Source organism: Ursus americanus, chromosome 34 (assembly GCF_024610735.1).
Source record: "Ursus americanus isolate L20-20 chromosome 34, mUrsAme1.1.p, whole genome shotgun sequence".
Lineage (NCBI taxonomy): Eukaryota > Metazoa > Chordata > Mammalia > Carnivora > Ursidae > Ursus > Ursus americanus.
This window is the reverse complement of record NC_142160.1, coordinates 29,402,315-29,474,403: the sequence shown is the minus strand read 5'-3', so window position 1 is coordinate 29,474,403 and position 72,089 is coordinate 29,402,315. Positions and strand designations below refer to the sequence as shown.

At 36.6% G+C, this 72,089-nt stretch overlaps 3 protein-coding genes and 1 pseudogene across 3 annotated transcripts; 1 reads left to right on the top strand and 3 right to left on the bottom strand.

The window, feature by feature from the left end:
• Positions 1-9,205: 9,205 nt before the first annotated feature.
• On the bottom strand, positions 9,206-10,113 carry LOC148107191 (olfactory receptor 4K15-like; annotated as a pseudogene).
• A 15,871-nt stretch (positions 10,114-25,984) lies between these two features.
• LOC123803917 (olfactory receptor 4F21-like) lies at positions 25,985-26,929 on the bottom strand. The gene has a single exon (XM_045815756.2). It carries the CDS (start codon positions 26,918-26,920, stop codon positions 25,985-25,987), a length of 936 nt encoding a protein of 311 aa, XP_045671712.1. The 5' UTR covers positions 26,921-26,929.
• A 23,356-nt stretch (positions 26,930-50,285) lies between these two features.
• Positions 50,286-51,230, top strand: LOC123781461 (olfactory receptor 4F6-like). Its single transcript, XM_045780942.2, has one exon. The coding sequence runs from the start codon at positions 50,289-50,291 to the stop codon at positions 51,228-51,230; it is 942 nt and encodes a 313-aa protein (XP_045636898.2). The 5' UTR covers positions 50,286-50,288.
• Positions 51,231-56,487: 5,257 nt separating this feature from the next.
• LOC123781456 (olfactory receptor 4K3-like) lies at positions 56,488-57,396 on the bottom strand. Its single transcript, XM_045780928.1, has one exon. The coding sequence runs from the start codon at positions 57,391-57,393 to the stop codon at positions 56,488-56,490; it is 906 nt and encodes a 301-aa protein (XP_045636884.1). The 5' UTR covers positions 57,394-57,396.
• Between the last annotated feature and the right edge of the window lie 14,693 nt (positions 57,397-72,089).

Sequence of the window (72,089 nt, the reverse complement as noted above, 5' to 3'; positions counted from 1 at the left end):
AGACCCTTTAAGAATGATAGACTGTCTTTCTGTATCTCTTACTACAGTCTAGCTTAAAATCTAATTTGTCTGATTTGAGAATTGCTACTCCAGCTTTCTTTTGATGTCCATTGGCATGCAAAATTGTTCTCCATCCCCTCACTTTCAACCTGGAGGTATATTTAGGTTCACAGTGAGTCTCTTGTAGACAGCATATGGATGGGTTGTGTGTTTTTATCTGATCTGCAACCCCGTGACATTTCATGGGAGCATTTAGACTGTTCATGTTGAGAGTGATTATTGAAAGATATGATTTTATTGTCATCATGTTGCCTGTAAAGTCCTTGTTTCTATAGATTGTCTCTGTAAGTTTCTTTCTTTTTTGTTTTAAGATTTTATTTATTTATTTGACAGAGAGAGAGAGACAGCCAGCAAGAGAGGGAACACAAGCAGGGGGAGTGGGAGAGGAAGAAGTAGGCTCTTAGCAGAGGAGCCTGATGTGGGGCTCGATCCCAGGACCCTAGGATCATGCCCTGAGCCAAAGGCAGACGCTTAACGACTGAGCCACCCAGGTGCCCCTGTCTCTGTAAATGTCTGTTCTGTTACTCTTTTGGGGTCTTTCTCCTTTTATAGAATCCCCCTTAATATTTCTTGTAGGGTTGGCTTGGTGGTCACATATTCTTTCCATTTCTGCTGGTCTTGGAAGCTCCTTGTCTCCCCATCCATTCTGAATGATAGCCTTGCTGGATAAAGGATCCTTGGCTGCATGTTCTTCTCATTTAGTACCCTGAATATGTCTTGCCAGCCCTTTCTGGCTTGCTAGGTCTCCGTGGACAGGACGTTATTCTGATGTTCCTCCCACTGTACGTAAGAAATCTCTTCTGCCTCACCACTTTCAAGATTGTTTTCCTTGGATCTAAGATTTGCAAATTGTGCTGTTATATGTCGTGGCATCACTCTGTTCTCATTGAGCTTGGGAGGGGTCCTCTCTGCCTCTTGGACATGAATGCTTCTCAGCTACCATTTGCTCAAATATATCTTCTAGAACTCTCTCTCTCCACCCCTGCAGGGATCCCAATAATTCTGATATTGGAACATTTCATTGAGTCAGTGATCTCTCTCAGTTTGATCCCTTGGGTTTTAATCTGTTTTTCCCTATGCCGGCTCGGTTTCCTTCTTTACTATCATCTTATCCTCTAGCTCACTAATTTATTCTTCTGCCTCGTTTCCCCTGGCAGTCAGCGTTTAGACTGCATTTCATTCATAGCATTTTTAAGTTTGGCCTGATTAGATCTCATTTCTGCCCTTAGAAATTCTATATTGTCGTTAATATTTTGCTCAAGCCTGGATATTGCCTTCATAATTGTTATTCTGGAGTCTATTTCTGACACCTTGGTTATATTCACATCCATTAGTTCTGTGGCAGAGGCCACAGTCTCTGCTTCTTTTCTTTGTTGGGCGTTCCTCCTTTTAGTCATTCTGTTGAGGGGTGGTTGAGGGAATGTACAGAGTCCAAAATATTAACCACAACCCAAGCAAGATGTACCTGTTTTGTAGGAACCTTAGGGTTGTCAGCCTCTTGTTCTTCCAGCCTGTCTTCTGGGGGAGGGGTCTGTCATGCTGTTACTCAGGCAACCCTGTTTGGGCAGAGTTGCCCTGCCACTGTGCGGGGGGTGGGTGGATGGGAATGAGCTCAGTGAAAACCGGTTTTGGGGAGCTTTTGTTCTCTGGTGGCTTTCTCCGGTGGCTTTCGCTGGCAGCTTTCCGTGTCTCTTCCAAGAGTCAGAGCAGAAGTGACCATATCCAAACCTCTGTCTCAGAACAGAGAGATCGCAGTCTGCTCTTCACTAAGCTCTCCAGGCCACACTATCTCCCTTTCTGTCTGTGCTGCTAAAAACCACAGTCTCCTGGGTTGTGTGCCCCACAGCAGCACTCCCAGCCCTCGCTCCCAGGGCCAGGCTTGTCTCTGCCCTTTGGGCTTCTAAAACAGCAAGCTGCCCCTGGTTTTCACGCATGTACCCGTAGCTCCCAGTTTTAGTCCGGGGGCTGCCTTAAAGTCCTTTCCCCACCACTACTCGTGTACGAGTCTGTGCCCGGTCCCCAGGGCAGAAGGCTTTTGCCTTCCCAGCACACGTTCATGGAGGCTTCCCTCCCCCTTCTGTTTATCTTCTGATATCTGCCCGAAGAATCATGGCTCCCCGCTTCATAACTCGAGACCAACCGCTGGAGATATTCTGTTTGTAGAGATCCAGATATATCTTCTTACATCTCAGGCTGATTTCGTGGGTGTTCAGAATGGTCTGGTAGATTTTCAGCTCAATTCAGGGGACCAATTGAAATAGGGTCCCCTACTCCTCCACCATCTTTTTTTCCTCTGTCATGTGGCTCTTGTGAATAAAAAGGGGACAGGAGGGCGAGTGGGTGGAGTAGCCTCAGACTGCAGTGCAGCTCCGAGAAAACCTCATTCAGCCTCATGGGAGGCTCCAGAGCAAAGATTGCCCATTAGAAGAATTCCACATGGGGCAGGAATGTCCTAGCTCTGGTATGCCCACTGTTGACCATCATTGGCTGGGAGAAGCCTGGGCAGACTGTGGCCTCTATGAATGCTACACTGGAATCTGAAATTGCAACAGCTAGAAGCTGTCCATTAAGTTCTTTCTATGAAGCCAGTTTTGTCTTAAAGGGAGACATGAGTGGTGCACTCCTGTGGCTAAGTACAGTGTTAGAGATTTGCTCCCTATTATATAGCAGATTTCACAACATTTGAAGCCTTTGTTTGATTTTTTCGTTGTTCTGTTACTTTTGGTTTTCTTTCGAAAGAAGCTCATTTTTCTTTACTAATACCTATTTGCTTCTAAAACGCTATTACATCTGCCTTTATATTACTCCTTACTCTTCCTATCCTCATGTAATTCCTATTCTCATGAAGTTTACCATCTATCTAGGAAAACAAATGAAACAGGCAATGTTGTATATTAAATGCTATTATAAGTACGTAGACTGTCCTAGATTGAGGAATCTATAGAAAGGACATGTAACTTTAAACAAAAATATTGTCTAGGAGCAATAAATTTATTTCTGTCTCTTTTTCTTAATCCCCATTATGTCACACATCCCCTCATTCACATTTCTATCTTTTTATGCATTTTATTTAATACTCTTGCCTGATTTAACTGGTCAGAACTTCCAATAAAATGCCAAATATTAGTATTAAGAGGAAGCATGTTTTTCTCATTTCTAGTTTTAGGCAACTTGTGCTGGAGATGTTATTAGATCAAGTAATTTTCATTATAATTCCTTTTCTAAGTTTTATCATGAATATGTATTGGATTTTTTCAAATGCTCTTTCTATATCTATTCAGATATTTGTATGACCTGCTCCCTCCTCCATTTTTAACCTGGTGATCAACTTCCAATCAACCTTGAACTTCTGGTATTAAATTTATTTGGCATAATGTTTTCTTCTTATTAGATATTGTTCCAGTTTCTTTGCTATGGTTTTGGAATTTCACATGTATGCTCATGAGAATGAATGGCCTATAACTTTTCCTTTTTATGTCTTTATCTGATTTCATGTCAAATTTATGTTGTCTTCATAAACGAATTTGGACAAAGTGTTCGCATTGTTCCAAAACCCTTTCTTCCTAGTCTGTGGACATCTTGGAGGAAAAAATATAGAAGGAAAGATCGAAATGACCTGGTCAATCTCCTTGCAAGCATGCTAATTGGACCAATTGATAGTATTTGTTATTGGAAAGAAAATGGGGACTCTTAACATAGGGAGTCCTTTTAGCAGGCTACACTTGACCTGTCTAGGTTGCTAGTGGTAAATTAGCCTGCAATTTATGGATTTATTGGATAGAGTCAGCTAATAAATGTCAGCTATCCAATTATCAGAGTAAACGTTGAAGATGTCTTATGACCAAAATAAGCTCCTTTTCTGTAAATGATGCTATTCAGGCATTATCAGAGCCGAGTCTTCATTGTTCTCTCTGGTTCAGGTACATCCTACGATACCGTGAACAAACTTGGAGATTCAGGTTAGTGGTCTCAGAAGTCTCCATTTTTGACCTTTGTATTTTGTATCCTTTGAATTACTAGTAAATTTTGATACTGGAGAATATTTTTGATTATCCAACTTTGTTATTTCAACCCAATACAAGGTCTTTCTACTTTTTCTCTTCTCAGGAGAACTTTATGTAAAAAACACTTATTTTTTCTTTCTTAAATGTTTTGCAGTATTCACCAGGAAAGCCATTTAGGCCTGTGCTTCTCTTTGTGGAAAGCTGTATCAGTCAGGAATCAGACATCAAAGAGGACACACACATTATTTGAACAGAGTTTAATATAAAAATTAAGCATGTATCAAGTTGTTAACTAGGTATCTGAAAGTGTATAAAGATAGCTCTGTATTGTCATGGAGGCAACAAGTGTAGGAAGCGGCTACTATTCCTAAGGGTGAGGGAACAAAGGTAAGAAATTAGAATTACTGAAATTTTGTTGTTTAGAAAAGGGGTCCTATGGAGCTGAAAATCCTTTTTTGGAGGGAGCGTGTCTTGGCTATTGCTTGTTACTCTGAACTCAGAAGAGAGGTGTGATAGCCCTGGGACCCAGAGTTTTTGTAGATAGAGTGCCAGCATGCTGGTGTTATCACTAAGAAAGTACAATGAGGCTAGTCCTTGAAACTGTTGGAGAAACAACAACCTGAATTCACCTTCCGCCATAGAAAAGAAACATCACTGTAGTACGTATGGCAATGTTCACACAGCACAGCAGGCAGAGGGGAAGCCCAAAGCTTTCTCTGCCTTTGCAACCTCCCTCTAGCATGCTCTATCATCAGACCATAAAATGCAGCTAGATGGCAAAACAGGAATGTGGTTTGCTGAGTCCCAATATAAGAAAGCAGAGTATAAAAGGGTGGGTTTTGAGCTGGGAGACAATAATAATTAGGACAGAAAATGTTTAAATAAAGGTTCAATTTGTTTAATAGATATAGTTGCATTGAGATGTTTTTGCTTTAGTAGCTAGTTTTTTATAGGAATTTTCCTATTTCATGTAAAATTTTAAATTTACTGGTGTAAAGTTGGACATAATATCATCTTATAATATTTTTAAAGACTGCAACGTCTGTAGACATGTCTCCTTTTTTATTTCTGGCATTGGGCATTTGCGCCTTTTTTTCTTCTCGATCAGTCTTGCTAACATACTGTCAATTTTGTTGGTCCATTGAAACAATCAACTTTGGGTTTTTTTTAGCCTTTGGGTTTAACCTTTTTTTATTTAATTAATTTTTGTTCTTATTATCTTCTTCCTCTAGTTTCTTTAGGTGAATTCTCTTGAAATGAACACTTGGATCACTCATGTGTGTCCTTTCTCTTTTAAAAATATGTTCATATATATACATAAATAAAAATCTTTAAAAAATGTTCATAAATTAATATCCCCACAAGCATGGCTGTAACTATATTCCATATGTGCTCGTGTAGGTATTGGTTTTTTGTTAGTATTCATTTAAACACTTTTTTCTTAATTTCCATTGTAACTCTTTTTGAAACATGGATCACTTAGAAGTGAATTGTGTGGTATTGCTGATGAGTTAAATGAAATGTGTATGCTTAAGAAATTAGATAGACATTAGGACCTCGTATTGTAGTGTATCAGTTAGACTACTAATTATGTTGTCTAGCAAGAATTCAATGCAGATTCAGTGTTGTTATATTCCTCCAATAAAGAAGTATGAAAGGACATTATATATGGACGTTATATATGCCTTCAAACCACTTCTGAATAATGGCTCCTAAAACTAAAACTAAAGACTTATTATCAATGTGTACAGCTGAGATAATTTCATCTTAAAAATGTCCCAAGAAGCCATATGTCCCCATGAATGCCTGTAGACAGATCTGTGTAATGTTTCATGATTATGTGGTTTGGGGAAACATCCAAACTTGCTTTCTGCAAACAGCTCTTGATATAGTTTGTACTTCTCTTTTTAAAAATATTTTCAGAATGTTAAATTTATAACTGTAGTTATTTATATATTTTTATTAGTTATGTCATCATCACTTTATTTTATTTTATTATTTTTTTATAATAATATTTTTTATTATATTATGTTAGTCACCATACAGTACATCCCTGGTTTTTGATGTAAAGTTCAATGATTCATTAGTTGCGTACAACACCCAGTGCACCATGCAATACGTGCCCTCCTTACTACCCATCACCGGTCTATCCCATTCCCCCACCCCCTCCCCTCTGAAGCCCTCAGTTTGTTTCTCAGAGTCCGTAGTCTCTCATGTTTCATTCCCCCTTCTGATTACCCCCCTTTCTTTATCCCTTTCTTCTCCTACCGATCTTTCTAGTTCTTATGTTCCATAGATGAGAGAAACCATATGATAATTGTCTTTCTCTGCTTGACTTATTTCACTTAGCATTATCTCCTCCAGTGCCATCCATGTTGCTACAAATGTTGAGAAATCGTTCTTTTTGATAGCTGAGTAATATTCCATTGTATATATGGACCACATCTTTTTTTTTTTTTTTTAAGATTTTATTTATTTATTCGACAGAGATAGAGACAGCCAGCGAGAAAGGGAACACAAGCAGGGGGAATGGGAGAGGAAGAAGCAGGCTCATAGTGGAGGAGCCTGATGTGGGGCTCGATCCCGGAACGCCGGGATCACTCCCTGAGCCGAAGGCAGACGCTTAACCGCTGTGCCACCCAGGCACCCCATGGACCACATCTTCTTAATCCAGTCATCTGTTGAAGGGCATCTCGGCTCCTTCCACGATTTAGCTATTGTGGACAATGCTGCTGAACATTGGGGTGCATATGGCCCTTCTTTTCACTACGTCTGTATCTTTGGGGTAAATACCCAGTCATCACTTTATTTTATTGGTATAGAGATTGATAGGGTAATATTAACTTTTTAGGTATTGGTATAGGGATAAGACACAAGAAATGATGACTTTTCTTCTTCTATTCACAGGAATGAGCTAGAAATTAGGATATTTTAAAGGCATGTCAATTTAATTTTATTCAGAAAATGGCATGCATCATCCAGGGCTATAATATATGCTCTATTACAATAACAGTTTCATTTAAGAAGATTATAAGATGCTGACATGACTGGTCTTGCCCAGTCTAACCCTACTAACAGTAACACCACAACACACACATTTTCCTTCTGTATATTTTACTATTTATGTATAATACAGCATACACTTTGGGGGGTCATTGGTTGAGGGCTTCCCTCAAAGGCAAAAATTGGTTAGGTCTACTGCCCAGAACATGCCTTGTTTGAAGCCTGCAGGAAGAAAGATTGTGTGGTATGTGGGTTTTTGTTCTTACTGTTTTTTGAAGGCCACAGAGAAAGCCTTTCCTTTATTTTTGCATTAATATTGCAATCTATAATACTTGAAGTATAGAAAACAATGTAAGTACGTTTTGAAGAAAAGCATGCAATGAACAGTGGTAGGATGGTAGATAGAACATACCAATTCCATTTTAGTTGTCTCAGCTCCTTCTGGAGTCCATCTGTCTCCTGGCTGGAGTATGAGTTCTGCTCCTCTCAAGTTGGAGCTTTCGTTAGTGACTCCAAAGCATCTGCTCCAGTTGTTCTATGTCCCAGCCACTGGGACGGGGGGAAAAGGAAGTGGAGTCTTTCAAGAGATGGCTGAAGTTGCACAAATTACTTCTTCTTATATTCTGTTGCCAGAACTCAGTCCTGTAGCCACATTTAGCTGTGGAGATTAGGAAATCTACTCTGCAGCTGGGTGGCCATGTGTCCAGATGAATCTTGGGGCTGTTCTGTTGGGAACAGGAAGAATAGGCATATGGACACTGGGGAACAAGTAGCAGCCAGTTACTGACACACAGTGTATTCACATGTTTGGTTTTACAGGACAAAACCAAGTTGCTTTTCAAGGGTTAAGTCCATTTTCACCCACCAGCAGGGCACAACATTTCCATTAATACACTTCAGTATATGTTCTCAAGAATAATTGTTACTGTCAGATTTTTTTCTCTTACCAATTTAACAGGTGCAAGGTGGTATTTCATTATGATCTTGTTACATTTTCTTGATTACTAATGAGGTTGAGTGTGTAGTGTCCTGTGGTATTTCTTTTCAGAAATAAATACCTGTTCAAACTCCTTGCTCCTGGTCTCCCCTTTCAGGTCATCTTTTTTATTCATTTCTAAGAGGATTTAAGATCTTTGTATAAAATTACTGTGTTGTTATCACTGATGGTTGTTTTTTGGCTTTCTTCTCATCACTTAAAATTTCTTTTGCTTTGAAGAAGAACATTCTTGTCTTTCCCCATTCTCCCAGCTTTCTTTTCTTTAATGTAAGGTAAAATTATAATCATAAAAATCATTTATTAACCTGAGGAAATAACGTTTCAAGGGATTGCGAATACTTCTTCCTGTGTATTTAACAACAAAAATGTCAAGAGCAACTCCACCTTTATATCAACAATGAAGACCTGGAAACTCGAACTGTAGGGGTGATGCTATGGAGTACATGGGCAATACCATTACATTAGATTCATTTATTTTTAAGTAGATGCAGACCACTCAAATACCCTTAGTGTCTTCTCTAGCTAAGTTAGAGTTCGGGTGAGTAAAACATGTAATTTTAGAAATGAAAATAATGATAATTAACCCAGAGTGGTTTTGTACTAATACATAAGCTTGGTAAAATGCTTAGCGTGCTGTTGGGAACATCAGTAGTGTTAAATAATGGTAGCAGTGATCATTTTTATAGTTATCATTGTTATCATCTGGCAACCTTTGAATAAATACAAAGGCATATTTATGCAAATTATGATTATCAATTACTATCCTCTCCAAGTGGTAGGAATACAAGTGTTGGATTTTTAAAGAAATAATTATTTATTTATTTGAGAGAGAAAGGGGATAGAGAGGCAGGGGAGAGAGAGAATCCTCAAGCATGGAGCCTGATATGGGTCTCAATCCCATGACCCTGAGATTGTGACCTGAGCCAAAATCTAGAGTCAGATGCTTAACCAACTGAGTCACCCAGGCATCCCCAGTGTTGGATTTTCGAACATATTTTTGTAATGGAATAAACACAAACTGTATACATCTGGGAATACTTCAAGATTCTGGATATGAATAAGTCACATTTCCAGTTTAGTTTAGAGGTCAAAATGTGGCCAAATTGGGATGTGTTTTCTGATTATATGTAAAAACTAAAAATTATCCCATATGCTGACTTATCAGTCTCTTTATGGCATTCCTAATCTCTTTATTTCTCAATGTATAAATGGCTGGATTCAGGAGAGGTGCGATTACTGTGTAAAACACTGCAAGAAACTTGTCTACCCAAGTGATGCTAAGTGGCCACAGATAGATGAAGATGCAGGGTCCAAAGAATAGCAGTACCACTGTGATGTGGGAAGTATAGGTAGAGAGTGCCTTTGATGCTCCATCCTTTGAGTGAACGCGAACAGTTACTAGGATATAGCTGTAGGAGATTAGTAAGAGAATGAAGCAAGTTGTTACCAAAACTCCGCTGTCAGCATTTATCAACATTCCCAGAGGCCAGTTTGATCACCAAAGGAATATCACAGAAAAAAACTGTCCACTCTTCTGGGTCCACAGAAGGGCAGATCAAAAATCATGGCTCGTTAGCTCATGGCATGTGCAAAGCCAATGATCCATGATATCAAAACTAGCCAGATGCACTTTTGTCTGTCCATGATGCTGGAGTAATGGAGTGGTTTGCAGATGGCCACATAACGATCATAGGCCATTGTCACAAGCAGCACCATCTCACCCCTGCAAAGAAATGCACTCTGAAGATCTGGGTCATGCAGCCACCGAAGGAGATGGTCTTACTATCCTTTAGGAAGTCTGTGGTCAGTTTAGGGATAGTGACTGAGGAAAGGCAGAAGTCCACAAATGAGAGATTGGCTAAGAGGAAGTACATTGGGGATTGGAGATGAGGGTCAGTGATGAATAAGAGCACGACAAGGAGGTTGCCCACAATAGTCAGCAGGTAGAGCATTGAAAAAGGCAGTAAGAGGAAGGTCTGGAGCTCCCTTGAATCACAAAAGTCCACGAAAAATGAACTCAGACACCACGGACTGATTTGCTTTCTCCATTTAGTACATGGTGTTCTAATGCAGCCCAAAGAAAGGGATGAACTAAGAACTTCTAGAATGGAAAGAAAGACCTCATTAAAGCTCAGGTGCTAGAGAGCAGGCAACTTCTACTCATGTGCAAAATTCAAATCTTACCATTGTACTACTCAAAATTGAAAATAAAGTTTTCTTGAATTTAAGGTAGACACAGTCTTATAGTCAAGATGGGGAGCTAAGTAAAGAAGGGTAGGTCAAAAACCTTACCTATTAGAAGTACAGTTGTTATTGGAATCAAACGTGTATTCTGATAAAAAATGTCAATAGTAATGTATTACAGAAATAATTTCCCCTGAACTCGAATCTACCTTTTCTGCAGGGAGAATGCACAGCTTTAAAATATATTCAGAGGGGCGCCTGGGTGGCTCAGTCATTAAGCATCTGCCTTTGGCTCAGGTCATAACCCCAGCATCCTGGGATCACGCCCTGTGCCTGGCTCCCTGCTCACTGAGGAGCGTGCTTCTCCCTCTCCAGTTCCCCCCTAATGAGTACCCTCTCCTGCTGTCTCTCTCTGTCAAATAAATAAATAAAATCTTTAAAAAGGTAAATAGATAATATAAAATAAGATAAAATATATTCCAAGGTTCTATTGCCCCAGGGCAATAATTGAATGCTACCTTTCTGATACAAAACATGCTTCTCAGAAACAAATCTATTGCTAAGTGGATATGTGTTAGCAGACTATACTGAACCAAATTATTTCACAAACTCTGGGAAAAAATGTTCATCAAATGACTTGAGAAAAGATATTTGTGTTCCAAAAGAAACCTCAGATGCTGACTATGGATTTCTAATATCCAGTATTTCCCTGCCTTTAGAATCTCCCCATGAAAGGATATTTCCACAAACACATGTATTCCTTGGTCTGAGTAACATCATTTTTGAAAATATATTGACTGGTCCTTGGTTCTCCTTAGTAACAGAGATTTCTTTCCTGAGATTTGCAAACTAGTTTTACTTCTGACTGTACTTCATTGGAAAAAATATAAAGTCTAAGTTCATATGTACCTAAACTATTGACATACTCTTATTGACCTCTGTGAAAATACATACATTTACTATTTCCTTAAGCCAGGAGGCCAAGTCCTTCTCTTTTTCCATTCTTTCTTGTATCTTTTTTTTCTCAGGCTATGAAGTTCAGATTATAGAGTTGACTAAGTAGCTTTTAATATGTACCAAATCTATGTTAAGCCCTTAAAAGCATTTATATGTTTTGCTTTTTATTTGTCTGTTTGTATTCCTCCCATAGGGGTTAAAGCATTTTAGATTTCCACCAGCAGTGTACGAATTACCTGTTTCTTCTCCAGCCTCTCCAGTGCAGTGTTATTGTCATATGATGTTGAGAAATGGCAACTAAATGTAGTTTTATTTTATTTTTTTAAAGATGTATTTATTTGAGAGAGAGAGAGTTGCGTGTAAGCGTGAACATGGCAGGGAGGGGCAGGAGGAGAGGGAGAGAGAATACCAAGCTAACTGTGCATTGAGTGCTGAGCCTGATGCTGGGCTCCATCTCAAGACCCTGAGGTCAGGACCTGGCTAAAACTGAGAGTCTGGCCCTTACCCGACTGAGCCACCCAGGCACCCCTTGAATGTAGTTTTAATTTCTTATTGTGAGATTAAGTGGTTTTCCCATTTTTAAGGATTAAATGCTTTTCCTTTCCTTTGAACTGCATACTCCTCTTTTTTTGTATGTTTCATTCTGTTGGGTTTTGCTCTTTCTCCTTCTAAATTTTTCTTTTCCTCAAAAAAAAATAAGACTTTTTTGTTTTTAAACAAAAGCAACATGTGGATGTGATATCCTTGTGACTATCATCTCACTACTGATTCTAATTATTTTATTTATATTATGTATTTATTTTTTTGGTAAGAATATTTAACATAAACATCACAAACTATATACATACATTACAGAAATTACATATTTTCCAAGTTGTAAAATAACAAATAATAAAGTTTGAATTTAAACTGAGGTCTGGGGCTGCCTGGGTGGCTCAGTCGGTTAAGCATCTGCCTTCAGCTCAAGTCATGATCGTGGGGTCCTGGGATTGAGCCCCAAGTTTGGCTCCCTGCTCAGTGGAAAGCCTGCTTCTCCCACGCCATCCACCTGCCACTCACCCTGCTGGTGCTCTCTCTCAAACAAACAAACAAATAAATGAATAATCAATCAATCAATCAATCAATCTTAAAAAACGGAGGCCTGTCTGACTCCAAAGCTTCTAATATAACTTCCCTAGGAGAAGATCGCTTCTGGTAGAAACCATGATTTTGATAAGACTAAGAAAACAAATAAGATTTCTGTAATAAGACATTTTGTTCAATGAAAAGGTAACAGAGACATGAATAATTATAACTGGCTAATAATGATAGGAATGAAATATACAGGTTCACATTAAAATCAATTCAGTTTCATTGTTTGATTTTAAATTTTAGGCACTTTGGCCTATTAATTTTTTACTGAAGCATTTCTCCATTTGCTACTTTGAGGAAAGGTAAAACAAGTAAAATCCAGAAGGAATTAGAAAATATCAGGATAAGTTGGAAGTGTTTTGAGAACCAGTCTCCCCCAACCTGGACATCTGGGAGCCTCTAAGAATGTAAATAGGCAGTGCTTTTGTTAGTGTGTGAAATGCTGTTAGGAATTCAGAAGTCCCAGGGATTTGTTGGGAGAGAAAACCCATAATCTTTCCCATAAGACATTCACTGAATAACACATTCAGAACTCTAAACACTACAGATAGGTATGGAAAACCATGCTTCAGGGGAAAAGAGAGAATTTATTCTTAAAATAAGGGGAAGACATTAAAAGTGTGAGTTCAAACATCAGTTATGTGGGATGTACTCACCTTACACAGATCACCCCTCAAACTGGTTCCTTCCTTGCTTACTGAGAGGCCTTGATCTAGAGTCTACCTTATGTGAAATGAAGTCCAGTTAATTTTCTGCCGTGAGCAGTATTGTAGGATTGTGTCCTCCTCAGCGTGCCAAGTATACAGTGTGATGAGTAGCCTCTGAGCTTGGAGGTTTTCCATCTCTGTGGTTTAAATAGAGCCAAGTATTTGGAAAGGCTTTCTCTGTCATGGTCCTGGGGATCCTTCGCTTCCAACTTTCCCTGAGGAAAAGTTGGGCATGAAGGGCATCATGCAATAATCCACCCTTTTCAAAGCTAGATCCAAGTTAGTCCAGTTAAATACGAGTAAAAATGTAAGAGAAGTAAGTTCAAATGTTTAATTACTTTGTTTATTAAGAGGCTATAACTTTCTTTTGCTCTGTATCTACCATGTCATAAAGTGAACTGAGATGTCAGTTCCAGTCCCACCAGAAGCCAGATGAGTTATGTAGATGGGCAGTCGACAACTAGCTCACCTTTGGTGTGTTGCAACTATGCTCATGATTTAAGGGCCTACTTCAACCTTGCTTTCTTGGATTTCAGAGGGATATTAGGTCTCAGCCTTCACAGTCCTTCCTTGAGCCAGGTCCTGAATATTTACAGTTTGAGTATAAACTGTATTAGAGGCATTTCTCTAAGTGATGGAAAGATAATGAAAGGCTACTTTTTAATTCATTCATTTATTAAAGAAATAATATATGCATGCAATCTAACTTAATAAGATTTCAACTATTAATAGTAGATGTATTTGGAGCAAAGAGTGAAGGCCCCCTTCATCTGTGCTCTCCCAATGTCATGCGCTCTGGGAGGTAACACCTACCGTCTTGCAGTGCATCCTTCTGTTACTGTTCCCGTCAATGATGAGGAGTGTACATATCACCGTAGACTTTTGTCTTTTATCACCCTTTTGTGTATGTTCTTAATTTTGATTTTAAATAAATTAGATGAAGGGGCGCCTGGGTGGCACAGTGGTTAAGCGCCTGCCTTCGGCTCAGGGCGTGATCTCGGCGTTATGGGATCGAGCCCCACATCAGGCTCTTCAGCTATGAGCCTGCTTCTTCCTCTCCCACTCCCCCTGCTTGTGTTCCCTCTCTCGCTGGCTGTCTCTATCTCTGTCAAATAAATAAATAAAATCTTAAAAAAATAAATAAATAAATAAATAAATTAGATGTGAAAGGCTATTAATAAAATTCCCCATTTCTTTCTTTTTCTCTTATTCCTTACTGGTCCTGCCCTTCTCTGTCCTCTTTGCTGTCTCATTTTCCCCTTTCAGAGTTTTATTCATGTCTTTCCTATCTGGATCTCAAAACATTAATTCATTTGCTCCATGAGCCATTTTGTGCTCTGAGTTCTGGAGTCCATGACCATCTCAATCTGAGAACATAAAGATTTGACACTTATTCTCTTGCTTGCGAGCTACAACACACTTTGCAGGCACCATCTGGTGCAATCATGGTAACACATAGATCCATTTACAGAGGAGAAGCAGGCAAAAAGAGGCTAAGTGACTTTCCCAAGCCTTACAGCTGTTAGTGAAAGATCAATGAGACGTACCCTCTGGGGAAGGATGCTGGTTTGGAGTGGAGTTTGAGGAAGTACATGATTGCTCTGAAACTTAAGAAGAGTGAAAACTTTGTAATGCAATAAAGTATTTCTTTCATTTCATAAATGGTTTTGCAATTTATAATTTCTGACACATACACTTTACATGTATTAAAATTAAGTCCTTTAAGTATTTACTTCTGTAGTTACACACACACATATTTAAATTTTTATTTCAATTCCAGTTAGTTAAAATACAGTGTACTATTAGTTTCAGGCATACAATAGAGTGATTCAATGCTTCCATACATTCCAGTGCTCATCACAACACATATATTCCTTAATCCCCATCACCTATTTAATTCACCCCCCACCTCCCCTCTGGTAACCATGTGTTTGCTCTCTATAGTTAAGAGTCTGTTTCTTGGTTGGCCTCTCTCTCTCTTTTTTCCCCCTGTACTTGTTTGTTTCATTTCTTAAATGCCACATATGAATGAAATCGTATGGTATTTGTCTTTCTCTGACTGACTCATTTTGCTTAGCATAAGACACTCTAGCTCCATCCATGTCCTTGCACACAGCAAGATTTCATTTTTTATGGCTGAGTAATATATACCACATCTTCTTTTTTATCCCCCTCAACTCCAGGATTAGGGCTAGGGTTAGGTTTCAGGTTAGGGTATGCGCCTGCCTGGGATCCTGCAGTTCAGAGACCTCTGGAGGAATAAAACCCCAGACTTCCACCAGAGTGTGAATAGACAGGGCAGCCACTTAGGGAGCTGAGTCAAGGAAGGCATTTGGGGCTCCAAATAGTCTTTATGTAGATATTCAATAGTTCCTTCTGTTTTTATCTCTACTTTCACACACATTTCCAGAAATATTAACAATACTGAAATGTTTGGGTACTTCTCAAGAATAACCAGGCTGCTTCTCAGCTTTCATGCATATATAATTGGGTAACCAGATCACACCAAGATACACTACAGTTTCATTTCACAGCAACTTCTCCTGTGGTCAGCCACACACCATTCCCTTGTCTCAGGAAACCACAGATCTCTTTTCTGTCCCTATGGTGTCCTTGTTTAAAGGACCATAAAAATGGAATCATATGTTACCTTTGGAGTCTGGCTTTTCTCACTCTGCACTTGAGATTCATCTATTTTGATGCATGTATTAGTTTCTTTTTATTGCTAAGTAGTATCTCATTGTATAGATGTAGTAAGTTTATTTATCTACTCCCCAGTCCAAGACACCGTGGTTATTTCCAATTTTTGGTAATTATGAATAGAGCTGTTTGAATATTCTTATACAGGTTAGTGTTGATCTTTATATTTCACTTCAGGAAATAACCAAGAGTGGGATTTTGGGTCATATGGTAGTTTACATTTAATAATGTAAGTCTTCATGAGAATTCTTTTCAAAAAGATGGAATGAATGGAGCCTATGCATATGAAAAGATATTCTATAAACATTTTTCATTAGTGTTGGTACAACTTACTTAAAAGTTTTCTCTAATTTAGTCTGCATTCACACTCATAGTATGTAAAAGGAGAAGTGTTCTGCCTTCCACAGTGGGGGCAGATGGCAAGCTTGGAAAATGAGACTGGAATTAGAAAATATAGGAATGGAGGTTTAAGTCTTCATAGTCTGTATACTCATAGCTTCAATATAATTGATGGCTCATAGTTTTTACGTTTAGGGAAGGATTATTAATCTATTATATAATGAATTTGTCACAGTGGCGGGGCAATTAGGATTAAGACAGTGGCTGGCAGAATATTTCAGACTGTTTCTACCTGCGCATCTGTTTTGCTTGTGTGGGTTAATTTAGTTGTAAATGTTAATGAAATGATACAGAGGACTAAAGAGCTAGTTAGGAACTAGTTAGTATGTCATCATGAACGTGTAAAAGTTCTTCTACGTCAGGTGATGTTGCATTTTGAAAACCTAGTTGGGATGGATGTGCCGTGGCGATCTAGAGGACTTGAATTTATAATTTAACTTAGATAAAGTTATATAATTTTTCACTAATGTCTGAGAAAGTCACAGTGGTTATGATATTGGCTTGAAGCCAGTTGGAGGAGCTTCATTCTGTCCCTTTTTATTTTAAATTTACTTAGGTAGGTTCCTCAAATTTATGAGATGGTAGTGGGCATCCATGTAGTCATTTGCAGTTAGTAGTCATTGGTTCTACTGTCAGTACTTCTCACTTGAATACAAATGCTTCTCAGATTATGAAAACTATTAATATTGCGATTAATAAGATGAACAAACCTATGGTTGACATGGTTTTCCATGTTGTATGTGTATCTGAGTAGTCAGAGTAATGTCATGGTATACCTTAAAGGTCAAGAATGTGTTGTACAAAGAAAGTTATGTTAATGCCTACAAATATAAATGTGAAATACATTTTTGCTCAGGTTAAGTGTAACCTGACAATAACGGGAATCAATGAACAAATTTTCCTATAATGGCAAAATGCTCATATTGATAAGACACAATGAAAATGTGCTACTCTATAATATATATCATGGAGAACAATGTGGAATGATAGATTTGCTAGAACATTTCCTGTTTGACCTCTTACTATAAATAAGAAAATAAAACCTAAGGGTCATAGTGTGGCTGGTGAGCATTTAATATTTTCTCCATGGAGGATTGCTAGTGGACTAAATATTTTTATTCCTGTAGGAATGATAATAATCATAAGAACTGATATAATATAGATGTATCAACATCTATAGCTGCTGTGAATATATGGTGAAGTCATACACTGAATCCTAGGAAAACAATGGATATTATAGCTCAGGACATTCTTATATATTAAGAAGTTGCTTTTTTCCCTGAATAGTATGCAACTATGTGCGAAATTATTGTGTATCCCAGTGGGATAAGAATGCAGACTTCAGGCTAACCAAGAAATCAGAACAAGTGGTTATATAAAATTGGATGCCATCCTGTGAGATTGAAGAAAACAGTGTTTAGGTTGTGGTCTATTAATAATATAATAATTCTGGCTGCTAAAAGTGTGAATGATAGTAGTGAAAGCATAGCTGTAATTAGGACTGGTCAAACAAATAGTGCTGTTTGATATTCAGATATGGCTGGTAGTTTCATATTAGTAATTACAGTAATAAAATTAATGGCACCTACCATTGAGGATATGCCTGCTCAATGTAGGGAAAAACGATTAGGTGAACAGAAGCTCCAGCATGGTCTAGATTGCTGTCTAGAGGTGGGTATGCTGTTGAACCCATTCCAGCACCTGCTTCAACTATTGATGATTTTAGCAAAAGTAACAGTGATGGTGGGAGTTGTCAGAAACATAGGTTATGTATATTTTTTAAGCAGGTTCAATGCCTGGTGGAGAGCCTAACACAGGGCTCAAACTCATGACCATTCACTTATCGGAATATTATACAATCATGAAAAACCATTTTGAAGAATATTTAATGATGTGTGAACGTTAAAGGGATACAAATTTCTATATAATACAAGCTGTTTTATGTAAGTAAAATATGTGTGTATATAATGAAAAAGCAACGTTTTCAGTGGTTCCTTCTGGAAAAAAAAGAAAAAGAAAAAGAAACGTATGTTACTATTCAAAGGAATGCTATGTTAGGTGCTCCAGTTATTAATGGGATTAGCCAGTTTCTGAATCTTCCAGTTATGATAGGTGTAAATGAAAGACAATTATTACAAATGTATGGGTGATTACAACTACATTATAGATTTGGTCATCACCTAATAAACCTCCCAGCTGACCTGGTTCAGCTCCGATTAAAAGGCTTAAGGCAGTACCTTATGTATTCCAGGTTAGCACCAAAGAGTAGATATAAAGTATGGTTTGTTGAGAATAGTCAGTAGTTTTTGAGCATAGGTAAAATGGCTGAGCAAGCATTAGCCTGTAAATTTAAAGAGAGAGGTTGGTTGGGTCCTCTTTTTGCCAAGCCCAAGCCCTGTGATGAATAACATATTGAATTGTAAATTCAAAGAAACAGCTTCAGTTCTGCTGGGGCTTCTCATGCCTTTTTCCTTAAGTGGCAGGAAAAGCAGATTGAAGCCTGTTACCCGGGATATTTAGCTGTTAGCTCAGATTTTGTGGGGTGAAAGCCCACCAATCTGGTAAGGATTTAGTTTAAATGAAAGCATTTGATTTGCATTTGGTTGTTATAGCATAAAGTCTTATCATCTTTATTTTTTTCAAGAATTAAGTGAATTACACTTGCTTGGGGCTTGGAAGCCTCTTTGTCTATACTAAGCTCCTAAATTCCTAGTCCAGTACTGATAATATTGGTGTTAAGAGGAGAAGTAATGACACTACCATTAGTGGTGATATAAGGGTTGGTTGTTTCATGTTTTCAAGTTGTCATTTTATTTTTATGTTGTTTGTTCATGGGAATATAGTTAACGATGTGGAGTAAGTTAATCGTATGTAGGAATATAGATTGAGTAGTGCTCTAATTGCTGTTAATGATGGCAAATGATGTCATATTTTTATTTCTTGAATATTCATTTGGGTGAGAATCCTGAGTGGTGGGTGTTGATTCAATGGCTTGTGGTAAAAAAAAAAACATTGGTGGGGGGCGCCTTGGGTGGCGCAGTCGTTGGGCGTCTGCCTTCGGCTCAGGGCGTGATCCCAGCGTTCTGAGATCGAGCCCCACATCGGGCCCCTCTGCTGGGAGCCTGCTTCTTCCTCTCCCACTCCCCCTGCTTGTGTTCCCTCTCTTGCTGGCTGTCTCTGTCAAATAAATAAAATAAAAATCTTAAAAACAAAAAAAAAAAAAAAAAAAAAAAAACATTGGTGGATGCTTCCATGGCTTGTGAATTAAATTTTTTAAATTAAATCTGGAAAAATAGCTACTATATTTATTTCATAGCCATTTCAGATTATTTGTCACCATGAGCTCATTATTACAATTACGGTTCCTACAATGATCGTTAGTAAGATGATAGTGAGACTTGGAGATATTTAGTATGAGAAGGATATAAATCATCCTTTTGGGTATGGGCTTGATAGTTTATTCAGGTGACCTTAACAATATAATATAGTGTAATGGTAGCATGAAGATTTTGGTTTCTTAGGAGTAGGTTTAATTCCTATAATCTAGAAATAAAAGGATTTAAGCTCTATTATTTACTCTATCGAACTAATTCTCTTAATGTTTATGCTAGAATGCTTGATATATTAATGAGCATTGCTGCATGCTATATAGGCAAAGGGGTAGTCTTCATGGTAGAAAGCTTTTCATAAGAGATGCATGAGTTGATCATATTGGACTCATGGGTAGGATGCTTGGGTTCATAAAAAAGAGATAGTTAGGAAAAGGGGTTTGATAATAAAGTTAATTGTATACAATCTGGTATGTAGGGGTTGTGGAATGCTCCTAAAAACAGAACTGTTGTAAAAATATTTATTATAACAGCATTTTCTACTAGGAAGAACAGGGCAAGTGGACCTGCTACATAGTCAGTGTTGAAACCAGAAATGAGTTCTGATTCTCCCTCTGTCGGTCCAGTGGAGCTCGGTTGGTCTCTGCTAGGGCTGGGATAAGTCATGTTACAGCTAGTCATCAAGATGGAAAAATTAGTCACGGATATTCTTGAGAATAGTGCGGAGAGTGTAAATAATCCGTATAGCAACAGGACTGGTAGGAGGATAACTGCTGATGTCAATTTGCATGAAACTTTTGTGCCACTGCTGGTAGGGCTCCCATGAATGGGAATTTTGGATTTGCAGCTCGGCCTGATCCTGATCAGGGGATGGAATAAATAGCTAAGCTAGGTATGACTAATACAAACAGTTTAAGTTTGTATAAATTAATTAATTATTATTAAGTTTATATTAATTAATGGATACAGTATGGGGAGTGGAATTCATATTCTTAGGGCTAAAGTGTGGGGTAGGGTTGGTGCAACAATAAATATGGATATTGATGATATGAGTGATTGTAATGGTTCTGTAAGGAATAGCTTGAGAGCATCAGTGATAGATTGTAGTAGGCCATGGAGGCCAACTGATGTTTGGTCCTTTATGAAGTTGTGTCTAGGCTAATTGTTTTCACTGGATCAGTGTGAGGAATGTTACAGCCAAATAGCATAGGCATAATCAATGACAGAATATTAATTCTGAGCATGCTGTTAGGAAGAGGAATTGAACCTCTGGCAATAAAGGTTTAAGTTGTAGGCAGTTCCTGGGCTCTGCCACCCTAACAAGCCCGGTTCTTTGGCAGGGTTAGGTATAAATTAATCAGATTAATACTATCTCATCTATTAGTATGAAGGCAATTTTGTAAAGTAGTCCTTATTTCTCTTATCCTTTCCTACTGGGAGAAATGTGGAACAGATAAAACTGACCTAGGTCACCCAGATCTAAAACCAGATTACACAGGACTTTAATAGTTGAACAAACAAATCATTACTAGTAGTTACACTATTGGGATGTCCCGACCTAACATTGAGGTCATAAACCCTATGGACTATATAGAATAGGATAGTGCTGTTATCCCTAGGGTAACTTATTCTGTTGATCCATATTTTGGATCAATAAGTGATAAAACATTTTGACTGGTTGATCTAGATTTTAATTACTTGGAGGCTATTTTGTTATCTGAATTTACCTCAAACAAAACTGTTAGTCCGCTTAAAGTTTCTTTATCCTTTAAATTTGGCTAAATTTTTTGTTCTTTTTTGGACTGATTGATTAAAGCTCCATAGGTTCTTCTCATCTTATTATGTCCTTCCTGACTCTTCATGATTAAGAGACAGGAAAACCCTTATGTGGCCATTCGTACAAGTCCTTATTTTAGGAACAAATGATTCTGTTGCCTTTGCAGAGTCAGGATACCATGGCCATTAAATGGATATCCCTGGTTAGGCAGTGCCTCTAATACTAGAAGTGCTAAAGGTGATGTTTTTGGTAAACAGGTGAGGTTTATGTTCGCTGAGTTCCTTTTACTTTTAAAATCTTTCCTTAAATGCATACCTGTGTTTGGTTAACAATTAATTTAATAAGTAAGGAATTATGTAAAATTTATTTTATTGTCAACTATCAGTGATTATCTATACTGATATAAGCTTATGCAAGGAGAAATAATTCTTGTTACTCAGATGAACAGTATACCTTCTATTAATGAATAGATTAGTATTAGGTTAGCAGTTGGTCTTTAGTGTTGGAATTTAGATGAATATATGGTTGAGCTTGAATACTTCAGTTGGTGGCTACTTCTAGGCCAACTATGGTGTTGTTTATACTTACACTCCAAAGAAGATTGTATCCTGTATCTAAAGGCTGTACCTTAGGTTCGTATCTAAATTTATGTTGAAATTATTATTTTTTAGGGTAAGTTTAAAGTTGAAGTAAAATTCTGTTCTGGATAACTATCAGATAGTCTCTTCTGGATAGCTATCACCAGGCTTGACAGGCTTTTCACCTCTTCCTATAAACTGTTTGTAGGTAGCTCACCTGGTTTCAGGGCAGTTAAGTTCTCTTTAATTGTTCTAGGCAAATCTTTATGCAAAACTAAAAGATGGTAAACTTTGCTATTTAGTGCTTTTAATATTTCTTTTATCATTCTCTTATAGTACTTTTTCTATAGCACCGATTAAAATTTTCATCTCTTCTGCTTTTAATTTTCAATAAGTGTTTTGTTTAATTCATTTGTAATCATTGAGTTTGGTGGGGCACCAGGGTGGCTCAGTCCGTTAAGTGTCTGCGTTCGGCTCAGGTCATGACCCCAGGGTCATGGGATTGAGCCCCACATAGGTCTCCCTGCTCAGCGGGAGTTAGCTTCTCCCCCTTCTTCTGCCTCCTCCAGCCCTCCCCTGCCCCCATGCTCTCAGTCAAGAGAGCTGTCTCTCAGAAAAATCAGATCTTTTTAAAAATTTGAGTCTGGTAAGTTTGGGCTAGCTTTCGTTCAAGTGCTCATAATAAATGAGATCTCCTGGGTGTAAACTAGGTGTTTTATTTAAGGTACACTTTGATCTGTCCAAACACACTTTCCAGGACATTTTAATGTTTTCATATTTGTGCTTACTATAATTCCTTTCTAGGGTTTGTTGAAGGTGGTGGTATATAGACTATATTCGCAAGAGTTGGTAAGGTTTGTTGGGTTTTACCAATTATGGAACAGGCTCCTGTGAAGAGATATAAGCTTGCCCAGTCCTTTGAGTTTCAGGCTGTTGCTGGTAGTACTCTGATGAATTATTTTGTCATAATAATTATTTGAGTTTGGGGCTAAGCATAAGGGGTATCTATTCTCAGTTTGGATCTTAGCTATCATGTAGTCAGGAATATTAAAGTAACTTTTGTAGGTTATTTCTGTTTTAGTTGTAGCCCTTTGCAGGCTAATTAAAATTTAACTTTATTGTAAAAAATACCTTTAACACGATTTATGCCGAAATTTTATCACTTTGGGTTAACTGTATGGCCACAATGGCTTGGGCAAAATTTACCAATCCTAATTAACATAACTGTCAAACTTGTGTTTATGGCTTAATTTTTATCACTGCTGTTTCCTGTGGGTGTGTGGTAAGGCAAGGCATTGTGAGCTACTTTTAGTGTACTTGATTGTCAGCACACAAAAAGGCAGTTGGAAGGATCTAATTTTCTCTAGGAAACTCAAAAGGATTTATTGACCGTTTTCATAGAGCACAGCCTATCGGGACACCTCAGGTGAAAGAGACCCAGAGTGCTACAGATGACACCAAAGTCCATGCCTTGAAAGGTGTTAAAACTGTTTTATGTTGATTTACAAATCACAGAGTATTGATAATATTGTAAAATTAATGTATGTTACTAGCCAGATAAAGAATACTGTAGTAATACATTTTAGAAATACAAGATGTTTAAGGTTGAAGAAGTAGATCTTTAGGTTCCAAGAGTTAATATTTTTATCTTCAAATATTCAAGACAGAACTCTCCTAAAAGAGGGGGTGAATATATGCGGAGATCAAAAGGAAAGATCAGGAAAAGAGAACCTGAGTACACTTCACATGCTGGGAGCTTCCATTCACATTGTAATATCTAATCTTTATTATAAGCCATGAAATGGATTTTACATTGAAATGTATCTCAGCATATCTTGCAAGAAGCCACAAAATTGGAGAGAAGCATGACTTGGGTATACATATTAGGTCCTCTGACTCCTACTTCTAACGTGCCATTCTGATTCTGTTAAGTTTTAAAAGCTTCCTCCTTTTCCATGGAAAATAACTGGTTTTCATAGCATTCTGAGAGGCTTCCCTCCATATAATTCATTCAGATTCTTCCTGACATAAACTATTAGTGAACAACACTATTAGCAGCCAATTTTTTGTTTGGATATTTCTGGTAACTGACATTATAAATCTCTGTCTAAGACCATCTCTTCATACAGGACAATTGTGAATCATGAAGTGAGAACAGTCCTTCCTGAATGTCAATAGGTAGGGAGCTCTAAGACTGTACAGGAGGCATCTGTTTTGGTGCGGGAAAGTTTTTGCTCTAGAGTCCAGACATTCCAGGAATTACCTGAGAAGAAACCCTTGATATTTCCAGAAACTTTGTAAAACTTCCAGAAACAGGGGTGCCTGGGTAGCTCAGTCAGTTAAGCTTCTGCCTTCGGCTCATGTCATGATCCCAGGGTCCTGGGATCAAGTCCCACATCAGGCTCCCTGGTCAGTGGAGAACCTGCTTCTCCCTCTCCTGCTCCCCCTGCTTGTGCTCTCTCTCTGTCTAATAAATAAATAAATTTTTAAAAAATTGTTCAAAAAACTTCCAGAAACATCCAATTTGATATATATGGAAAGTTGGTTTTGAAATACTGTGACATTTGGTTGAAATGTGAGGGAGGAAGAGAAGTAAGAGAGAAGCTAAGAGTTTATTATAGAGTATAAGATGTATTACATTAGGAGACATCATTATCTAGGATCAGAGTTTTCTTTGTGGAAAAAAAGCTGAGTCCTAAATCTATTAAGGGCCTAAATACAGTCAGAACATGATAAAACAATACATTTTGTTTGGACAAGTTTTATCAGATAACAAGTGTTATCCTCAGGAACGGATGTGTTTATTTTGCATAAAGTAATGTCTTGAATGGGAAACATTAGAGCTCTGTGTTGTGGATAGAGAAAGGCTTATAGACAGATTATCCATGCTGTGTCTCTTGGGACCTCTTGGAAAGTTCCCCTAAATTGAGACATCATTAGTTAGTTTGCCTTTTCTGAAATTCAGAGCCAAAAACCAAAGTGAATTTTATCATAACAGTTCTAGAGTTGGATGTAAAATATCTTTCAGTTCATTTGAATTTTTTGTAGGTGTGAGAAAAATCTAACTTTATTTTCACCTACATCTACAGTTTTTGGATCGGAACCAAGATTTCACTTTGTGTTTTTTGAGGAGGTCAGAAGGCTTTTGTGGGCAGTCTGTGATGGCCAGTTGTGGGACGTGATCCCACAGGCTGGTCATGACTTGCAGAACCATGCTCATGGCTGAGTGGCCTACTTTGAACTGCTGGTTTTATGAGACTTGTGGAAAACAGAGAAATATTTTATATCACAGAATTCTCTGTGCTCAATTACCAGTTTGGGGTGCACTGGAGTAAAATGTTTAAGTAGTACTTCTTTAAGTTGCAAAGCAATATTGGGAGGCTGCTTTTAAGTTTACTTTTATTGCAGATGGTTCTTTATTGTCAGCACCAGAAAGTCTGTCTCACTGCCTGTCTCTGGCTTCTCGACATCGATACACAATATTGGCTGTGGGAAAGGCCAGGCATGCTAAGGAGTTAATGAACCCTCTACAGATGAAGAAACGCTTCAAATACCTTGCCCTTCAGTGGGGATAATTCTAAATCACAGAATCTATACAGTCTCCTGGAGGACTACGGTTTGCTTACATTCCACTTATGTTACCAACATAATCATCTTTCCTTTCTCAACACCACTTCCCTGTTCCCTTACTGGTGCATCTAAAAATCAGCTTCCAAATCAACTAGAGGCAATACAGTGTATTCTTTGGATCTTCTAAGGGAAACCAACCTAAGTAACTAAGTAGAGCTACTACTCCTACATATATAACCATTCAATGTGATAGTTCCGGACTTTCCCAAGCAGGGTTGTACTGATGGGAAGCAGAAGGGATTTTCTTACGTTCTTACTTATTGTCAAAATGACCACAATTTCAATTATAAAATATTATTTAGCAAATATTACTGCTGTCTGCTGAAATAATAAAATAATACCATTACACGGTAGATTCACATCTCCCATGGTAGCCAAGGTCATGAATAAATGCTGTACAGAAGCAGTAGAATTTTGTTCCATGAGGTAGATAATATGTCCAGTTCTATTTTAAATGTCAGCTGCCTGAGTAGAGGTGTCCAAAGAGCAGATGGATGTATGGTTTTAGAGCTCCAAAGATACAGCCAGTTAGCAAAGTCTGGCATAATGTCCCTGTTTGCTCAGTCTTTTTATGGCTACCTTTATGTCTTTATTTCTTAATGTATATATGATGGGATTTAAAATGGGGGTGATAGCAAAGTCAGCAATGAACAGGTATTTATCAATTGATGATGTGGGGAAAGGCCAGACATAGAGAAACATGCATGGAGTGAAAAAAAGAACCACCACAGTGATGTGAGCTGACAGAGTGACAAATGCTTTGGATAAGTCTCTGGAAGAACGTTTCCAGACCGTGACCAAAATGAAGATGTAGGAAAGGATCAGCAGGAAGAAGGTGCCCATAGTCATGAAGCCACTGTTGGCAGCAATAATAAACTCAAACTTGTCTCCATCTGTGCACGCAAGTTTTATGATCCTGGGAAAGTCACAGTAAAAGCTGTCTACTTCATTAGGACCACAAAAGGGCAAGTTTATAATGAAAGCAAACTGAGACATAGCATGGATCACCCCAGTTACCCAGCCAGCAATAACAAATGAAACACAGATTTTAGGGTTCATGATATTCAGGTAGTGGAGGGGCTTACAGATTGCTGTGTACCTGTCAAATGCCATGGCAATGAGTAACACCATCTCCACTCCTCCCATGATGTGGATGAAGCATATCTGTGTCATGCAGCTTTGGAAAGAAATGAGCTTGTATTCATTTAAAAGGTCCCTGATCATCTTTGGGACTGTGGTAGAGGTAACCCCCACATCAATGAGTGACAGGTTGGCTAGCAGGAAGTACATAGGAGAATGTAGGTGAGAATCAAAAATTACCAAAAAGAAAATGAAGAGATTTCCCAGGATGATCCCTAAATAGATCCAGGAAAATATCAACATGAGAAAAACTTTAGTTCCCCAAGAACTAGAGAGTCCCAGCAACACAAACTCAGAAACCACAGAATTATTTAGTCCATCCATTGACTTGGTTGGAAGAGCTGATTTTCCAAATCACCTGAGGATAGAAAATGATTAAAAAGACACAGTCAGTGGCACAAATGTAAGTTTCCTATTTCTTGCTAGTTTGCTCTTTGGGGTACATCTCCTAAATTAGAAATATTTAATTGGATAAGAAAAAAATTAAGGATATGGAAACATTATGGTGATCAAGAGAATGATTACATAAAAAGAGAAGAAAATTTCTAATATTTTAGATGGAGACAAATGGTGTTACTTCCCTTCTATTCCATTTTCACTTCTTTTTATTTTGCCTCTCAAGGATTTCTAGACATTTCCTCTGACCACTTACTAGGTGTTCTGTCACTATATTCAGTTAAACTGTTAGATACAGAGACTGAATACTTGTAAGTAAAATTGTTAATTGAACAATTATAAGATTAATAGATTGCATTTATGTAAAACTTTGTACAAAGCACATTATCTCATTTAAACTCACAGAATTCTGTAAGAAATGCTTTTTTTACATTCATTTTGCTAATGAAGAAACTGAGCCTTAGAGGGATCAAGTGTCAGACCCAGGACTTATATCCAGAGCTCTAGGACACCATAATGCATGCTTCTAACCATGGCACTGTGCGCTTCAAGGCTGGAACCTTCCAGTATATGCTGGATCTTCCTTAAGGATCCATCAGTTAAACTTTTTCTACTTTTTGCTTCCTTTTACCTATTTACATAGTTAAGTTCTTTTTTTTTCAAAGATTTTATTTATTTATTTGAGACAGAGAGCATGCCTGAGTGTGGGGGGAGGGGCAAAAGGAGAAGGGCAAGTTGGCTCCCCGCTGAGCAAGGAGCCTGAGGTTTGGCTCAATTCTAGGACCATGAGATCATGTGTGACTGGAGCAAAAGGCAGACACTTAACCGACTGAGCCACCCAGGTGCACCTACCTAGTTAAATTATGTTTAAAAAATCAAATCTCTAAATCTTGTGTGTCCTGATTTTCTTTCTCTCCCTAATTCCTCATTGGCATTCCTCACTCTTTGTTCTCTAATAGGCCAAGAGAATTCAGTTTCCAAAATTCCTTGTTCATAGAAAGATACTCTGGATTCCAAACACATCATACAATAATCAGTTTTTCATCATCATTTTCCTTGATCTCTCTGCAGGATTTGATGCTGTTTATCATGCCCCTAATTCTGTAACTCACTCTGCCCTTGGCTCCTTGGATTTATAAAGCCAGTTGTCTTCTCACTGCTTGCCAATAGAAATTCCATTTGTTCTAGTGGTTGGCTGAAATCTCTAGATTTGAGAAGACAGTAGATCTCTTCCAAGTTGAGAGCATGATATATGATTTTTCTAAACCAGTTACTATAATCCCATTTTCCCTGGCCATGGACTAATCTAAGATAGGATATGTGACCAAGAAACGTTCAATGAGATGTAAACCAATGTTGTCTGGAGAGCTTTCCTTCCAAATGAAAAGACAAAGCTTCATGTAAAGAAGCTTATTTTCATGATCTCTTTTTTTTTTTTTTTGCATTTAATAAAAACGATATGCTTAAAGGTGCAGGAACAGCAAAGTCGTAAAGCCCATATAATACAAATGATACAGTAAAAATTTAGAGAGGACCCAGAAACCCAAAGGCATGTTGAATCACTTCATTAAAGCCTGCAATAGCCTCCCTTCAGATTTATTCTTGTAACGTGAGAAAAATAAACTGGAACTTCTTTAATCAACTATAAGCAGATTTTATGTTAATTGGTTGAATGCATTCAGACCATTTTTATGATAGCCCTTTCCTAGTTATTCTTCTGCCTTTCTGACTTCTCTGTACCTTTTACTAACACAGCAATCATTTTTCCTCTGCTCAACCTTAGTTTCTGGTGTGACTCAGAATCTGTGATAAGTATTTGCTCTTTTTTTTTTCTTAAGGTATGTTGGAAACATCTCTCCTAACCAGTCACTCAGCAAAGTCTTATATGCCAGTTTACCTTGGTCTGATGACAGAAAGGATTTAAAAATACGAATCTTACATTATATACCTCCACTTGTATCTTTTTAAAACCCTTGTGAGGATTCTTGTTGCCCAGAGGGGAAAAGTTTTATTCAATATCAGTTTACTCACTTTAACTAGTACCTACATGTTGAATTCTGAATCTGCAGCTTTATCCCTTGCTCCAGAGTAATCTATCCAAAGCAGTATGAGGTATATACAAATGGAAGTTCCACCTCCATCTTCGAGTTAATATGTCAAAACCAAATTTATAATATTTTAATTTACTGCAATGCTTTAATAAATGTCATTACTGTTCTCCCCAGTACCCAGTATAGATACCTGGGTAGTGTTCTGTCCTTAGCATTTCCAGTGCCAGTTGCACAACTTTTACTCTCAAGTATTTTTCATTTCAATTCCTTCCTCATTTCTATTGTCATTTTGTCTTCTCCGTCTGGCCTACATAGTTCTCATTTGGAAGTCAAACAAATGTGTAATATATGCACGCATTTGAAAAAACAATCTTTTTTGAAACATTTGAAACGCAGATTAAAATAGGAAATGAATCCATGCAAATAGAGAAAAAAGACACAAAGTCGTAAAAATATCCATTCTGCCTGAACCATCTTGAGCAATAACTGCGGTGCCCATTAAAAGCCCAGCGGAAATGTTTTGGAGCATTACGGAGATATCTAAACGTCCATTTCAAAGCCCAGGGATATTTTGAAAAAGAAATGAAGTGGGTGCCAGTTGGAGAAAAGAGAATACTTTCTGTAAAAGATATTGGGATATGTCATAAACCCGTGCTAATTAAGCAATGATCAATTTGACTGAAGTGGAACGGACAAATAGAACAAAATGCAGTTAAGAATGTGATACAATTTAGGGAACTTAGTATATGATAAAGAGGGCAATACAATTAAATCCGATAATGGAGGGCTATGTACTAAATTCAGAGCATTCAGTGGTTATCAAACATGTAGCTCAACACTGGAAACATAAACTTCTAAGTATCTTACTATACATCTCACAGCAAAGTATATTCTAGATGATTAGAAGGCTAAATGTAAAAATAAAATTGTAAAGTTTTAATAAATTGAATTATGAATTACCTTCTAAAGCTAAAGATTGAAGAGGACTTTCTACATTTACCTCAAGTTCAGAAAGCAGATTCCATTTTAATGTTTTCTCCTCAAAGGAATGAATAAGCCTGTTGCTGCTGTAGAACGGGGGTAGCAGTGCTTCTCGTTCTCAGCTGAAGGGAAATGTGAAGTGTACAGTCATTCCAGAAGGCAGTTGAGTCATAAAAGTAAAAAATATTTTAACTGTAACTCAGTCATCCTAGGTCTTCGAATTAATTGAAAGAAAATAGACAAATACAGAAAACGTATAATGTTATTTTACTTTAACATTTCTTATAATATGAAATGTTTAATGATAAGGGGCTGATTATGTGGATATATTCAGTTTTTAAAAGGTCATTAAGTCTACATTAATGAGCATGGAAAGATATCGATAAGTCCAGAAAAGTGTAGTAAAAAAATATTTTTACTGGGGGAGGGCAGTACAAATGACATTTGCATGAGTAGATGTTTAGAATTTCCCCAAATTTCTACAGGTGGTGGGGTGAAAAACATTTTTTAATATGAATGTAATTGACATACAGTGTTACATTGATTTCAGGTGCACAGCGTTGTGATTCAATATCATTATATGTTATGTTATGTTCACCAAAAGTGAAGCTATCGTCTGTTGTCATACAGGTGGTAGGATTTTAAATAATCTTATGCTTGTTCCTTTATCCCCAACTTTATTTGCTCTACTTTTAGAAGTCATATTGATTTTTTAAATTTGGAAACAAATGTGTCAAAATAAATTGAGGGGATGGAAGCCTTTATATAGGAGCCATTTCCAATACACAGTAAAACACAGCGCTTAAGTTCACAGACACAAGGACCAAACTGTTTCCATCCCCAGATCCCCCGTTTACCTGCTGTGTGTTCTCTGTGAGTTTCTCAGCTGCCAGATGTGTTCGGTTCTTCATCTGTTAAAGGCAGATAAATAGTCTCTTTCTCCTATAGGTGTTTTGAGGACGAAATGAGTTGAAACAAGAAAACAACAGAAGGTGTTTGGACATACACTAAGTGCTAAATAAGTGTTATCTATTACAATAATTTTGACGATTTTCAGGAAACAGACCTAGAGTTTTCAGACTGGTAACAGTGGTTGAATAAATCTGGCAGACAGAAAGCTAGCATGCTTTTTTCATGTTGTTTCAGTGGGAATAGAAGAGCAAAGACATAGATACTGCTTTTTGTTTTTCTGATCTCAATATTCAGAGAAAAGGAGATGGGAGACCCAATATACTTCACATACTATTTTCAAAAGGTACTAGAGCTTTGAGGAATATTTTATGTTCATCTATCATACAGTTTTAAGTCTGAGAATAAGATCAGAAGGATGTAAAACAACGTGAATGAAAATCATTCAAATAAAGTGAGTTAACAAAGGAAAAAGGTGACTGGAAGAGAAGTAGATGGTGGGGAACATAAAAAAGGAGATGATTATGGAACCAGATGCTGGAGAATTAAAGATGGGGTTTCCACCTTCCTGCACAGGGTCTGGTTTTCACCCTCAGCAGCTTCAAGGGATTGAGAACCACAGAGAGATTCACTCCCTTTTAGATTCATTGTTATTGATTAATACATATAGTTATAAATAGTTCTTACCATTAGGAATGGTATTACAGGAGTAGGTATTAATAACTAATATCTATTCCATTATTGGCTGTCTATAGACATTAGGAGTTTTATGAACATTGGCTTTTTTCCCAAGGGTCAAGTTACCCGAGAGGCAGAACAGAGTAACAGAGAAATTGAAGAGTCTGTGTGATGAGTAGTAATTATGTGGTTTTGACAGCACTTTTTCAAATTTGAGATTACAGATGTTATACATTACAGCTGTCTAATTAATTAGAGAATTGTTTTAAGTTATCATTATCATGAATCACTGATTATATCTGTTTGGCATCAATATCATGTAAAAGACTAAATACCAGTACACAGTCTTATTTTTAAAAAATTATTGAAATTCAATTAATTAGGCTATAATGTGTTCTTATTTTGAGAGGTAGAGGTCAGTGATTCATCAGTCTTATATAATACCAGTGCTCATTACATCACGTGCCCTCCTTAATGGCCATCACCCAGTTACCCTATCCTTCCATCTCCCTCCCCTCCAGCAACCCTCAGATTGTTTCCTATGATTCAGAGTCTCTTATGGTTTGTCTCCCTCTCTGATTTCATCTTGATATATGTTTTCCTCTCTTCCCCTATGATCCTCTGTTTATTTCTTAAATTCTACATATGAGTGAGATGATATGATAATTGTCTTTCTCTGACTGACTTCTTTTGCTTAGCATAATATCTTCTAGTTCCATCCACATCATTGCAAATGGCAAGATTGCTGTTCTTTTTTTTTTTTTTTTTTGATGGCTGAGGAGTATTTCAATATGTATATATACCACATCTTCCTTATCCATTTATCTTTCATTGGGCACCTAAGCTCTTTCCATAGTTTGGCTGTTGTGGACATTGCTGCTATGAACATTGGGGTGCATGTGACCATTCAGATCACTACATTTGTATCTTTGGGGTAAATAGCCAGTAGTGCAATTGCTGGGTTGTAGGGTAGTTCTGTTTTCAACTTTTTGAGGAATCTCCATACTGTTTTCCAGAGAGTCTGCACCAGCTTGCATTCCCACCAAAAGTGTAAGAGGGTTCCCTTTCTCTGCATGGTAACCAACATGTGTTGTTTCCTGACTTGTTAATTTTAGCCATTCTGACTGGTGTGAGGTAGTATCTCATTGTGGTTTTGATTTGTATTTGCCTGATGTCAAGTGATGTTGAGTATTTTTCCTCTCTCTCTTGGCCATTTGTATGTCTTCCTTGGAGAAATGTCTGTTCATGTCTTCTGCCATTTGTTGATTAGATTATTTGTTCTTTTTGTGTGTTGAGTGAAAAGTTCTTTATAGTTTTTGGATATTAGCCCTTTATCTGATATATCATTTGCAAATATCTTCTCCCATTCTGTTGATTATCTTTTGGTTTTGTGTAGTGTTTCCTTTGCTGTGCAAAAGCTTTTTATCTTGTTGAAGTCCCAATAGTTCATTTTTGCCTCTGTTTCCCTTGCCTTTGGAGATGTGTCTAGCAAGAAGTTGCTGCAGCCAGCGTCAAAGAGGTTGCTGCCTGTGTTCTCCTCTAGGATTTGGATGGATTCCTGTTTCACATTTAGGTCTTTCATCCATTTTGAGACAATGTTTGTGTGTGGTATAAGGAAATGGTCTGCTTTCATTCTACTTCATGTGGCTGTCCAATTTACCCAGTGCTGTTGTTGAAGAGGCTGTCTTTTTTCCATTAGATATTCTTTCCTGATTTATTGAAGAATATTGGACCATAGAGTTGAGGGTTCATTTCTGGGTTCTCTGTTCTGTTCTATTGCTCTATGTGTTTGTTTTTGTGCCAGTACCATACTTTCTTGATGATTATAGCTTTGTGATATAGTTTGAAGTCTGAAATTGTGATACTACCAGCTTTGGTTTTCCTTTCAACATTCCAATGGCTATTCGGAGTCTTTCCTGGTTCCATACAAAGTTTAGGATTATTTGTTCCAGCTCTATGAAAAAAATTGATGGTATTTTGATAGGGATTGCTTTGAATGTATAGATTGCTCTAGTAGAATAGGCATTTTAACAATATTTGTTTTTCTAATCCATGCGCATGGAATGTTATTCCATTTTTTTATGTCTTCCTCAATTTCTTTTATGAGTGTTCTATCGTTTTCTGAGTACATATCGTTTACCTCTTTGGATAGGTTTATTCCTAGGTATAGTATGGTTTTGGGTGCAATTGTAAATCAGATCAACTCCTTAATTTCTCTTTCTTCTCTCTCATTGTTAGTGTACAGAAATGCAACTGATTTGTGTGCATTAATTTTATATCCTGCCACTTTCCCGAATTCCTGTATCAGTTCTAGCAATTTGGGATGGAGTCTTTTGGGTTTTTCACCTAGAGCATCATGTATCTGCGAAGAGTGAGATTTTGACTTCTTTGCTGATTTGGATGCCTTTTCTTTTTGTTGTCTGATTGCTGAGGCTGTGACTTCTAGTACTATGTTGACCAATACTGGTGATAGTGGACATCCTTGCCATGTTCCTGACCTTAGGGGAAAAGCTCTCAGTTTTTCCCCACTGAGAATAATATTAACTATTGGCTTTTTATATATGGCTTTTATGATATTGAGGTATGTTCCCTCTATCCCTACACTGTGAAGAGTTTTAATCAAGAAAGGATGCTATACTTTGTCAAATGTGTCTTCTGCATCTATTTTAAGGATCTATGGTTCTTGATTTGCAAATGTTGAACCACACTTAAACCCCAGGAATAAATACCACTTGATCATGGTGAATAATCCCTTTAATGTACTGTTGGATCCTATTGGCTAGTATCTTGGTGAGAATTTTGGCATCCATGTTCATCAGGGATATTGGCCTGTGATTTTTCTTTCTTTTTTTTTTTTATAAATTTCTTGTTCTTTTTTTTTTTAATATTTTATTTATTTATGTGACAGAGAGACAGCCAGCGAGAATGGGAACACAAGCAGGGGGAGTGGGAGAGGAAGAAGCAGGCTCCCAGCAGAGGAGCCCGATGTGGGACTCGATCCCGGAACGCCAGGATCACGCCCTGAGCTGAAGGCAGCCACCTAACGACTGCGCCACCCAGGCGTCCCATGGCCTGTGATTTTTCTTTTTGGTGGGGTCTTTCTCTGGCCTTGGGACCAAGGTAATGCTGACCTCATAGAATGAGTTTGGAAGTTTTCCTTCCATTTCTATTTTTTGAAACAACTTCAAAAAAATAGTTATTAATTCTTCTTTAAATGTTTGGTGGACTTCCCCTGGGAGGCCATCCAGTCTGCACTCTTGTTTGCTGGGAGATTTCTGATTACTGCTTCAATTGCCTTGATGGTATGGGTCTGTGAGGTTTTCTATTTCTTTCTGTTTCAGTTTTGGTAGTGTATACGTCTCTAGGAATGCATCCATTTCTTCCAGATTACCTAATTTGTTGGCATATAGTTGCTCATAATTTGTTCTTTTAAGTGTTTGTATTTCTGTGGTGTTGGGGGTGATCTCTCCTTTTTCATTCGTGATTTTCTTAATTTGGGTCCTTTCTCTTTTCTTTTTGGTGAGTCTGGCCAGGGGTTTATCAATCTTATTAATTCCTTCAAAGAACCACCTCCTAGTTTTGTTGCTGTGTCCTACTATTGTTTTGGTTTCTGTTTCATTGATTTCTGCTCTAGCTGTTCTTAATTCTCCACTGCTGCTGCTTTTAGGCTTTATTGGTGGTTCTCTCTCCAGCTCCTTTAGATGTAAAGTTTAGCTTGTGTGTTTGAAACCTTTCTTGTTTGTTGAGAAAAGCTTGTGTTGCTCTGTACTTCTCTTTTAGGACCACCTTTGCTGCATCCAAAATGTTTTGATCATTTGTGGTTTATTTTCATTTGCTTCCACGAATTTTTTAAATTCCTCTTTAATTTCCTGGTTGACCCATTTATCCTTTAGTAGGATGCTCTTTAGCCTCCATGTATCTGAGTTCTTTTCAAATTTTCTCTTGTGATTGAGTTCCAGTTTCAAAGCACTATAGTCTGAAAATACACAGGCTATGACCCAGTCTTTTGGTACCATTTGAGACCTGATTTGTGAACTAGTACGTGATCTGTTCTGGGAAATGCTCCATGAGCACTTGAGAAGAATATGTATTCTGTTGCTTTAGGATGGAAAATTCTGAATATATCTGTGAAGTCGATCTGGTCCAGTGTGTCATTCAAAGTCCTTGTTTTCTTGTTGATCTTTTGCTTAGGTGAGCTGTCTAATGCCGGGTATAGGATGTTGAAGTCACCTACTATTATTGTATTCTTATTGATGTGTATTCTTTAATTTTGTTATTAGTTGGTTTATATCATTGGCTGCTCCCATGTTAGGGGAATAAATATTTATAATTGTTAGATCTTGTTGGATAAAGAGAATGAAAAAGAAAGCAGAAGAGAACAACCAAAAATTATGGGACAATAAAGAGATGTTTTGTATGTGTTAGGGGATGGCCAAAGAGAGAAGAAAAAAAGAACAGAGCAGAAAAAGTATTTGAAGTAAGAATGGGTGAGAACTGTCAAAAAATAATGAAAGAACTCTAGATCCAGGGAGCCAAGGGAAAACCAAAAGTGATAAATACAAAACAAAACATATCATATCAGGCATATCAAATACAAACTGCAGAAATTAAAAGACAAATAGGAAAATCTTGAAAGAAAGCAAAGGTGGAAAGGACATCATACCAATCACGGTGAGCTTCTTATTAGAACCATGTGAGCAAAAGGAGTGGAGTGAAATTCTATGTACAGCGAAATTATCCTTCAAAGGAGAAGGAGAAATAACAAGTGTCACAGACAAAAACTGGAGGATTCCATTATCAGAAAAGCTATCCTGCAATAAATGTTTAAAAAAGTTCTTCGGGCAGCAAGAAAATGATATAATCCAGAAACTTGGATTTACATAAAGAAATGAAGGGCATTGGAGCAGGAATAAATGATGGAATAAAATGTTTTTCCTTATTCTTAACTGATTTAAAGATAACCCCTTGTTTAAAGCAATAGATGTAATAATGTATGGGCCGTTGTAACATACAGATGAATGAATGGTAACAGTGTCACAAAGGAACAAAGGGAAGAATTGGGGATATTGTGTGATAGGGTACCTGCAGTACATGTGAAGCAGTGTAATATTATTTGAAAGTGCATTTAGATTAGTTACAAATGTATATCAAGTCTAGGCAACTGCTGGAGTTTTTTTTTAAGTATAATTTATATGGTATGAGAGGAGATTAAATGGAATCAGTAAAAAATATATTTTTTTACAACTTTTAGTTAAGTAAAACACAACTAAAATTTTTAAGTAATCTGTATCATAATAATAATGATAACAGTAGTCACCAGGACCTTTAGATTGTGGATAAAATATTGCTCACAGAAAATTTTATAGCTCTTCAACTTCTAACACAAACCAAGTGAAAATGAACAAAATATTATAAATGTGTTTTCAACTTTAGAATGTAAGTGATGAATAATATAGTAAACCCATGCAACATGGCAGAAAATAATATATAGAAAAGTAAATATTCATGAATTTAAAAACAAATTCACAGTAAAATCAGTAAGTAAATCCAAATAATTTCTTTGAAGAAAATATTGTAATTGAAATATTAGCTAATAGTTTTAAATAAAGAAAGCATAATTTCATGGTATTTTAACCGAAAATGAAGAAATCATCATAGACACAGAAGAAATTTAAAAATAATTTTGTATTTATTTTCAAAAATGAACTTGAAATACAAAATTAATTTGGAGGAAATAGTCATTACCAAAACTAACTCTAGAAATTATTTAAAAAGAAAATCAAGCAGACCAGTTATACCAGGAAAAAACATAAGCAAACTGATCCTCAAATAAGCACAGTTCTTCTCCAAGGTCAAGACATTTCTAAAGTGTGGGAAGATTATCAATCCAACAGTGAAACAGTGTGATTCTTTCATATGGGGACTAGATAAAGTCTGAAAGTGTTACGAAAAAGTTAGATACAGTGTCTTTATTTCTGTCTTCTTTGGTAATTCACGTTCTTGTCTTTCAAAGTTTACAGCTAGATTATTAGCAATCTTTCCCTCATGCTTCTACTTCATTACTACATAGCCACTTAGAACGCTGTTCCCACTCTGCTTTGGAGTCCATTCAAACATGTTATGTTTTATAGGAATTTTTGATATTAATGTCTTACTTCCCTGGTTTCCCAATTTACCAGGCTTAGTTCTTAGAAAAAATTCTTAAAATAATTCCATAATATACATGGTATGATTCCTTCTGTATCTAAAAAAGGGATATAGTGTGTATGCATAGAAAACTTTTCAAGAGATGCAAAAGAACATTTTCAACAGTGATTACTTCTGGGAACCTGGGGAAGGACAGGGGAATTTAACATTCTTTCATACTTTTTGAAATTCTTTTACCATATATGTGTTCATATTGAATAAGCTAAACAGGTATTTAAAAATATTTTAAAGTAGGGGTGCCCAGGTGGCTCAGTTGGTTAAGCATCTGACTCTTGATTTTGGCTTAGGTATGATCTCAGGGTCCTGAAGTCCAGCCCCCCATCAGCTTCATGCTCTGCTCCATGGGAGGTCTGCTTGAGATTCTCTCCCTCTCCCTCTGCACCCACTCCCCGCACTCAAATAAATCTCTCTGTCTCTCTCAAACAAATAAATCTTTAAAAATAAATATTTTAAAGTAACATATTTTCATTTCAATTTGGATTCTGGGCATAATGTAGGAAAGTCACTTTTACAATAGCTATTTCAGGCATATTTTCAGTTAAATAGGCAATGAAATTTTTGACCAAACAAAACCGTGAAGATCTTGAATCATGAAAGTACAGGTTTGGCCTCCATAGAGAGTATTCTAAAGTCAGTATGAGATGTTAACATGTAAAAATATTTTGTTGTTTTTAACAAGCAGATGATAGTCAATAAACATTAGTGAGTAAAAGAATGAACCCATGTTGTCCACTCCCACGTTGATTCTGTTTAGTTGTAATCATTCCTTTGACATTTCTCACTCTAAAAGGCATAGGTGCGCATGGAGCATTATGTGTAGGGCTGCTTTCACAATCCAATGCGAACTAATTCATTCAGTCAAAAAATCTATCTAATATTGTTAATAATTAGTTGGACAGTTAGGTAGTTAGGGCCAGGGTCCCCAAAAAGAAAACATGGAGTCAGGACAGCTAAGACAAAACAGCTCTAACATCCTGTTTGCGCTTAGATAAGATCATCAGCACGTGAACATTAACCTGTAGGTAGAAGGATGTGTGATCAAAGCCCTGGTTGGCTTGTCTTAGCACACCCTGGTTGCTTAAGATAGTTCTGCAAAAGAGCTCATAAAAACCCCTAGACTTAGAAACTCCAATGGCAACCCTCTTGGGTCCCCTCACTCTTTGGGAGCTTTGTACTTCTGCCCAATAAACTTTGCTTTGCTGCCCACCGCTCTTCGCCTGGTCTGCCTCTTCATTCTTCATAGTGGTATGACCAAGAACTGTAGGCACTAAAGGAAAAGTCCTGAAACAATATCATGGACATCAAATAATTGGTTTATCAACTAGGTTTTCTACTTCTCCTTTGTTTCTTGTAGTATTGAATGGGTAGAGTATAAGACTGCTATTTAGTTGACCTGACAAAGAAATATTTAAATCAGTCATTATTGAAATGTATTTTTTTTGTAGCTCAACAGTAATGAATAATGAGTAAATTACTTTCCAACTACTGTTTTACCATTAAATGTATATTCCAAATTAGCCTTTTAAGGAAATTATATTAATGAGTCATAAATCCTTCTGTATGAAAAGACTTGAGAAATTATCTAATATAATATTACCCTATGGCAATTCTGTCAGATGACTGATTATTTATTTTTGCTCTAATTCTTCTGGTGACAGAAATCTCACTCCCTAACTATAATAATAATTTCATGGAAGCTGATATATGTACACTCTGTTCTTTCATTCATCACAATTTAGTTAAAATTTTAAACAGATTTCAGTCATTTTTCAGGAACTGGTTTCTATTATTAATTACTCATTTGGTCATTTACTTAGGATAAACGTGATTTTAAAAATCACACTCAGGTTTATATCCTTCCTGTCTGTGCCTGTGAATGTTTAAACAATTAATGCATAAGATTTCTCAGCTACTTTTAAACTCCCCAGACTAGGTTTTATGAAGAACTTGGTATAATATTTAATAAACAAAAAATGATTAATAGAATTTCATTGACAACAATTAAATTTACATATTTTATTGCAGCTGAAATCATGTGTTTAAAAGTAATTTTTATTCTAAATTTAAATTCCCATGATTAAGGTGTATAAGGTTGAATTTTTATTTGTTTAGATTTCTTTTCTTTCTTTTTTTTTTTAAAGATTTTATTTATTTACTCGACAGAGATAGAGACAGCCAGCAAGAGAGGGAACACAAGCAGGGGGAGTGGGAGAGGAAGAAGCAGGCTCACAGCGGAAGAGCCTGATGTGGGGCTCAATCCCGTAACGCCGGGATCACGCCCTGAGCCGAAGGCAGACGCCCAACCGCTGTGCCACCCAGGCGCCCCTAGATTTATTTTCTGAACAACATTCCAGGCATTTAGGATGTCTGGTGTCAGGCGGAATCCCAGAGTAACGTGAGTTCTCTGCTACCTACTTTAAGTGAATCATGTGTTGTAAGTTCTCATTTTTAATCTATCAATTAAGAGTGTGTGATGAGATATTTGTCATATTGATTACAAAATTTAGAAGCTACCTAAACTTATTGTTTAAGCTACCTAAACTTATGAACTGCTGTTGATATGCTATAACAATGCCATAAAAGGGAGACAGTATAGCATAGTGGTTAATTTCTTGATCTCTGAAATCAGACACATCTGGATTTGAATATTGGTTACATAAAATCAACAGGGTGACCTTGGTCAACTTATTTTGCCTGACACTTAACTTAATTGAAGTGAGAATACATGTGCAGACTTTCTCACTTAAGCCTTTCCATTGTTAATATGCTTCACAATAGAATTTTAAAGTGTGTTTATTGAATGGGCTAATAGCTATTTCCTGTTCACTGAGGTTAGTTTCACAGGTATTTTGTAACATTCTACTGCCTGGAAATAGTGATTCTCCTTTAAAGGATTCCCCAGGTGTGCTGGGTTGCACAAATATTTGTTTTCCTTTAATTTAATTTTACTCAATAAACTTTACTCTACAAACTATATTCCAAACTTCTGTATTCCATCTTGCTTCAGACCATGGGGATTCTAAGGCAGAATTCCCCAGGTGAATGAACTGAGGACTATTAGGTCACCAAAGTATAGTTTGGTCATTGAGAGCTGGCATTTGTGCTGGAGCAGCTCCAAGGTACTCTAGTGGCATCTCAGTAATAACCACAGGATATCACAAGGAAGGATTTTTAAAATGATACAGGCATTTCTGAAGATATTGCCTTTTAATATCCTTTTCTTGTCTCCATGTTGTTGGTGTTGTTGTTGGGTCAGGTAAGTGAGATAAAATTAAAGTTGGTAGTCTGCTGCAATTCTGAATTGTAAGGATTCTCTCTCTCCTTTTCAGTTCATGACTGAATACCTCCCAGGTGCTAACTTTAACAGGCTGCATGGGTTGTTCCACACATCTGGATTATACCCTGATTTCTGGGAAGACTTTTTTGTGCCTGGATCATAGCATATCCCAGGAGGGGCTAGACTGACTTGGACAGTGATTATTAGGTACACTGCTTTGGACTGGGCCTTGAAGGTTTTTGAATACTCATTAAGAATAGAGCTTTTGTTCTCCTTCCGTGTCCCGTACTTTTAGCTCGGATAAATTCTGCTGGTTGTTTCTATTTATTCAAATTTATTTTACAGAGTACTGAATTTTCTACTCCATTGTCCTTGAAGCTATACGGAAATCTAAGTGTGACCCTAGAAGTATTCCAGGTTTCATGCTTGTGGAATTACAGGTATAGGTAGGAGTGGGAAAGGAATGAAGATGGGTAATATTCTATCAGTCTGTCAGGTTTAGAGAACCCTCCTCTGGAAATAAAAGTGTATTATGTGCATGAGTCTCGCTTGGTAAAAATATACTTTTTAGATGAGTTAGTTATAGTGCAGTGCCTTAGAAGATTCATTATTCAAGTGTAGAGAAAGCCATTTGAAGTTTAACATATCAGTGGATTGAAAATAATTAAAGTAATATCTGTACTTTCACAGAAGGATTGGTTTGTAGAAGACATCATAACTTGTCTGGTAGATCACAGAATCTTACAGGACACAAGTCCGGCCTGGTGAGAAGAGTCCGTTAGGGAGATGCAAGAAAACAGAAACAAGAGAGACTTTCAGTGATTTCTCACTGCTGGGATCACGTTGTGTTTCTTTATAATATTATATTTTATTCCTTCTCACAAAATTCATGGGAGGAATGCACAGAAACTTGGTTTCCTCTGGTCAAAAATATAAATTCAATATGCAAATTTACTATAGAATTTTCAAGCTTTGGTTTTTTTTCTATTGGAAAGACATTAGAGCAGTATTTATTTCATACCTGTAATTTCTTCAAGGGCATAAACTATATATTTGGATATTATTGCGTGGATCATAGACTTTTCAGTGATAGGGATGTGTTCATAGGGAATCTCTTTACAAAGGCTTCCATAAATATACAAATACCATCATCAGATAAAAATTCCTAAGAATATGTTCTATACTGATTTCCAAGTTTCTTGAAGTGGGGGGGATATAAAATAAATAAGTAAACTGACATTAAAAAAATCATTTTTCAAGAGACTATTTCAGTTGGCTGGATGTCATGAATATCAGTTATTATAAACATATCAAAACTAGTTTAAGAAATTTAGAATTCTTTAGAAATCTAATAGAAATTAGAGTGAAAAGTTGAAAAATGTCATATTTGGTCCAGTTATTTCTAACCCGTATTTAAAAAATAAAGAAGTAATAAAGGGAAAACTCATTCAAGGAATTAGAAGATGAAAGTTTGTATGTATCCTCATAAACATTTGATCATTTTGAACTAATCAAGATTAGTAGAAAAAAAGTGACGAGTAGTATGAAAAAAATGGATAGTGATAATTTTCTATTTATTTTTGACTTTCATTTTTTATTAGGGAGAATAAATTTTCACATGCAGAAACAGCTAACAATACAAATAATTTACAAGAGAAGTATGCACTGAGATAATTGTAGGTCTCAGTAGAAGGACATGGAAAGTAAGTCCACAGTTCAGGTTAGAGATAGTTTAAAAATGAAGGAAAGTATTCGGTGTGTTGATGATGACAGGAATATCACCAGGTTGTTGCTTGTACATTGTCACCAACACTCACAGCTTCTGCTGCTGCTGTTTCTACTTCCTCCTTCATTTAATAACAATCAAAAGCTTCATTTGAAGCAAGTAATGTAGCTCTGAACTGCAGTGAGGAGTGCTTTAGGATGTGTGGTCTGGGAAATTCCCTGAACGGACGGGATTCAGAGATGAATGGAAAGATAGGAATTAAAGTTATTATGGAGAAATCTGAAACATAATGTAGTGTGTTTCCTGAGAAAAAAATTAGGACAAAAATATTTAGACAAACATTTAGCCAATAAATAATAAAGTAGAACTCACCTGGACACTGGGATGCATGGGGGAAATGTCAATGCCGATGTTCAGGACCCCGTCTCACCGCCTGTGCTTCCTAAACTCTCAAAGACATGGATTTAGACAGTGGACCCTGAGGGCAGCCTCTTTAGCATGGCAGGTTTCAACAAGACTGCACGGTTGTTAGGTCACTTAATATTTTCTAACTTACTGTTGCATGTTATTCTGTGGAAAATGGTGTTAGCTGGAGTCTCTCCTATCAATTCTTTTTTATTAAAATTAAAATAAGATAGACATGTATGCTTCAAAAATCAATTCTGGATTCAAAGTAGCCTTTGAACGAACCCTCCCTCAAACTTGATGGATTCACTGTCCTGGCTTGTGGTAAAGTGACAGGCGGGTTGTGAGGGATTAATTCACCCTGCCAGATGCTTAATTGCATTCGTGGACCATGTAATTAGCCATTTTATGGACAGGATCAAAAATATAAGGTAATATATAATAAGATACTATGATTATCAGATCATTCGTCCATTCATCCATTTATCCACACGTTCACAAACATTTACTGAACACTTCCTATGGGCCAGGATTTGTTAATAAGATAACTGTATCTCTTTAGGGAGCTGCTAGATGTGGTAGGAGCGATATACAGAACAGAGTAGTATCATGAACATTATGCTTGCACAGCATGACATGAGAGCATAAAGCAATGAGATTAGTTGCAGCTGGAAGAAAGAAGGCTTGTCCTTGAGGAGGTGTTTCGTGAGCTGTACTTCCTTGTGAAAAGCAGTCAGCCAAACGTATGAGTTCAGTCATAGCAAGCAAGGAAACTTAACAAAAACGAGGTTATTCAAGTAGTTCAAGAAAATTGGAGAGTATTTTTTGGGAATAGGGGAGAATCAAGATGCGAAGCTGGGGATAGACAGAGGACAGATCACCTATATGAAGGAGTCCAAACTTTTGTGCAGGAGTAAAAGCCATGGAAGGAGTTTAAGCAGAACTGTAACCAATCAGAGGACTCTCACAGAGACCTCTCTTCTTTTACTCTCTCAACTGATTACTTCTATTTCTCTTTTCTCCTACTTTTTTAAATCTTTGTCAGTTCCCTCCTTCTCTCTCTCTCTCAAGATTTATTTATTTCATAGAGCACGAGAGAGACAGAGAACACAAACAGGGCGAGGGTCAGAGGGAGAAGCAAGCTCTCCGTTGAGCAGGGAACCCAAGTGGGACTCGATCCTGGAACTCCGGGATCATGACCTGAGCCCAAGGCAGATGCTTAACCGACTGAGCTGCCCAGGCGCCTGGAGAAAGAAAACCTTAAGCAGGTTCCACACCCAGTGCAGAGCCTAGCACAGGGCACCATCTCACCACCCTGTTGAGATCATGACCTGAGCTGAAATCAAGAGTCAGATGCTTCACCAACTAAGCCACTCAGACACCCCCCTTTTTCTGTCTTTTAAAAATCATCTCCGTCCTTAATCAAAAATGTATCCATTCTCTCGCTCTCACACACACGTACACATATCTCCAGAAAAAAATAGTATTAAAAATATAAATATATTTGAGGTTGTACCTCAAGATGGACCCCTTGCTGAGAGCTTTTGCCATATTGATAGTTTTGATTTCTGGTGAGAAAAGAGTTGGTCCCTTACTAGTAAAGTTTTATGTCATTTTTTTAAATGTTTGTGTTGTGTTTTTTCTTTTAACATGCTGTACGGCTTGAATTTTCACTTTTGTAATTTTTTAATTCTAAAATTTTTAAATTTTAACATAGTGTTTATTAGTGCCTATATACAATATAATGATTCAGCAATTCTGTACGTTATTCAGTGCTCATCATAAGTGTACTCTTAATCCCCTTACTCATTTCACCCAACTCCCCCCCCTTTCCTCTGGCAACCAGTTTGTTCTCTGTATTCGGGTCTGTTTTTCTGTTTCTCTCTTTTTTTCCTTGTTTTGTTTCTTAAATCCACATATGAATGAAATCATGTGGTATTTATCTTTCTCTGACTGATTTGTTTCACGTAGCACTATATCCTCTAGGTCCATCTGTATTGTAGCAAATGGCAAGACTTCATTATTTTTAATGGCTTTTTAATGGAATATATATAATTTTCCACTATATATACAGTAGAATATTAACACACACACACACACACACACACACACACACAGAGAAAACACCACATCTTCTTTATTTATCTATGGATGGACACTTAGGTTGCTTCCATTTCTTAGCTATTGTAAATAATGCTACAATATAGATAGGGGTGCATGCATGTTTACAAATTAATGTTTTCAGTTTCTTTGGGTAAATACCCAGAAGTGGAATTATGTATTGGAAAAGTCAGCTACATCACCTGATCTTGAAAGTAGTTGCTTTACGAAGAAGAGATACTGTGGTGCTTAGGACATAATGCCTGTTCACCAGCCCCTGGCACCTCATGGGTGTCTCCTGTGTGCCTGTGTGTGCCCAACTGTTTTGAGAATCATAAATAGATCCCCTTCAGTATACCCCGGATACCCCAGGCACTTTTCAAACTGCTGCTTCTATGCTGTATCTTTGTTATGCTGGCTCTTTAAGCGCAGGGACTCAGTTTCCTCTAGTCCTTAGGCACTCTCAGAGCTAAGCCATCTGATTTTTAATGTACCTGGAGTTAAGCCCCATTGATTGTAAAAACTAGAGAAGTTAAGCTCCACTGGTTTTCACAGCCAGTGTTATGGGGCTCATCATCTCAGTGCAGGTCCACCGTGCCTGGAGTGCCTGGTGTGGTGTCTGATCCTCTCACTTCTCTGTGCCTGTGATGTCCCTCCTCTTTGTTGTTAGTGTCCCAGGAGCTTGATTCCAGGCCACGTCTCTGCCCCTTCCTACCCTTTTCCACGTGGCTTCCTCTCTATGATTAACTGTGGAAAGTCTTTCTGCCAATCTTCGGGTTATCTTCAGTTAGTTGTGTTAATGTGGCTGTTATCTTGGTGTGTCCATGGGACAAGGAGAGCTCAGGGTCCTCCTACTTCACCTTTCCAGAACTCCCCTGGATCTGATCTTCACTTTCATGTTTTCAAAAATCCGTGTGTTGTTTTTTTTTAATTAAATGCTAATTCCTTGTAGAAGGCATCCAAATTGCAGAGATAAGGATTTTAGAAAGTTAAAGTCATGTATAATCAATCACATTTACTATATTAATAATTCTAAAAAGCTAGGCATTTGTTCTTGAAGATGTCCTTATGTGCATATACACAGAATCATACTATTGATTCTATTCTGCAAAAATTGAAAGATTTGGTATTAATTTATATTTTGGTTATTTACAATTCTTTGTCATTGCTGTTGTGAACTAGTGCACTGAACATGTAAATATATATCAACACTGGGCAGGTAAGCTGTGGCATTTCCTTTTGATTATGATAATATGAATTTAGCCCTCTGTTTAGGGTTAGGGGTCTGAGGCACCTCTGTTCTTGCCTATACTTGGACACTTTGAATTCTAATAAATATTTATTTCCACTCTCACCAATCATGCATAAAAATTCCCATCATAAGGACTCCTTTGAGCATGCTAGGATTAAACTTTATGTTTTTATTTTTCCAGTTTTTTGGGGGGTTTGCTTTAGCCAATATGTTAAGAAAGAATGATAAAACAATACAAGACTTTTGTTTTTAAATTGCATTTTCATAATGATTAGTGAGGTTGAATATTTTTAGATAAGTTTAATTTTCAATTGTTGGTTACTTATTTGTATATATTTCTATTTTTTAAATTGGAACTCACATTTTAGAGTTAGTGCACTAACATATTTTAGCATAAATCATCTATACTCTTTATGACAATATTGCCTCTTTTCTCCCATTGAACTGTGTCAGCTGAAGTCAGCTGATAATAAGTCAAGAAATCCTGAATTTTAAAAAATAAGGAAAAGGAGAAGAGTGAACAAAAGTCACCCATTTATTTTTATTACTCGGAGAAAATGATTGGTAATTTCCTTTTAGTGCATTATCTCTGAGTCTAAAGCAATTCTGTCTTCGCCTTATATAATTGTGATTATATGGATCGTACGTTCTGCATCTCAAATATTTGTCTTTTAAGGCCCACACATTACGTAGTCAAAATATAAAAACACGTGGAAGCTTCTTGTAAGTCACATCCATTGCCATTCCGTTCTGCAATTGTCCTATTTCTCTGTCCAATTCTTATTTATTTTTCCCCGTTATTGGCCATATTCTCCATTAAGGGCCCTTGTAGCAGAGCCTCCTAGTATCACTCCCATAGTGTTTCTTCTTGGCTACAATACCCGGCTCATGCCATAACCCTCGGGATGCTCGTTTCTGCTTGACCTGGCTGCCCTCAAGTCTACTCTTGACTACATAGCATCCCTGGTGATTCCACTAACATATGCAGTGCAGGCTTGTGCCCAGGCTGAAGCCCGGGCATGACTGAAGTGGCAGGGAGAAGTCAAGACATGAAAAAGAATGGTTGTCAGCGATGTGGGGCCTGGAGGAAAGCTTGGTGGTAGCAGTGCAAGAGGGAGACCCATGGTATTCCATTCACAGGTGGAATAAGCATCAATAATGCTTGGTTGTGAAAAGGAAAAGTAGTTTACAAAATCATATAAGGGAAAAAATTAATATTAGTTGGCTTCCTGTGAAATTGGTATTTGACTATTTTTTGATCTATCAAAGTACCAATTTCATATGCTTCAAACTAATATATAGATAGATAGATCTATATCTCTATATAGATCTATCTATATATCTCTATATAGATCTATCTATCTATATATCTATATATAGATATCTATATCTATCTATCTATCTATCTATATATATCCATCCAGAGATCAACAATCTGTTGCTTTTTTAATTTCTGTTTTTCTAGCTTAATTTTTTTAAAATATTTTCTATACATTTCCTTGTAAACTGCTCTTTGTAAATAAAGGTTTATTATTTAAATTTTCATAATTTTGTACATATAAGGTTGAATACCTTTCCTCTTTGAATATACTATAGATAATTCCATGTTATCTGAATTTAGGTTATTTCCATTTTTTTCCTTTTTATAAATAATTGTATAACATTTGCCTAATAGCTAAATATTTTGGCTTATCTGTTGTTTCTACCTTAAGAAAAATTTCTTGTAATATAAGTCTTAGTCCTAAAGCGATTTAAAGATATTTGATATGTATTTTGAAATTGTGTTCTGGAGAAGTTTTATAAATTTGTGAATAATAGAGACTGTTTCCTCATAGCATAACTGATGATATATTATTCATTTATTCTTACATAATAGCAAATCCATATTGTTTTACTTACATTTCTTTGCTAGTGAGTTTGACTATTTTTCATATGTTGACTATTTAGATTTCTTATTCTGTCCAAGTTTTTATGTGTTTGTTCATTCAAAATTTGGTTCATCATTATATTTAATAGCTATTTTCCCACATTTGTCTTTTTTTCTAAAAATAGTATGTAGAAGATTACATTTTTGAATCTGAAGGTGTCCATTTTTTTCTGCATGATTTACACATGAGGGAATATGCTTAGATTTTTCTCACACAAAGTATTATGTAAAAATAAGCCTATATTTCTTCTATTTTTCCATTTCTTTATTATTTCAATATTCATTAAAATGCATTTTATATACTGTTGTAAGGTCACGAATTTACTTCTACCAAGTTTGGTTAGTTATGTCAACACCATTTATTGATAAATTTATCCTTTCTGTAGTGATTTGATATGATCTTTCAATAGACTCCTAATAGATCTCTCTCTTCCCTCTGGATTACTCTGTTGCATTCTTTACTTTGCAGCTACTGTCAACTCTTCAAGGTACTAATATTATTTCACTCTTCTACTTCAGTGGCTTTCTATCACTTCTAAGATATTGACCAAATTCTTTATACAGAGTAGAGGGCTCTACCTTGATCAGACGCTTGCTGATCTTTTATTTATTCCAAATTGTTCTGTTTCTTCATTCTTAGGAGTATTTCCCATGTTTTTCTTCTCGGTAGATCACTCTTCCTACTCTTCCTCACTTATTTAACTCCTACTCATCATTTAGATCTTAGCACAAATGTCTTCTTCCAGATCACAGCAGATGGCACTGCTATGAGCTCTTATAATTCTCATACCCTTTGTTCTTTTCTTCAAATAACTTATTACCATTATAATCATATAGTTATGTCATTAGTTATTTAATGCCTAGCTTCACAACTAGACTACAGACTACATAAAGACAGGGCATTTATTTGTCACGAGCACGCTATAAAGGCGCACACATGAGTTGTGTCTCTCCACGATGTCAGCTTTATTCAGTCATAAAGCAAAATTAAATCACAATTATAAAGCAGGTTCAGGGTTCCAAACTCAATGACATTTCACCATGCGATTAAACTTGGCCTCCTACACAGCACACAGAGCAGGACAGAAGACAAGCCACATAACAATCAAGATAACAGAAGGGTGTAGGAAGTTGACGAACCAAACTCAAAGTCAGTCTGTGGGTGCACAATTGAGTTAAGACCTCCCTCTCCTCTGGGTCAACTCTGGCCACTTACTGCTTCTTAAGTTCAAGCAGTGAAGGATCTCCATTCTGTTCAGAGATCAGTCGGGCAGAGCCTTTCATGGCAGTTGCCTTTTCTTAAGTGTCAGACATAGTGGGGTCAGGTCTGAAGAGTCTGACAGTTTATTGCCAAGATCCTTCAGTTTTTAAAGGGATTTAATCAGTTTGGGGTCTCTGCAGACTTCCTCTGGTTTTGCTCCTTATCAGTTCTGGGGTGTCAGCTGACGTTGGTCCTGGCGATATCTCCTAGCTACAGTCCCTTAACTGCTTGCATCATTGCATGACACATGCACCTTCTTGACATGAGGGACTCCCTTTTGCTCTGTACAATAGTATACCCCAGAATGTGGCACAGGTACGTAGGTCTTCATGATAGCTGCTTAATCAACATTTATTAAATGAATAAACTTTCTATGACTTTTTCAAGGGACTTTTGTGACAAGAGTGAAGTTTTTTCTTTAATGTCAGAATTTGAAACTCAATGACATCTGTTTCTTTCAATAGCTCTGGTGCATCCCTTTATAATTATTTTTATTTGTCCCTTTCAGGTAACACAAAGTCAATGAATAAATCAAATTACTCTTCAGTGTCTGAATTTGTGTTGCTGGGACTTTCTACCTCTAGACCAGTGCAGCATTTTCTCCTTGCCTTCTCTACAGTGTTTTATGTAACAATTGTTGTGGGAAACTTCCTTGTTGTGTTTGTAGTGACCTTTGACCCTTACTTACATTCCCCCATGTACTTTCTTTTAGCTAATCTCTCATTCATTGATTTGTGGTTTTCTACCTTGACGGTACCTAAGATGATTCATGACCTGTACTCTGGGGACAAAACCATATCCTTTCAGGGATGTGTCATCCAGATATTTGCCCTTCATGTCCTGGGTGGATCAGAGATGGTGCTGCTTGTTGCCATGGCCCTGGACCGATATGTGGCCATATGTAAGCCCCTCCACTACCTGACTATCATGAGCCCGCAGATGTGCATTTTACTTCTGTCTGGTGCTTGGGCTATTGGCTTCATTCATTCAGTGGCCCAGTTAGCTTTTGTTGGCCACTTGCCTTTTTGTGGTCCTAATGAGATAGATAGCTTTTACTGTGACCTTCCTTGGTTTATCAGACTTGCCTGCACAGACACCTACGGAATGGAATTCGTGGTTACTGCCAACAGTGGGTTCATTTCCATGGGCACCTTCTTCTTATTGCTTATCTCCTATATCTTCATCCTGGTCACTGTGTGGAAACGTTCCATACGTGGTGGTTTGTCTAAGGCCTTTTCTACTCTGTCAGCTCACATCACCGTGGTGATTTTGTTCTTTGGACCATGCATCTTTGTTTATGTGTGGCCATTTCCCACCGTGTCAGTGGATAAATTTCTTGCCATTTTGGACTTTATGATTACACCCATTTTGAATCCTGTTATCTACACATTGAGGAACAAGGACATGAAGATGGAAATGAAGAGGCTGCGTAGTCAACTCCCGAGTTTGAGAATGATCTCCTAAATAACTCACAGGAGCACAAGTTACTCTATGCATTTTCAGACAACTTCAACTAATACAGATTCTTAAATAATTTTACAAAATTTGAGGCTGTTTTTTTCTAAAGTCACCATTTTTTAATATTCAGAATAGATCACTAATTATGAAAGTATATGGAACTATCAGTTAACTCTCTAACAAGTTGTTTGGCAACTGAATTAAAGTCCCAAGAAAAGTTTATGGGAAGTTGATAAAAAAGCACAGATTATAGACTTAGAATCTGCTGAAAGTATGACCTCAGACATTAATTAGACCGTCTAGATTCAAACTGATCAATTTAGAGCTAATATATAGAAACTTTTGAGGGAACTATGAAATATACAGCTTTCCTTCTATTTAAACCTGGGATATGAATAATTCAATTTTATTTTTTCTGAAAGAAAAAAATATATGAGAGATGATTTAAACTCTGGAGGAAAAAGGAACAAAGAGGGAGATGTGAGGTAGATAGAAGTAATAAGGAAAGATTGAGATACATAGGTGGGAAAACAAGAGGGAGAGCCTTAGAGATAGCTTGTTTCATGTATTTGGCCTATGTCTATTATTCTCACCCTTGCTTACCTCAATTCCATGTACTGAAGCCACCTCCAGTTGGCCTAGGGCAGGGAAATTATATATATATATATATATATATATATATATATATATATATATGCACATACATATATATATACACACATGCATACATATATAATCTTTATTATACATATATAATATTTATATTATACAGATTTACATATCTTATTGCACAATTTTTGAACTTCTGACTTAATGTCTATGACTCAATAAGCAGATATTCTTTAAATGTCAAATAGATATTAGTCTGATCATTTCATGATTGATATCATTATTGAGCAATTACTTTGTCCACGTTGTTTGTTGACAGTTTTTCCTCCAGGGACAGGTCTTGTATAACTCTTTTCTTAAGCTCAAGCTATGGGTCTCAAGTATATGTGTGTGCATGTGTGTGTGCAGAATCTTTAGAAATTGTGAAACTAATTTAATGTATATTTTGGTTTGATAACAAGAAGACCAAGCCAAATTCACTGCTAGACTATGAAAGGACTCTACATCCTGAGTATTTGCAATTCTTTCTGGTTATACAATCAGTAATATTTTACATTTTTCCTGTATTGTTCCTTAATATTTATGTTTGCAATGGATTCTTACCGGGTACATTAAATTGAAAAGGACAAACATAAAGACCGATTTCTGAGTGAGGATTCTGCCATACTCTTGAAGCTAGTAGGAAAAGGGAGAAGACTAAAGTTCTAAGCTCAAAACTTCTGAAGGGCAGGGCACCTGGCTGGCTCAGCTGCAGAGCCTGTGACTCTTGATCTCAGGATTGTGAGTTTGAGCCCCACTTTTGGGTATAGAGATCCCTTAAAAATAAATAAATCTTTAAAAAAATTCTGAAGGGCAAAACTGAATCACCTAAAATCTTTCAGATTGAGGAGCAAGAGATCCATTAGAATCATAATTAAAATTTGGAAGGGATATATCCAAGGAGCAGGTGTAAACCAAAAGTATACTAAGTCTTATAAAAGCTACAATCCGATTCAAAGAAGCTCAGTACTTGATTGGAGTAAGGTGATTACACTTTCAAAGAAGCTCAGTACTTGATTGGAGTGAGGTGATTACACTTTAACTTTTTATGCCTGATAGACGAAACAGTAAAGAGTTTCTGGAGGAATATATTAAGTCAAATCTATAAGATTTTTTTATACACAATGCCTAAAACACATAAAATAGGAACATGCAAAGAAGCAGGGATATATGCCTCGTAATTAAAAGGAAAATAGTTAAAAGAAGAACACAGAGGGCTCAACTGTTAAAATTAGTAGAGTATAAAATCACTATTTTAAAAAAGAACTTAAAGACTTGAAAAAAAATGGAGAAAACAATAGAAAAATTTTAACAGAGAAATGGAATATCTAAGGAAGACCCAAATGATATTTTAGAACTGAAAAAGCAAATAAAGCTATGGATTTAAGTGGGCTCACAAACAGTGAACACAGAAGAAGAATCAGTGGATTCAAAGACAAGTCAACAGATAGTAACCAGACTGAGGTACGGAGATATAAAACACACAAAAAAACTAAGAACGTATACACACACGCATGCACAGAAATAATAATTATTTTAAATAAGGGTTTGTGTTTCAGGTGCTCTATTTGGGGATGTTACAAAGTACACAAGACCATGTTGCTTTTAAAAAACAGTATGAAATTGGAGCCTACTCCTCGGCCTGGCCCTCGGCCCTTGGAGCCCATTGCTACCACCTGTCTTGAGGGCCAGGACTTGCGTGCTCGCCTGCAGCACTGGGTGGGGCAGCAACTGCTGGAGGCCAGCGTGGGGAGGATCAAGGTCTCCCAGGCAGCAGCAGAGCTGGAGCAGTATCGCATGCAGAATGCCTGCAAGGATGCCCTGCTGGTAAGTGTTCCAGCTGGAAGCAATGCCTTCCGAGAGCCCAGATCCTGTGCATTATTCTAAAGGCTGTAGAGGAGAAGTTTGCTGAGGAATGCTTTTCAGTGCAAAGCGATGAATGACTGCCTTCAAGTCTCAAGAAAATGCTTTTCTCCAGCCAAATGACTTTCATATATTTTAGACCTTTCCTGTGGCTTTAGTCCTGTAGTCAAAATTCTACAGAAATTGATGAGTTTCTACTCAGATAAGGAAACTGGATGAAGGAGTACACTTTAAATAATAATGGCCTGATTCTTTTGGTAAAGTGTTTTTATATTTAAGACCAACAAAAGTTTGGGGCACCTGGTGGCTCAGTCTGTTAAGTGTTTGACTCTTGATCTCAGCTCAGGTCTTGATCTCAGGGTGGTGAGTTCAAGCCCCATGTGTACAAGTAGTCATGAGACTCTTTAAGAAAAAAAAATGATACCGCCTAATACACCCCTTTCATAAAGGAATTACTAGTGTTTTTATACCCAGAATATTATGTTTGTTTTATTTACTGGATGTTTCCATTTTGGGAAGGAAATATTTTTGTTTGTTAAAAAGTTGAATATTTGTAATTTGTTGTTCCTAAGGTTTTTATACCCTAACAAAACTTGTTCTTTTCTCATGAATTTACAGTTTCTAAATGAAGACAAGCAAGTAAAAAACTGGGGGAAGAATAGGCTTTATTAATCAAATGATGTCTTGATTTTTTTTAAATGAGAAGGTTGTTTTATTTGTAACACTAAGGGAGCTGTGTCTTAGCAAACTTGTTGGGAAAGATTCATGTTGTGTTGGCTATTAGATTACCTCATCCTGTGTACAAAGCAGACTTGGTCTCTGTCTTCTTAAGTTCCTCTACTTTACAGTTGTGGTTATACTTTAAAAAAATACTACATTATTTCATGTCTTTAAAAAATGTTTTAATGTGATCATCAGAACATGCAAATGATTAAACACAAAGTGATGTGAAAATATGACAACCTAAAGGAGTTCTTAATGTCACAAGTGTTTTACTTTGATGATGTACCTTTGATTTAATTTGGGACACTTTGGAAAGGATGTTTTGTGCTTGTAATAATTTTTGATGAGTTTGGAAATAAAATTTCTCCTTAATTCATCACTTAAAAACAGCAACAGGAACTTTGAAGTATATCTGGTCCAGGGATTTCAGATAAGGAGATGTAAATTTGCATACCTTTTTGAGGCATACAGTGGGAAGAATTCTTAAGAAAGTTTTTGATGTGGGGCCTCCAGGGCATGGTCAAGAAAGAATCCCTGAGATGTTTTTGGTACAAAAAGGTGCTTTGGGGATGTGAGAGTGATCTGGCTGCGACATCTGTCACCCCATTCATCGCCAGGGTTGATTCAGCTGATCTGGCTGGCTAGGCGGGTGTCCCCTTCCTCCCTCACTGCTCCATGTGTGACCCTCCCGAAGCTGTGTGCTTGGTGGAAGAGGACGACCTTCCCCCATAGAGGAGAACCATTCTTCAGTCAAGTGTTCAGGAGTAGCTGCGCTCCCCTGCTAGAACCTCCAAACAAGCTCTCAAAAAGGTGCTTTTGTTACAGCACGGGGATAGGACCCATGGGCAGAAAGGGCTGCACTTCTGCTGTGTGAAGCTGGTGGTTATACGCTTGGTGTTCAAGGGAGAGGGAACATGCAAGGAGTGTTAGATCACAAATGTTTTCTTCAAATTTCTACTCCTAAACTACTTTTGCGAGACTTCTATGGTGTTTTACAGTAATTTTAACTATTGGTGAGATGTACAGGCAGTCATGAGACCTTTTAAAACTGAAGCAACTGGCACATATTTGATCCTTATTGGAGCTATGCAAGCTTCAGATCAGCCTTCTGGGCTAAAGCTGAACATTCTGCTTCCATTCCTCTTCAGTTATGTTGTATGTAGTAATAACGAACAGTTCACAAACTTTGTATATAATCCAGTTGCTTACAGGCCATCTGAACACTGAAGTGAATTAAATGGATAATTTATTCTAAAATCAGACTTTTGGGCCTCACTTTCAGAACACTTTTCCCTATTTATATCTGAAAAAAGATAATGAACTTTCTTACCCATTTACAAATAGAAAGAAGTAAAATCCCCAAAGGTCGTTAGTATATCCATATTTGTATTTAATTTAGCGCATGTTCTGAAGATAATTACACTGTTTCACAAACGACTAAAATATGAGGTTGAGGGGACAACGCTCTCATCAGATTATGATTCATTTCTTTTCTGAGTATGATAGGGAATACTTAATTATTACCTTTACAGCTGTCTCTCCAGATAAGGTAGCTAAAATATTAACTGAGAGACTAATTTATCCATTTATAAATATAAAGAGCAACATTCAATGCACTGACCTATTGACCAAAATTTAGAGATCTATGTGAAATGCTTTGCTCAAAGAAATGCTTAGCATAATAGAAAATTTTAAGATAAGGTGTTGTAGTAGCAGCACTAATACTAGTAAGTAACATTAACTTGTTATTAATTTTAAGTCATTCTTGAGCACAACCAAAATCATAGTCGTAGAGATTTGCCAAATTTTCCAGACAGGAAATCATTTTGCATTCCGTGATCAACAAATGATTGTGGAATATGATAGAATTGGCATAAAAGTTTTACTAGAGATACACATGATTACCATATGTGAACTGGGGAATGCTTCCCAGTCCCAAGCAACAGGACAGGCATGGCTAATTTAGAGATCCTACGGTGGGCATTCTGATACTGTGAGACCCTGAAATACAGAAATCCATATGCCGACATCATAGTCTCTTAATGGCATTTTTAATTTCTTTGTTCCTTAGAGTATAAATGGCTGGATTTAGGAGAGGTGTGATGACAGCATAAAATACAGCAAGAAACTTGTCCACCCAGGTGATGCTGAGTGGCCACAGGTAGATAAAGATGCAAGGCCCGAAGAATAACACTACCACTGTAATGTGGGCAGTGCAGGTGGAGAGAGCCTTGGATGCCCCATCCTTAGAGTGAAGGCAGATGGCAAGCAGAATATAAGAGTAAGAGATTAGCAACAGAATGAAGCAGATGGTTGCCAGTACCCCACTGTCAGCATTTATCCACATTTCTAGAATAGAGGTGTCTATGCAGGCCAACTTGATCACCAATGGAATATCACAGAAAAAGCTATCCAATTCCCTCGGTCCACAGAAGGGCAGCTTTATAATCATAGCTAGTTGGCTTATTGAATGCACAAACCCAATGATCCATGATGTCATCACTAACCCAATGCACATTTGCCTGTTCATGATGCTGAAGTAGTGAAGTGGCTTGCAGATGGCCACATAACGGTCATAGGCCATTGACACAAGTAGCACCATCTCACCCCCTCCAAAGAAATGTCCAAAGAAAATCTGACACATGCAGCCTTCAAAAGAGATGGTCTTGTTTTCCTTGAGAAAGTCTGTGATCATTTTAGGGGTAGTGACTGAGGAAAGGCAGAAATCAGTGAATGAAAGATTGGCTAACAGGAAGTACATGGGGGAGTGGAGATGAAGGTCAGCAATAATTAGGAGCACAATGCAGATGTTGCCTAAAATGGTGATCAAATAAAGTGAAGAAAATATCACTAGTAGGAAGGCCTGGAGCTCCCATGAACTACAAAGCCCCAAAATAATAAATTCAGACACCACAGACTGGTTTACTTCTTCCATTTAGTCCAGTTTGTTCTAAATTTATCTGAAGAAAAGACAGGCAATTAGATTTTCTGAATAAACAGTATATGAATCAGGAAGATTTCTTCTCCATTGCTGATGAAAGTGTATACTAATATAATCAGTCTAGAAAAATGTTGGCCTTATCTTGTAAAGCTCAATATTCACAAATTCTGTGGTTCATCAGTTTCACTCCCAATTCCATACCCAAGATAAACTCTTATGTATGTATATAAAGAGAAATATAATAATCCCCATAAACAAGACAATGGAATGTTATTCAGAACCATAAAAATTACAATTATAAAATGATATAGATGTATCTTAGACATAGTAATGAAGGAAAAGGAGTCCAAAATGGATCCACCTAGTACAATTTTTATAAAATGAAAAGCAATAGAAAAATAACAGTATACATTGCAGGAACTCAGATAAGTGATAAAACTATATACAGAAAGAGAAGATGTACGATGTAAATAACCTCAAGTAAGGGGAGGCGAAAGGTCATCATAGAGATGAGCACATAAGCAGTTGTATGTTATTAACAATTGTTTAAATCTTGTATTAGATCTTTGGGTCATGTTTTTATCAGCATAATTTTATCATTAAATAAACAAGCAAAGAAACACAAAATGGGCTTGCAAAAATAGTGAGACTATGTTATGAATCAAGAATTATGATCAATTTGGGGTGCCTGGCTGGCTCAGTCAGTAGAGCATGCAACTCCTGACCTTGGGTTTATAAGTTCAAGCCCCACAGTGGGTATAGCAATTACTTTAAAATAAAATCTTTTTTTTTAAAAGAATTACGATCACTTCAATACTATAGACCTGAGGTAAAATAATATTTTTTAAAATGATATTTTATCATGTAAGGTATGTATGTTAGAAAAATAGTTTCTATTTATAAATTTGAAAAACTGAGACAATGTTTAACACATTATTGAAGGTTAATTTTTTTAATGAATAAATAGATGAATCAATCAGTTTTTAAAAAGAGATAGTAATAGTATTTTTGACAAAAGACAAAACTTTTTGACTAATGAACATAGTTAACTAAGTACAAGAGGAGATAAACTATCAAAAAGAAGGTAGTTAAAAATCATTAAAGAATAAATGTTCCAGGCGTAAAGAAAGGATGAATCATGAGCAACAGGAAGAAATTGTTCTCTGTTCATGAAATTCAAAGCTTATGTAACCTGTAAGAAATTACTTACAGCCTGAAGTATACCTCAGCCATAGTGAATCCTGAAGTTTGGTTTTGAGTATCAGACTCTAAAATGTGTTTGAAAACCATTGTGCCAGACATAGTATAAGACCATCGAATACACAATCTGCTGTTAGGTTTCCAATTCCAAGCAAGATGGCTTCTGAGAAACTAAAATCTGGAAATCTCCGCATGGACTAAAATGATCCAAAGTCTGTAACTAACTCTGGGAGAGAGACTCTGCATCAAGCTACTGGAGGAAAATATTTTTTTGAATTACAAATGAGAGTTTCAGAGTTAGGCAAATTCCTTCATTTCCCTCATATCCATTGGAAGCCATTTCTGTTCAGTCTCATTTGCTTTAGCCTAAGAAGTCATGATTTTTGAAAGATGTTCCAGGAAGAACAAGAAAAGAAAGTCTTTGGCAGAAGATTTTCTTTTGCAATAGCAAAGTAAATGGCAAATACAAATTAATTAGATTTCTAATCAAACAAGGTAGAGAAATTTTAAGTTTGCCTTTGAAACTTGTCATTTTTGCTGTTTAAATTAATTACTTTAAAAATCGAACAATCCTATCAAGCTAGAAAATAGATTCATATTCTTTCTCTCTCCTTTCCTTTTTGCACTTCTCTCTTCCCAGTTTCCTTTTTCCTTCTTTTTTTTTGCCATCTGCTTCTGCCACTTTCTTTTAAAAATTTGTTGATCAGAAGGGCTTTACCACAATGGATCAATTATCTCCAGCAGCCACTACTAATTCTTGATGACTGGTGTTCATAGTCCTCTATTAAAGTTGGAAACCAGCTCTACAGTGTTCTTTTCCTTTTCTCTAAAACTCAGAGCTATGATAAACATTTTTAATCATTGTTTCATAACCGTGAGGACAATCATACTCATTTTACCGCTGAAAAGTTGAGTTAAAAGGTAAATGCCCAGGGGCACCTGGGTGGCGCAGTCGTTAAGCGTCTGCCTTTGGCTCAGGGCATGATCCCAACGTTCTGGGATCGAGCCCCACATCAGGCTCCTCTGCTGGGAGCCTGCTTCTTCCTCTCCCACTCCCCCTGCATTTGTTCCCTCTCTCGCTGGCTGTCTCTGTCAAATAAATAAATAAAATATATTTTTTTAAAAAGGTAAATGCCCAAAATAACACAGTTAATAGAGTCTATTTAGAGTAAGCTCCTGGAAAGAATGTTGGTTTAGAGAAAATTTTAGTTCAGTTGAGAAGAAATAGCATTTCTATGAATCAAGAAAAATAATAAAACTCTTTATAAGAATACACATCCTATGAAGAGGTAATTGACATGAGAAATTTAAATGGTCAGTAGCTATAAGAAAAGTATTCTCTGTATCTGTAATATTCTGTTTCTGCTCTTGGCACTAACTGCTTCAAGTTTCCTCTAATTTAGTCTGTTACCCTCACCTCTGTCTATAATTAATGTGTTGTTGATATTATTGTTTAAATCTACAAAGGTGGTCAGATACCAGTGATGAAAATGACTAGAAAGTACTAAATATAGGAGGGCCTTTTAACTTCTTCTAATATGGTCAAGAAGAATTTATTGAATTTATTTTTACTGTGTACTCTGATCACTTTTGAACACTGCAGATGAAAAAGAAACAGTCTGTAGGTGCTGTAGGTTACACCAAAGAAATAAAAGCTTATTTATGTTTTCTCACCTAGTACTTGCTTTAAAAGTTGTTAATATTATGTTAGTTGAATTACCAAAGACAATATTACTGCTAAATTAAGTATATTAATAGTTATATTAAGAATACTGTTATAATTTATTTTCAAGCATGTCCTAGGTGGGGGAGTTAAATCTCCCGATTCCAAGAGTATAATTTAAAAATCAAATGACTTAAAGTAGACCTACCCAAAGAGAATCAAAACTTAGGGGAAAAAAAGAAGGAAAGAAAGAAAGAAAATGAGAAAATGCCTCTTTTTGTTTTTTGAGCTACTAGTTTCAGGTGGTGTGAAAACTAATCTCCCTGTTCCTTTCTATGTCTCCCTCTTCCTCCCCCTGAATACCCACTGTGTACCAGAAACTTTCACTCACATTGTCTAATTTAATCTCCACAATAACCCCATGAAATAGATCTTATTAGTCTGAGGCTGACTCCCAGTGTAACCTTATAGAAGTCTCAGAGCAGTGACTGGGGTGCACACTCAAGGTCTCTGACTTTAGTCCTTCCCTGTCTTTGGTACCATTCTGCATTTCCTTCTGTTCATTTCCAAAAGCATAATTCCACCCCCATGGTAGCTGTTGACTGTTAAAACTTTTGAGAGAGTTCATTCTATATTTTCTATCAGGTTTTTTCCTGAGCTTAATTATTAACAACCAATTCTCTCCATGTTTGGAAATTCCTGTTAATTATGCCTACATATCTGTGTCTGGAACAGTCCCGTAATCCAGAAAAACTGTAGACCATGCTGACTGTGGTGCTATGAGAACACAAATGCTTCCTCAACCGGGGCATTTAGGGAGGGGTGACACTGAATAGAAGGCATTCTTTCTGATGCTACAGGGAGCCCAAAAGTCCCAAGATGTAGCTGGGTGAAGAAACCCTTGATATTTCTGGAAGCTGTGCAAAAATTCCGAGCCATCCCAATTAGTATGTATGGAAATATGGTATTAAAACATTATGAAAGTGTCTTAAATGTGATAGAGGAAGGGAATTAGGGAGCAGTTAAGAAACTTACGGAGTATAGACTGTAACTTCTTCCCAGAGGAACACTGTATTTGATCATATTTTTTTCCCATGGATAAAGCACAGTTTATATTCTAACTAGAATCTGAAATAAAATCATATTGCAGCAAAACAAATAATCCATTTTTAGTTGTGACCAGTATTCATGTGAGAGTGTGAAGCGTATATTCACTGTAGAGAACAGCCTCTGGAGGAGGGAACTACCTATGCTATGTTCCCTTGGGACCTCTTAATTTCTGAGTTTCTCTGAATTGAGAATATCACCTTTGAAAGTATGCCTTTTGTCAAGGTCAAAGACAGACCTGGTCAGTACAATCCAAAAATTTCCAATGATGGAAGTTAAGTACAGTTTTTAAAACATTTCTTTGGCTACTTTTTTTTTTTAAAGAAAAGTATTATTTTAGAACGAAGTTGCCATTTAGTTCTAGTCCCTTTAGAAGCCAGATGATTTAGGTGAGTGGTTAGAGAAGACCAGCAAAGGGAAATGAGCTGGTTACTGATGTGCACCAACTGTACCTATGACAGAAGAGCCAGCCTTGATTGCTGGTTTTGTGGGGTTTTAATGGAGAGTAGAAAAAGATTTTGAAGTCTCAAGGATTTTTGTGGTTACATGAGCAATGTTCTAAGTTTAACATTTAATGTCAGCATCATTAATGTTCTTTTAAATAACAAAACAATAATGAAAGCCTACCTCTTTATTTTCATTTATAAAGTATTATGTAAATTCAGTATTATTGATCAAGAATCCAACACTTCAGAGGTTTGAGAAGGAAATATGATAGTTATTTTTTTAAACCATAAACAAAAAAGCTGTTCACATTTTGGTGGGGCTGTTTCAGTTTTCTTTTCACGCAATTAGATAGTTATATGTACACATGTCCATATACATATAATTGGAGGAGTCTTGTTTGTTTTTGAATATATAAGATATAGAAATGTACTTTAACTTCCAATTTATTTAAAATCAATTTATGCTTAAATATATTTCATTCAATGGTAATGATTGCTTTTAGAAAAATAAAGAGATATTAAGAGAAAATTTATTTAAAACATGCCTCTTTTTTTCAAAAGTAAAGGTACATTTTCAAGTGTTCTCTTCATAGTTTAAGGATGGCTGCTTGGAGTTTGGAATGGAAAGCAAATGTAGAAAAACAATGAGGTACAAAGATGGGATTGTTGGGCTCGACATTAGCTATGTGGATAGTGTCAGTGATGTGAATCCACTGGTCAGCTTGGCTGAAGATCAGATAGACAAAGGAAGATGTGTCTTGAGACAAAGCCTAGAAACATCTCTACATTATAGTTGGCTATGTTTAAGGAATGGAAACCATAGGTAAAACAGTAAATAAAATATTTAGGTTGCATTGTGTGAACCTTACAATCTGGAGTGTATAAACATTTTAAAATATAGCAACTACACTAAAATAACTTCAAATTTGGAGTGGAGCAGAGTCATATATCTTCGCCTCAACCCCACATAAGCTCATCAAGAAAGAGTGGCTAAGATACAGGGTATCTCCGGATGATCTTCTGTATTTATTTCCTTTTCTTCTCATGGTTAGAGAACTTTTGCTAAATAGACATTTCACTAGTCCTGAGTAATGGGAGACTCTACACAGGTTCCAAGCATTTACCAACTATAGGTTTCATAGTCACTTCCTTCCCTGTATCGGAACATTCTATGTAGGTATTCTAGGGACTAAATGAATCTCTTGTTTCAGCTTCACTAAGTAAGAGAAGACCACAGTAGAGGAGGGGGTCAATCTGTTCAACTGAGAGAGGTTTTAATGTTGTTATTCTTTGAGGGAGAAGGGAGTAGTTAGTTACCTCATTAAATCTTGCTCACCTATCCCTAGGTAAAGCTAAAAGAGTAGAAAGTCTCAGAGACTTTCACTTGGAAGATGAGCATTTGTGTGGCAAAGGGCCCTTGGATATATCATCTACCTGAAGTGGATCCAATCAGGCAGATGGAAGTCATTTCAAAGGACTGGGAAAATGTAATTTGATAGAGGATGAAAGTAATACTTCTTGGTCATATTGATAAATTCACTTAACAGGGATTTTAATTGACCACCACAGATCTCTCAAAATATTTTTATTGGAACTGAATGATCATTTTGCTCATACTGGACATGAGAAAGCTACTTTGAGGACAATTTTATAATAGTACATCAGAATCCTGAGACACATGTCGACATCCACAGCTGACTGGAGAGGTGCTGAAATGTTTCCTGGCCAATGGACTAGCCACATTGCATGAGAGTGATGATGAAAACTTGAATAACTGCCTGATAGGAGCAAGCCAAGTAACCAAACAGTAGAAGCTCAGGTATGAGAGGTAAACCACGTCCACACAACTCAAAAAGACTAAAAATCTGAACAATGCCCATTGGATTTATGTTATTCATTAATGTTCAAGGTGGAGGAAGGAGGTGACTTTTAAATAATTATATATGCAAATGAGTTGTTGCCAACTGAAAAAGGCATCCACAGGTATGTATCTAGGGGATGTTAAGGAAAAGATGAAGACATTTGTGTCTTAAATCAGAATGCTGGATTATGTTAGAAAAGACTGTTCTAAGACCACTGACTCAACAAGAATTATAATTTGGAGTTAAGTAATTATTGCACAAAAAGGAATTTACTTATACAAATAGAAATTTTCTTGAATGCTGGCCTAGATCTTCTCCCAGACTGATAGTGTAAAGAGCAATAGGCTAGTGGCGCTGGGATCCCTGATCGGCAGACTGCTCATAATTTTCAGTTTGTGCTGGCCACCTAAGTTCAGATGGGCTTCTATGAAGTAACATGGAGGCAATTAAAAACTGTTTTTTTTTATTTGGGTTTATTGTCATTTGTATCAACTGCTTGTTTGAAAGAAAACTAGAAATTATTAAGGCATCTTAAACTGAGTCTAAGTTGTTTCTCTCACAAAAATTTGAGAAATATCATCTTTTGTTTGTCTTTGGTTTTTGGTCTCAAGTACTTTGGATAGCCAACTAGATTAATAATTTCAGTGGCTTTAAAATGTACTTGTATATTTCTCCAGCTTCTAGGCAATGGGGCTCCTGTTCAATTATAATGAGAATAAAACACTGAAAACCCCAGCCTGATTAATATAATTATAAATAAGGTCAAGATGTCTATGAGCTAAGAATTGTTGTGCAAGGGTAATGAGGAGGTAAGAGTTAAGTGGTATAGTCATGGATGGGCTCCACTTCCCACATTTTGAACAGTACCATTTTGATGATCTCTTTGTAGGCCCTAACAAGATGATGCTTTCTGTGTTGCTAAGGATTATCTTATGTCTAACTTCAACTTCTGGAAGCTTGGGACATATAAGGTTATGATTTCTTTAACCTGCTGTTTTCAAAGCAAAGTTTTCTTTGGTGGAATACCACCTGCTTGGTGCCTGTCATTTTCTAGCCATCATCTTCTAGCAATCTACCCAAGGAAGAGACTGAGTTACGACTATGTCTTAGAAAACATGCTAGATGTAAATACATATAGGTAAGATCCCTTACCTTAAAGAATGTACTATTACAGTAATAAATATTAGAGTAATAAAACAATGAACGGCAGAAGGTAGTATATAATTAAGGGCTACATATTTCAAAGGATTAAAAGACCAACATGGGCAGCACAGATTGGTGAAAAGTAATATGGAATATGCCAAATTTGACTGAATGGTAGACAGACTCTCCAAAGATATAGGGAGTAAGCAGTGTAATTTCAAATAGTGAGGACCCTATTAGCATAGTGCATGAAAGAAGATAGTGAATGGTATAAACCAGAGAGCCCAGGCTTTAAAGACAGGCAAATGTAGTCTGAAATTTAGCTCTATCTGTTATAAACTATGGGAACTTAGTCAAGTTACAAACTCTGAGCCTCATATTTTTGTATCTAAAATGGGATTCTTTTATTAGCTTAATATTTGTGTATGTGTGTGTATTTCTAGACAGTATCCAACCAAAGTAGTTCAGGTAAACAAAGAAATGCACAATATGTAAAATAGCGATCACAGTGTACTAGATTTAGTTTAAATATCACAGCAGATATTCACTCTTGCCTTCCTTGCTTTCTCTCTTGCTGAAGGATCTATGACAATGATTGTCTTTGCCTCTGCCATACAACCAAGGGCCCAATGTGGTTGTTTGTGTAGGTCCTTTGTGTCTCTTGCAGGCATGTTGTCTCCTTCCAACACTTAACCTTTGGCTTCCCACCTCTGGACTCTGTCTTAGTTTAAGTTTCCTTCTCCCAAAGAGGAGCTTGAATAGAAGACTTGTATGTAGCTAGTTTATGTGAGAAGGGGATCCCTGGAGGTAGAAATGACAGAAAAAAGGAGATGAGACAGGGAAGGAGGGAAAGGCAACATAAATGCACATTTTTGAGGTCACTAAGGAGAGCAAATGCTATGTCATGTGTCCACAATGTGCAAGGCAGTGGTCCTAGCATTGGGAATATTAGGTTGACTAAACTATGGACAAGAACTTTGAGTTTTGAGGGAAGATCAGATATCAAACAAATACTTATATAAAAAAATAACTGAAAATTACAATTTCTGGGGAAGAAAAGGTATACAGTATTGTGAGAGAGTGAAAGGGGGCATAATTTATTATTTAATGTTTTTTATTTGAGTATATTTGACACACAATGTTACATTAGTTTCATATGTACACCATAGTGATTCAATTTCTCTTTATATTATGCTATGCTTACCACAAATGTAGCTACCATCTGTCACAACACAACACTATTATAATACCATTGACTATATTTCCTATGCTGTGCCTTTTATTCCCATGTCATTCATTCTATCACTGGAAGCCTGTATCTCCGACTCCTCTTCACCATTTTGCCCCCTACCCCGCAGTAATTATGACTTTGTTCTCTGTATTTATAGGTTTATTCTGCTTTTTGTTTGTTTTGTTTTTCAGATTTCATGTATAAGTGAAATCATATGGTATTTGACTTAGATTTATTTCACTTTGCATAATACCCTCTAGGTCCATCACAGGTGTCACAAATAGCAAGATCTCATTCTTTTTTATGATTAATATTCCACTATATATATATATATATATATATATATATATATATATATATCATATCTTCTTATCTGCTTGTCTATTGATAGATCTGTAGGTTGCTTCCGTATCTTGGCTATCATAAAATAATGCTGTGATAAATTTAGGAGTGCATATATCTTTTCAAATAGGTGTTTTCATTTTGGGGAGGTAAAACCCAGTAGTGGAATTATTGAATCATATGGTATTTCTATTTTTATTTTTTTGAGGAACCTCCACAGTAGCTGTGCCAATTTGCATTCCTACCAACAGTGTACAAGGGTTCCTTTTTCTCTACATCATTGCCAACACTTGGTGTTTCTTGTCTTTTTTATTCCAGTTATTCCAACAGGTATGAGGTAATATCTCATTGTGGTTTTCATTTTCATTTCCCTGAGGATTAGTGATGTTGAGCATTTTTTCATGTGTCTGTTGGCCATCTGTATGCCTTCTTTGGAATAATGTCTATTCAGGGCTTCTGCCCATTTTTTAATTGAGTTATTTGGGGGGTTTTTGTGTGTTGAGTTGTATGAGTTCCTTATATATTTTGGATATTAAACCCTTACGGGATATATCATTTGCAAATATCTTCTCCTATTCCATAGGTTGTCTTTTTGTTTTGTTGATTGTTTCCTTCACTGTGCAAAAGCTTTTTATTTTGGTGTAATCTCAATAGTGTATTTTTGCTTTTGTTTTCCTTGCCTGAGGAGACATATCTAGAAAAATGTTGCTGTGGCTGATATCAGAGAAATTGTTGCCTGTGTTCTGGGATGGTTTCAGGTCTCACATTTAGGTGTTTCAGGTCTCACATTTAGGTGTTTAATCCATGTTGAGTTTATTTTTTGTGTAGCATGTAAGAAGCTGGTCCCCAGTCTTATTTTTTGCACATATCTCTCTGGTTTTCCCAGCACCACTTATTGAAGAGACTGTCTTTCCCCCATTGTTAGACTGATCAATGTGTCTGTTTTTGTGCCAATACCATACTGTTTTGATTACTCCAGCTTTGTAGTATATTTTGAAATCTGGGATTATGATACCTCCAGCTTTGTTCTTCTTTCTCGGGATTGCTTAACTATTCAGGGTCTTCTGTGATCTGTAAAATTTTTACATTAATTGTCCTAGTTTTGTGAATAATGCTGGTGGTATTTTGATAGGGATTGCATTGATGGAATATCTTTCAGTTTCTTTCCTCAGTTTTATAGTTTCTGGAGTACAGGTCTTTCACCTCTTTGGTTAAGTTTATTCCTAGGTAATTCATTCTTTTTGGTGCAATTGTAAATGATCTGGTTTTTAAAATTTCTTTTTCCTCTACTTTATTGGTGTATAGAAACACTACTGATTTCTGGGTATTGATTTTGTGTCCTGCCATTTTACTGAATTCATTTATTACTTGCTGTAGTTTTTAGGATTTTATATGTATAGTATCATGTCTTCTGCAAATAGTGACAGTTTACTTCTTTACTCATAGGGATGCTTATTTCTTTTTCTTGTCTGATTGCTGTGGCTAGGACTTTCAGTACTGTATTGAGTGAAAGTGTTGAGAGTGGACATCCTTGTGTTGTTCCTGATCTTAGAGGAAAAGCTCTCCATATTTTACAATTGAGTATGAAGGTAGCTGTGAGTTTTTCATATATGGCCTTTATTATGTTGAGGTATATTTCCTCTAACCCCATTTTGTTGACAGTTTTTATCATGAATCGATGTTGAATTTTGTCAGATGCTTTTTTTGCATCTGTCGAGGTGGTCATATGATTTTTATCCTTTTTGTTATCGATGTGGCATATGATCTTGATTGATATATGAATATCAAACTACCCTTGTATCCCCAGAATAAATCCCACTTGATCGTGGTGAATGATTTTTTTTAACATATTGCTATATGTAATTTGTTAATATTTTGTTGAAGATTTTTGCATCTGTGTTCATCAGGGATATTTGCCTGTAGTTTTCTTTTTTTATGGTATCTTTTTCTGGGTTTGGTATCAAGGTAATTCTGGCCTCAAATATATTGGGAAGCTTTCCTTCCTCTTCTATTTTTTTGAATAGTTTGAGGAGAATAAGTATTAATTTTTCTTTAAATGTTGGGTAGATTTCACCTGTGAATCCATATGCTCCTGGAATTTTATTTTTTGGTAGTTTTTTCTTTTTCTGATTTAATTTCATTATTTGTAATTGATTCGTGTTGTATTATTTGTCCTAGTTTTGTGAATAATGCTGGTGGCTCTTCAGATTTTTCTATTTCTGTTCAGATTTTCTATTTCTTCCTGGTTCAGTTTTGAAAGATTGTGTGTTACTAGCAATTTATCCACTTCTTCTAGATTGTCTAGTTTGTTGGTATATTAATTTTATAATCCTTTGTATCCATGTGGTGTACATTGTTACTTTACTTTCATATTTGATTTTATTTGGGTCCTTTTCTTTTGATGACTTTGGTTAATGATTTATCAATTCTGTTCACCTTTTCAAAGAACAAGCTCTTGGTTTCACTAATTTTCTTTTTCCTTTTTTTTTTTTTTTTAGTGTCTCTGTCATTTATTTCAGCTCTCATCTTTATCTACATACCATGGGCTTTATTCTTATTTTTCTAGTTTCTTTAGGTAACAGAGGGAATAATTTGGATTTGTAATTCAGAGAAGCCTATGTCATAAGTGATCTAAGATATTCCTGAAGCACATAAAGATAGAAAACAACTGTAGGGGCGCCTGGGTGGCACAGTGGTTAAGCGTCTGCCTTCGGCTCAGGGCGTGATCCTGGCGTTCTGGGATCGAGCCCCACATCAGGATCCTCCGCTATGAGCCTGCTTCTTCCTCTCCCACTCCCCCTGCTTGTGTTCCCTCTCTCGCTGGCTGTCTCTATCTCTGTCGAATAAATAAATAAAATCTTAAAAAAAAAAAAAGAAAACAACTGTAATTTTGGAGTAATAGTAACTAATATACATAGTCTTTGTGTATTCACATGCGGTTTATCATATAAACTTATTTTATTTTTATTTTTTGGCTGAATGTAAATAGTTGGCTCAAGATCACAAAGCTATTAAGTGGTAGACCTAGATTTCAAACTGAGGCAGCCTGACTCAGAGAACCTGTGCTCCTAGACACTATACTATGAAGAATAAAGAAAAAAATTGTAGAAAAGATCAGCAGAACAAAGAATATTATGTGGGATCATGCTACAAGAGCCATCAATAATTTCTAATTGGCCTCTGTTCTCCTCATTCAATGAACAACTATAGTGAAAATTCAAAAATTCTGTTTGAGGATACCTAGAACAGATCCAGTCAAAGCCAAGTCCTCATACATTTCCACAAGGTGCTACATGACCTGATCTCTGTTTATTCCTTTGATTGATTTCCTACTACTCTGTCCCTCATTTACTCTATCCACCTTATATTCCTTACTGTTCCTCAAACATGTTAATCATGCTTTATGCTTTAACCGTATGGCTTTTGCCGTAGTTGCCCTTCTAGTTGACACATAACTCCCCTAGTTGTCCTTGTGTATAATCCCTCAGTTTCTTTAAGTCTTTGTTTAAATATTATCTTCTCAAAGATGCCTTTCCCATGCTGACCATTCAGCTTAATACTGCAATCGGCCTGACCCTGGGTACTCATTTTCACTCTTACTCTGCTCTACTTCTTCTTTTTTTGCCCCCACTGCACTTATCAGCTTCTAACATAAACATGTGGTTATTTATTATGTTTATTGATTACCGCATATTGAGTATTTTCTTTCTCTCTTAGATCCTCAAAGAGGTGAATATTTGTTTTGTTCTCTAGTTATCTGTACAGTAAAAAGTAATGTATGATGTGTAATCAGTATCTGTGAAATTAATAAACATAATGATTATGCAATATCTCTTGGGTTATCACAGCTCATCAAGTATATGCAGTATAATTTGATGCATTATATAAATATTTCTTAATTTGGAACGTTGATTCCTGGTTGTGAAGTGAACTTCAGGAACATCCCCAACATCATTTTGATATAATTTTTTTTTGTCTATGTTACTTTTTTATTGCAACTTGATCTGATTAACATAGTGTCCTAACAACCATTAAAACAGATCATTTGATATAATTTAATGCCAAACAAGACAAGACTGAATATGTGTAGACATGTCATTTTGGTAATAAAGTATTTGTGGGTCAGGACAAAAAAGAAATGGTTGGTATCAATCAGTTCTGAAAGTGCTGCTCTTAGTCAGTGAGAGATATGTAAATGTTAAATTATCACTTGAAGAACATGTAGCATGTTTATCCAGCCAGGTTGGTTTCTTGTTACTGTGAAAATGAAATTATAGCTCTAGAACAGAGGGTTGGTGAGAAAGCATTAACATAGAATAGCTACATGTTTTGTGCAAAAATATCTTACTAAGGTGTTTTAGGAAAAATCTCTTGCCATTGAATATGGTTAACAAAGTTGGATACAATTTCAAAAGAAACTTTCATTAAATGCATATTATAAGAGATGGCAAGGAAATACGGATGTTTTAAAATCAGGTTTATTTCAAGGCACAAAAAAAGGAAGAGAAAATGCATTTTTGAGACAAAGCAATCATCAGAACCCGAAGCAGGTATGACATATTTTGGAATTATTGGATAAGGAATTTAAAATAACTGTAAGTAACACGTAAAGGGTTCTAGTGGGAAAAGTAGACTATATGCAAGAACAGATTGTTAATGTAAACAGAGATAGAAACTCTAAGAATGACAAAAAATAATTCATGCAGACTATTCAAGAATGGGGGGCAGTAATAAAGGGGCATATGTATAATTGGAATTCCAGAGGAAAGGGAAGAGAAAAAGGAGCAGAAGACATATTTGAAATAATAATGGCTTGAGAATTTTCCAAAAGTAATGGCCAACATGAAAAAAAAAGAAAGAAGAAAAAAGCCTACACATAGGTATATTATATTCAAACTATAGAAAACAAAAGAAAAGAGAAATTGAAGGAATTCAAAGAGGGGCAAACACATTATTTATAGTGGAACTGTCATAAGCCATGTTGTTAGAAAGAGTGAAGTGAAATATTTACCATGTTAAAAAAACTAACCTAGACTTGTATATTTAACAAAATTACCCTCCAAAAGTGTAGGAGGGAAAAAAAACTTTCTCAGAGAAAGAAACAGAGAAAGTATTCGTTTTTCAAAAAGACATAACATTCCTCAGTGTGCTTGCACCTAATAACAGCGCATGAAAATACATGAGGCAAGACCTGATATAAATCCAAGGAGGAACAGACAAATCCACTATTATAGTTGGAGACGTCAACTCTCTGTTTTCAATGACGTATGCATCTGGAAGGCAGAAATTTAGTAAGCACATAGTTGCTCTCAAAAGAACCATCAGTCAGCTTTATCTAATTTACATTTATAGACCACTTCATCCAACAATAGCAGAATATGCATTCTTTACCAGTTCACATGGAATGTTCCGCAAGATAGACCACATTCTGGGTCATAAAATACACCTTAACAAATTTAAAAGAGTAGAAAGCATGCCAAGTATGTTCTCAGATCACACAGGAACTAAACTACAAATCAACAGAAATATAGTTGGAACATTCTAATATATTTGGAGATTTAGCAAACACGTCTAAATAGCACATGGATCAAAGAAGAAGTCTCAAAAGATATTAAAAATGATTTGAACTACATGAGGATTAAACTACAACTTACCAAGTTTTGTGGGAAACAATGAAAGAAGTATTTAGAGGGAAA

Coding starts and splice junctions, on each gene's coding strand:
- LOC123781456 (XM_045780928.1), bottom strand. CDS start 57,393: ATGGAAGAAGTAAACCAGTCTGTGGTGTCTGAATTTATTATTTTGGGG.
- LOC123803917 (XM_045815756.2), bottom strand. CDS start 26,920: ATGGATGGACTAAATAATTCTGTGGTTTCTGAGTTTGTGTTGCTGGGA.
- LOC123781461 (XM_045780942.2), top strand. CDS start 50,289: ATGAATAAATCAAATTACTCTTCAGTGTCTGAATTTGTGTTGCTGGGA.